General features: G+C 46.9%; 2 protein-coding genes and 1 long non-coding RNA gene across 3 annotated transcripts; 2 read left to right on the top strand and 1 right to left on the bottom strand.

Moving 5' to 3' along the window:
- The first annotated feature begins 8,951 nt into the window (after positions 1-8,951).
- On the top strand, positions 8,952-23,354 carry LOC126533265 (uncharacterized). Its single transcript, XM_050180531.2, has 4 exons — positions 8,952-9,477; positions 14,445-14,627; positions 19,907-20,116; positions 21,898-23,354. The coding sequence occupies exons 2-4, from the start codon at positions 14,468-14,470 to the stop codon at positions 22,098-22,100; spliced, it is 573 nt and encodes a 190-aa protein (XP_050036488.1). The 5' UTR covers positions 8,952-9,477; positions 14,445-14,467; the 3' UTR covers positions 22,101-23,354.
- A 15,944-nt stretch (positions 23,355-39,298) lies between these two features.
- On the top strand, positions 39,299-50,896 carry LOC129385253 (uncharacterized). Its single transcript, XM_072289546.1, has 6 exons — positions 39,299-39,370; positions 41,555-41,600; positions 42,675-42,784; positions 44,271-44,396; positions 45,823-46,128; positions 50,463-50,896. The coding sequence occupies exons 1-6, from the start codon at positions 39,358-39,360 to the stop codon at positions 50,894-50,896; spliced, it is 1,035 nt and encodes a 344-aa protein (XP_072145647.1). The 5' UTR covers positions 39,299-39,357.
- A 3,326-nt stretch (positions 50,897-54,222) lies between these two features.
- On the bottom strand, positions 54,223-56,153 carry LOC126533266 (uncharacterized). The gene is made up of 2 exons (XR_011895573.1): positions 55,836-56,153; positions 54,223-54,595 (listed from the first exon to the last, which is right to left on the bottom strand). It is a non-coding gene; the product is annotated as an uncharacterized lncRNA (long non-coding RNA).
- Positions 56,154-72,089: the final 15,936 nt, after the last annotated feature.

Below are 72,089 nucleotides of genomic sequence, written 5' to 3'. Positions count from 1 at the left end.
CGCTGGACGTGTCTTTAGCGAAGGCGGTTGGTCAACACAAGCAGCACCTGCAGGTACAAGCTTTGCGAGTTCGGCGCCAGTTCATGAACTGATTTGTCAATGCTGGCCAGCTACTAGGATCAGTAATACAGAAGGAAACGCTGGTAATAACGGAGCCACCACCTTCCAAGAACCGGTTCAATGATCGCGCAGCGGCAAAAATCTATTGGCGCTACTGAGCACGCGATAAGCACAATTGCTGGCATCACCTGGCAAGGGTATACTATAGGCCCATTTCCTGATAAACGCATGGTACGTTTGTGTGCTGCATTTTCATTATCCGGTGAACTAATATGTGCATTCCATACAAATTGCATCTTGCGGCTAGCATTGAAACGCTTCCGGCACGGTAATACGGGTGTGCGGTCTTAAACGTGCTCGTGTGATTAAAATGTGTTGGTAAAGCACGCGGACCTCGTTGCTAGCAATGAAGCTGCTTTACCTTCCTCTTCTAGATCTTGTTGTTGTTGTTGTTGTTGTCCTTGTTGTTGTTGTTCTTATTCTCCTTGTCCTTTTTGTTCTTGTTATTCTTGTTGTTGGTGTTCTTGTCGCCGCTGTTACCTCGGAACATCGCTCGTACCCGCTAGGGGGACTGGTCACACTGGAGATAATGAAAATTGCGCTCAACAACAGACAAAGCCGGCTACAAATTAAGCAAACAATAAAAGAAAAAAACAAAGCATTAAGCAACTTAGGCATTAAAAAACTTTCGCTCGTAAAAAAGATGAAAAATAATAAATTAAACCTCGGTCTTTACCCTAACACCGGAATCTTGGGAGACGCTACCATGAATTTCTATATAGCAGTAATAATAGACCCGTGGCTTCAAGCAGCAAAGGACAATGGCTTACGATATGGACCTGCCTTATTTTTCTTTCACTCTCTGATTTTCTAACCTCGAAAGATCAATGTTTCTAAATTAATTTTAGCGCACATTCAGGAATGCAATCAATGATCGGAAAATAACAAAGTTGCCATATTCGAAAGTCGTCCATCTTCCAACATGATAAGATTACTCCTGAAACTCCCTAATGGTACTTGTGAGATAGTGCGCAATCACTCTTTCCTGTCGCTCTCTCTCACACACACACACACACACACACACACACGCACGCACAGGCACACACACACACACACACACACATATATATATATATATATATATAGTCATCTCATAAGAAGCCAACAAACACTGACACCAGGGACAAGATAGGGGAAATTACTTGTGCTTAATAAATGAAATGAAGAAACGATAAATTATTGGAAATTAAAGAGGAGGAAAAACAACTTGCCGCAGGTGGGAACCGAACCTACAACCTTCAGACAATTCAGACAACAGTAATTGTGACGATAGTTATTTCGGTACATCCGTAGGAAAGCAGCCGTAGGTATAGTTCGTGCACCGAAGTGTCTGAGAGGTGTTAGTAGCGGACATAAGAGTGCAACGTTGCCATGAAACCATAATAAAATATGCAGATCACCCGCACCGTGGGAATTGGACACGAAGAACCTTCGATGTAGATGCTCTGTGTTGACGTTCTGTGATGGGGTTATGGGATTTTATAGTAATATCGACAATATGTAACATGTAGCTGCCATGTTTACGCCACGTAGATGCTATATGGTGATGTCACGAATGGGATGTCACTGTTTGTGTTGAAGAAATGCAGAGGAATGAATGATTTATTTATTGAACGAAATGAAGAATCTCTATTTACGTTTGGGCATAACAACACCCCCTACGGCTTCCACCTAGGGTTGCACGCAGGAATTTCAAGTATGGTGCTAGTTGCTGAGCAATAGAAACTTCACGCTCGACGTTCAACGCGTCTACACCTTTTGCAAAAGCAGTACGAATGGAACCTTCTAACCTTCTAAACGAGACGTTGGCGACTGTCTCTAGGGGTCGTAAATTGAGCTACATGAACAACATTCGTAACTTATACTATATAAAGCAGCATAAACCAACGCCCCTCTGCCAGTACGCTAAAGTGCTTCCTCGTGAATCTCCTCCACTGAGGTCATATAGCTGCTGCTCGTGTTGGATCTCTACGTGAAACAGATCTGTATGATGATGAAAAACTTTATTTATCCCTCTTTAAAGGGAAGACACTTCTCTAGTTAACTGCCAATAGAAATCTACTACACACACGGCTCCTGCTATATGTGCATAAAAACATTTCTCTCCGTCTTAATTTTATTTGCCCCCTGTATATGCCCACCTGCTGTGGTCCCCTATGGATTGGCAGCATGTTCAAATAAATAAATAAATAAATAAATAAATAAATAAATAAATAAATAAATGATCAGTGAGCCTGTCGCTCGGTTGGCTAGCGCTCGCTCTGCGACTTCAAGGCTCTGGAGTAGCTGTGTGATCATAACAGCCATATCCGTAGTGGTCATTACCCAGTAATAATATTTTTTGCCATATTGTGCTCCCACAGAGGCATCTTGGGCTATTACCCTGAGCTTTTACCGTCGACATAAGTGACTGCTGTATGCAAAACGAGAACAAGGTGAAAGAAGGAGCCAACGTTTCGACAAGTGGACTTGTCTTCTTCAAGGCGACGTATTTTTTCAAGGCGACGTAAGCATACGACACCTTGAAGAAGACAAGTCCACTTGTCGAAACGCTGGCTACTTCTTTCACCTTGTTCTCGTTTTGCTCATCGTCTTGAATTTCTATCTCCCGCATTCCCCGTGTTTTCCCTACTGTAGCAAAGGCATATATGACACATTTATCCTCCCCATAATCACCAGAGCAGTGACGATGGGGTCAGAATTGCGTGACGTATAGCATCGACCCTCTTCGTCGCTGATATGGAAGGCTTGACGGGTTCGAATCCGGACGGCGGGCGCGTCGTACCGCCCGAAAGTAATGGAAACCCGCCGCCGATGGAGTCGGTGTGAGTACCCGCGCTGTCTGAAGCGGTTTCATGTGGATGATGGACCGGGGTCGGTGGATCCGTCACGTGACGGCCCGATGGCTGCTCGCTGGAATGCCAGCCACTCGAGCCGGAAACCGTCCGACGGGTATTTCAAGCGCGCATTCACCCGTCGGACACAACCGGGGCCGTTGCACCCCTGCCTGGTTGACCGTCGCGTCGGCGCTCGCTTGCCCGGGCGCTGCGCGGCGAGACCTGCGGGGGCGAGTCCCCACACCACTCCTGCGCTGCCAACAGCAATCTCAGAGTGCAAACGTACAGGTACCCGCAACGCGCGCCACGTTCTGTTAGAGAAACGGTAAGAAACTGTGGCCGCGGGCCAACGTTTTCGCTAACGGCCACGTTAATTTTCTTGTTTCGTCACTATAGTGGGCGGTAATAGTTATTTCCCCGTCACGACCTCTGGACAAATTATTCCAGAACCTGAAGAATTTCCGTGGTCCGAGGTCGAACGGGTAGCGCATCGGGCTGCTGTGTTGAGGGAACAGGGCTCCAATAGAAGTTACTTGCGCTCTTCAACGAACATCTTTCGCGCAGACATGGATCACCGCAAGAAGCGGGAATGGGTTCGAAGAAACTACTTGGCGCTGACTTGGAGCGCTGGCTATGTGCTGTACGGTCCATACTGGTCTTCAGTGAACCTCTTTGATTCTAACTTCAATGGGTACCTGTACATAGGTGGGGACCGCTCTTCAACTAACGCCTTTGACGCCAACTAGCGTAACTAGGTATGTGCCACTGGGAATGTGCCGTTCTATACAACGACGAAAAGGATCCCTCAAACGTCTCCCATGCTAAGCGGACCAAACCCAAGTCACAAAGTTTCCTCAGGGACAGTGTGACGCCTTTACATACAACGATCTGTGGGAGCACAATATGGCTAAAAATATTACGCGGTCATGAAGACTTCGGATATGGCTTTTAACATCACGTAGGTATTCCGGAGTCTAGAAGTCGCCGAGCGAGCGCTAGCCAACAAAGCGACAGACGCACTGTTATTTATTTATTTTAACATGCTGCCAATTCCCAGTGGATCATTATTCGAATGCCATTTGAATGCTGCTAAGACCAAAGTCATGAATTTCACACGCAAAACAGCAAGCATTGCTTTTTTCTTATTTTATATATTCTGTAGCATTGTGTAAGATGCATGAGGTCAATGATCTCGGTGGACCTTTTGATGCAACTTTATACTTTTCAACTCGCACGAAACGCGTTGCAATGCGGCGTATGCGCTCTCTTGTTTGCGCTCTCTCTTGGATCTGTTTGCAGACTATCGCGAGAATTCAATTCTCTTACATCATTCCTCAAGTTGTGCACAACGATCTGTCTTCCTCAACTCGAATATGCGTCGGTCTTCCGGAATGACAATTCTAGATCCAACGTTGACAATATAGATCGGGTCTACAAAAGGTTTTTAATCACATACATAGCATGACCGCTTTACTAACACGGATACTGGACCTTCTTTCTGGCACTGTTGGATTGTTGTCATTGGCCTTACTTCGCTGCCAACGTAATCGCGCTGACTTTCCATTTATTTTCAAACTCCTTCATGATATCCTCACCTGCCCCGGACTCCTAAGTTGTATCATGTTTTGTATTACGTGTGTGGTGAAGAGGAAGACGAAGAAGGCGCTCTTGTGTCGGCTGTGCGCGCGATGAGCGTTCGTCTACTGCCAGTGAAACTAGACTGTGCCTAGTGCCTTATAATAAACCATCATATTACATTTGGTGGAGGTGCGGGTTGTGCAGCACCTTCCACCAAATGTAATAATAAGTGCAACATCACCAGAGAACACAGACATGTCCATGGTCGTCCCTGTCATCAGCAACAGTAAACCATCCGCAAAATGCAGAGTATTTATAAAGCTTCTTTTCATGATCGTGATGCTTTTCATAATTGACTGTCATTTCTCATATCAAAGCTTTGCGTTGTTGCTCCACAGTTTCACATATTCTTCCACCGCAGGGCCGTCTGCCTCTGCAGGCGTTTGGTGTGTTGCGACACCACGTACCCGAGCACGTGAAGGTTGGGCCCTCCCGCGTGTAGCCGTGCGTGGCTTAGCCATGTCTGGGGAACGAGGGATCCTGGAGGTTGAGCCGATGCCTGGTGTTCGGGCGTGTTTAAGGATCCCCGGCGGAGACATCACACCTCTTTGGCCTCTGTTTCACGTAGACGTCACCCCCGGACAGACCCACCCGGAGGAAATCGGCAGTCGCCCTTCCCTGTCCTCCTCTCTAATCTTCGTCTTTCTCTCTCGCCTTTTCATCTTTCCTGTCTTCTTTTCACTTCTTATCACTTCCGGATTTCCTGGTGGCAAGGATTAACGGTGTGTAATATATCCAGCCTTGGGTATATATATATATATATATATATATGGTATTCACCTGGCGCCTTGATTTATATGTACACTTTTCCTCCCAGGCTTGTTTTTTTTATTGATTGTTTTTAACGCGACGGCGTTAAGGGCCCCATGCCGCAGAAAATTCGGCACCGGCGCCCTGCGTCCGGTGTCCAGTCGAATTTCGAATCATGCATACCCAACCACGCAGGCACTCCCTATAGCGCAAGGAAATTAGTGAGCTAATTGAATAACTCAAAGCAAAGTACGTAGAAAAATCGGAAAGTACGACTTACAACAACCTACAGACATGATAGCGTCGGATTGTAATTTGAATATACGAGAAAACTTAATTATGTTACACGAAAACTTACAAAAAACCTTTCCAGCGTTTCTACCATTCATAGAACGGCCACGGCCTCCCAGATTTGCGCGCGCAAATCTCAAAGGTCACAAAGCGACCAGCCCGTTTCCTAGCAACATCTCCAGATGGCGCTTCATAGCGTTTTTTTTTTCTTTATTAGTGTTTAACCTAGCTAGGAACTTAGGCAGTATAATAGCAAGAGCTTGGTGGCGCAACCCACAGCCCCGTTCCAAAGGGGACGCTCATAACATCCATCCATCCATCCATCGCGGCCCACGCAGGTTCTGGTTCTGGCTAACACACCACCGCTCCATATTGAACTAGACCGTCTAAACGCCTACTTCTCTTTGCACTCAAAGCCCTCACTTTTTATGGCCCTGACTCCTACCATCCGGCGCTTGTTAACTACCCCATGAATCCTTGGGACTGTCATCCAAGCCTGAAATCTCGTTTTACCCATTACCGCCTTCGACTTCAAGATGTACCCTCTGTCACCACTATGCCGGCCTATCACCTGTATACCGACGGCTCCTACACTTCCCAGTCTGCAGGAGCCGCTTTCGTACTTTATAGTCCAACAGGCCACATCACCAAAAATTTAAACTTTTTGGTGCCACTTCATCTTATGCTACCGAAACAGCTGCTTTACTGGAGGCACTAGCCTATATACGGACTTTGCCCCATTTCATCCCTCTACACATCTACACCGATTGCTTGTCCATGCTCACTACATTGAATACTTTCACGACAACAAATACCTCTGTCAGGCAAATCAAGCAGCTCCTTCAGTTCATCTCTAACCGGCGACGGGTATCTCTTTTCCATGTACCGGCACACCAGGGCATCGAAGGAAACGAGATGGCGGACTTCCTCGCTAACTGCGCCGCCTCCCATGGTGTTTCTCGAATCCTCCTTGTCGCTCCCTCCTCTATCAAATCAAAGATGCGTGCCTATTCCTTCGCCCAGTGGAATGCTCACTGGGCGCGAGAGAATAGCGACACTGCACTTTTTCAATGGATAAAAAACGTCACTCGCATTCCCTCTTTCTTTCCACCGAAAAGACCCATTGTTCACCTCACCACCGCTCATGGCCGCTTCCCTTTCTATTATTTCCGATTTCACCTTTTATCCCACAGTAACTGTGCCTGTGGCAATCCTTGCACAGACTTGCTTCATTATTTCAATGACTGTCCCCTTACATCTCACATTGCTAATCCCCTTAAAGAGAATCTCCCCTCTACCATTACACCTGATCTTTACCTCTCCTTTCTTACCGATCAGAGAAAGCGGGCACTTCTTATTCGTCTTTATCGAATCATTTCATCGTTCACTTTCCCGGACTCCTCCTAATTCTTTCTACAATCATACCTTTTCCTTCATCGGTTTCCTTTCCCTCTCCTCTTTCCCTGTTTCCACTTTATATCCCTCACACCTTGCCCTTCGCCTTTCGCTTTATAGTGTCATTGGTTATGCCAACCAAGGTGGAGCTTGTCTCCGGGGACACTATAGACGGAATGGCTGCTTTCTTGTTTTGGCAGTTTAGCTTCTCCTCCATTCCCTATCTGTGCCCTAGCTACACCTACTGAACCTGCTTGCCATCATTTTCAGCTTTCTTACAGATCTTCCGTCGACCTGCAGTCCAGTGGATTATACTACCCTACTGCTACCTGATGTAAAGTCACCCCTACCGGAACCCTCCGGTTATGCCAATACACCTCCAGGCCGCTGCAGTCTGGTCTACCGGAAACTCTGCACCGCTTTTCGGAATCCTGATGGACCTGCAGGCCTCCTTGGACCCTGCTCTCTTATGACGTCCTAGTTCTTTTTTCCCCTTTTTCCTCCTACTCAATAAAGAATTGGACGAAACGAGACGTCACACGTCACAAGCCGATGCAGACAAGTCCTCCGCCGTCCTATCCCCTACTTGTACTCGTATACATTCTGTGTTGGTTTACCTCGGTTTCTTTTCTTTAAATAATTGGCTTTACCTCAAATTACATTTTGGGTTTCTACCCCTCTTCATTTAATTTTGATTGGCTTAAAGCTGCTATACCTTGGTGGTGTGGCTTTCCCTCATTTTTATTTAGGTTATTTTTGCAATACGAGGGGCTCAAAAATACGCCGTGTTCCCACCAGAAATCTCGCCTTCGTAGATAGCGTTCGCCGCCAGCGTTTCCCGGTAAACATTACGGTTACATAAGCTGCAGTTGCCGGGAAGCTTGAGAATCGCAAGGGGATCTCTGAATGCTATCGCGTTGCACTCTTAAACGTAAAGCTTAAGCGTCCTCCAATTTTTTTTGCTTGTATTCAACTGCCGTCTTTTCATTTGTTTGCTTGTTTTTGTATTGTATGAGTGCGCTAGCGCTCAGACCTCATGGTTGCTCCTGAGCACAATAAATATATTATTATTATTATTATTATTATTATTATTATTATTATTATTATTATTATTATTATTTCCCATACCCTGTTCACTTTCTCGGAAAAGCGACAGTGTTCTCCATGGTCTGACAGGCAGAGACAGGTCTGACAAGCCGTGGAGCGAAGAAAGTGACCGCTTTTCACTTTGTGCCAATGATCCAATCATTGATTATTTGTCTCTAGCAAGTACGGATTGTTGTAGAATATTAAGATGACGATTCATGATGCAGGAATTATTGTTGTCGTTGTTCTTTTTGTTGTTGTGGCGAACAGCAAGGGCAAGTCGGCCTAAAGAAAGGCAAAGAAAGACTATCAGACAGACTACCTCTCCACACGCGAAGTTCCGACGTCGAATAACCCAAAAGGGCGTACTTACTGTAGTGCTCGTGCTCCTTGCACGAGGTATATAATCGTCAACTTCTTTAGTTTGTTAAGTGAAATGTGTTAGAGCACACGCGACAAATGCAAGATACGCCGTGCTGTTGCCATTTTGACCTAGGTCGTATCAACCTCATTAAAGAAAAGCTTTTGTTTGTGTAGCGTCTGATAATTGCGAAACGTCGATAAGCCTCGGAACTGTGCCAATATGGATCGAAAAGGGTGCCCATTGTCACTCGGGCTGGGGCCTATATTAAGAAAAATAAATTCGTACGCCAGTACATCTCCTAAGGCGTTCCATATGTATTAATAAGACAGTGGTGGGCGTTCTGGATGCAAAAGCCCGAATTAACATACATTTTCTTGTTGTTGTTGTTGTTCGTAAAAGCTCTGTTCGTGACAGGAAGACCTGGCCCTTTGCTGACGCTACCCGCACTTTGGCCGACACCCCACAGTGGGTGTGCGCCTTAGTTGTTGAGATCCTCATCATTATCATCAGCAGCAGCAAAAACAACGACGAGAACGACAGAAACAGCGAGGAGACATTCGCGACCGCTTTTGGAGAAATAGTTTTGTTGACATAAGCTGCTTTGTGGCACAAGTCGACTACCAGAGTTCCCATATCCCGTGCTCTCAAATTGGTAGTGCTAAAATATGTTTCATTTTCCCCGGCAATCCTAATGTCTACACTCTGCTTCCTCTTTTTCCTTTTTTTTCAAACCTGCACTGCTTATTATGCACACATCTCACTTTATTATCACAAGCTTCACTTTGATTTACAAGTTTGTAAGAACTACCCTCATAATTTTGAACCTTTCTGGTTATTTATTTTATCGTCTTACCTTACCTCCTGCTGCTTGACTAATGCCCCGTAGTGGGTAAGTTCCATTGAGTGAGAATAAGAACAAGGATCATTCTGTGCTCTCTCCCCGGCAGCTGTGAAGGAGCACGAACGCAAGCCCAAGCTTCGCCGACAACGAACGACGTAAGTCATCGCCACGCAAAGCCTCTTTCGAGAGTGTCCAAGCACTTCACGCGTGACCGGAACCGCAATCGCACGTAAGCGGGATCCCCGTACAACTACTCTGAGCCAAGGCACCGCATATGAATTACTATCAAACTCCGGGGCATCTCGCACCTCCGACTCGTTTACTGTAGCCGTATATATTAGGCGTCCAGTCGCTAATGCTGTGCTCACTTCCTGCTACGTTTTGTATCGATACTTATTGTAGCCTGCCTGGGCCTATAGTTGGAAATCGCTATAGCCTCCTCCTCCTCTTCCTCCACGAATGTGAAGAGGAGGATGATGCACAAAGGATGTTGCCATGCACGTGTGCGCATGCGGCATGTACAAGTGGTGAGGAGAGGGCGACGAGTCGGGATTGGGCAGCTTTCCGAGTGGAAGTGACCGTGAAAGCTGACGCTTTAAAGACCTCTTGGTCTATATAGGGTGTCCCAGTTAACGTTATCCAAGCTCTATAGCGAAAAAAAAAAAAGATTTGTTAAGTACGGTGCAAGATACAATCTTAAAACCTGCGGTGTGCGGTCGTTAGTCCTCGGACAACTAAACACCATAGCTTCTGTAATTGTAACTTGCACCGTGTTCTTTAAACCTTCTTATTTGATCACTAGCTTGGTTAAGAGCAGCTGGAAAACACATTATGCACGAACACGTCCTGACGCCATAACTGTAAGAAGCAGGCGTCGATCTTAAGAGGAGGTGGCAGTCAATCACGGCGTTTCACTTATTATTAGCAAAAACGCCCGGCCAACGCGAACATCTCTTACGAATCATAGCAACCTCTGTTAAGGGAAAGAATTGGCGAAGCCTTTCGTTCGTAAGTGCTTATTTTTCAATTGGCCGGACGCCTTCATTAATGACGTGTCCAGCTCCAGCACTGGCTCAAATTTTCTCTTACGAAGTATCGTAGCGTATAAGAGCTTTCTGTGAATACGGGCTCAGGGACGCTATAACGCAAACTTATTCAATTGCTACTTTAGACCAATCCCCTGAAGTAAATTTCCGTAACCGCCAAATGCTTGTACGGGCGGTGACCCGCAACGTTGTTTCAACAGCCCAATCAAACCCTTTCCTAATATACAGGAGGCGAATTTTGTTTGGTTTCAAAGCAACCGGGGTTCTTTTTGTAAACGAACCATGAGATATTGGCAAATGCACTTATTGTGCGATCTCCTTCCTCTATGTTTTCTTTTTTTTTTTTTGCTCGTACCTTTCTGACATTATTATACTTTGTGTAATACGAGTACAAAACACATAGCAAGAAATATGATATTGTAAAAGTAGGTTATTTCTGTGCTATTTCGTTCTTTTCAGTCACGGCTCTTTTTATGGTTGTATGTCACCTTGTGCTATGTATAATCTGGTGCATGTTTGTTTTTAATTTTTTTGTTAAAGGGAGCCTGAAACGATTTTGACGATTTTGCACAAACGTACCGAGTCGTTAGAGTAGGTCCTTCTGATCATTAATTGACGCATCTAAGTGCTCCGCGTAAAACGTATAATTTATTGTAAGGTTTTAAAATGTACATCGCTGCCGATCGCAGCACACTGCTCGGCAGAATTTTCAGCCGCTCCTACCCATATGATGTGAATCACCTAATGGACGTCAGTAGGGCGAGCTATCCGACTGGCAGCCCAGGGCGCGTCATCGATAATTTTTCCACCTTTATGGTGTACAAATTATGTTCGTAATAGTTGGAATGCTAGTTAATTTGTTTATATAAAAAGAAAGTAACAAAGAGAGAATACACAAGAACAATTTCTCACTACACTTAAGCACTTCCAGCACATAGCAAGCGTCGTCTGCTTGTGTTACAACGTGCTCGATTGTGACGAGAGCTCCGCGGTCAGAGTCGGCCTCAGTCTTTTCGCAAGCGCTGATTCCACTTTGTTGCGTTGTCGGCTGCAAACGTAGCGACTGGCACTATGTCAAGCTGCGACATCGTGTCCGTCTGCAAGGCAGCAGACGAGCGGACTGGCTGCAGCGCATCGGACTGCCGCTATCCGATCGGTGTCAGGATTTGCGCGTTTGCGGCCGTCACTTTACACCGGAAGATTACTAACGCAATAGCGTTTCGCATCTCCTGTGCTAGGGTAAACGCAAGCACAAGTGGACAGGGCCTGACCGTTTAACCGTGTCATTTCACGGGATGAGCAGAAGCGCAAATGTGAATGGTCTGCACGGTGCAGCCACCTGGTGGCACAAAGCTCAACCACACACAGTAACAGTAACGAAATGTATTCTTCTTTGCTGTTGGTGTACATTTTTCGCAGGAGTGTAATCGTGAACACGTTGTTTTTGTAACTGTTTAAAATGTACTAAACTTAGTTAGAGCAATATTAGCTCTTTGTTTGGCTGGTTAAGCTCTGCGCCAACGGGTGGCTGGACCGTGGAGACCGTTCACGGAGCTCACGTACGTCTACGCTAAAGTTACTTCATCAGCTTGAGTTTATGCCTCCACTATTCCGTGGAAACGCCCAGCTCGCCTGTGGTTACCGGAATACCAGACAGGTTGGCGCTGCGACAAAATGCTCGCAACGCACGCAGCTTCGATAGCTCTCGCTTGGGCTCGACTGCCAAGCAGCTGGCGGAGAGTTTAAAGAGGCTTCGCGCTCTCGGTCTTAGAGAACCGGAAGTCATCGACACGACGTGCCATCATGACGCAGAGCCCGTGAAGGCGGAGCTTAGCCCCGATCACTCGGCGAACGAGTTGAGGTGAAAATGCATGACTACGGAGGAGGGTAACTTGTAATCGTCCGTAACTCTCTTAATATGAAACGTTTCACACAAATTGTGGTGCGAATGATGAACTTTAGCTGTACCCTACGCGTCTACAAAATCTGTCCGAAGCATTTCAGGGGCGCTTTAAGAAACGTAAGTGTGTATGATGGACTGACATACGTAATTATTTAATTTATTTAGTGTATTGCTATTACGTAATGAAAAAAGGAATTCGTTACTTTACGTTTCCGATATTACCTATTATACTTGGTTATTTTTTTCTAATCTGAACTGCCTTGTAAAGGGTTCATTGGCCCAGTCAAGCTGTCCATAATAACTGTTAGTCAAAGAACCCCTCCATAATCTATTCTTTCTGGGAAATAATAACGATTTGATCGGCAAACAAAACAAAGCAAATGTACTCCTAAAAAATAACATTGCCTATACTACGACAGATTGATTTAATATAGAATTGGCAGACGAGAGGCGAGCAGTACACACAAAAGGAGAGCATATCGGTGGCGCTGAGCAAGCACAGTGAAAGTAAATAACCGGGTGAGGAGAGTAGCCCCAATGACTCCGATCGGTCCGCTTCCCCTTGCTTAGCTTGCGGTGGCTCATCGACGATTGCGGCGGCGTGCGACGGGGGGTTCCAAAATGCCGCCAAAACGGATACTCGATGAAGAAAATTTGCCACAGCGATGTCGTATAGATGGCCGAAAGGGCTCGGCAACGTTATACTGCTGCGAAAATGTTTTACTATATGCAAATAAATCAATTCTCGCTGGCAGCTCCGAGTACATAAGTGATCAATGGACAGCCGCCTTCTATACCTTTCAAAACAGGGCAGTCTCTGGCTATTGAAAAAAGAGTTCATTGTTGATCGGCATAGCTACGTATCTCTAGTGCGTACACGTCACTGTGACGTGTGACTTTCTGCGGTTTTCTGACGTCGCGTGACAGATAGGCAAACTAGGAGCGGCCCGAAAACATTTTCATTGTCAATGGTGACAAAAGCGTAGAATAGGAATGAAATGTTGTTTTTCTTTAGTTCGGCCTGTATCATGCATAACGAGGGTTTACACGTCATCTTTAGATGGAGAGTTATCGCGGCTTTTGGGACGTCTCCTGACAGATAGGACAGGCGAAGTGGGCAGTGCCCTAAAATGTTTGACCGATCTCGGAGGGCTAACAAAAGAAAAGAAATAGAAACAGAGTTAAAACAGTTTTACGCTGTAGCATCCCAGATCTTTGCCAGCGACTAATTCCACGTTTATGCGTACACTACTTGCTTTACGGCGTTAGTATGAAGGCGTCACGTTCCACATCCAGGAAACTGGGCTTTTGTTGCGAAATGAACTTCGGGGAAGCCTAAATCGCAAATCCTGTTCAACGACAATCCTGTCACCGGGTTAGATTTCCTGGATACCATTTTGCAAAACGCAGCTCCAGACCACTGTGGTTCATCGAAAATATTCTCGAGATGCTTCTGTCTGATTGACCGCGGGCTATATTCATCAATGTCCAATTTTAAGAAAATGGTTCCGACTGTGCTCCCGAATCAGAGACCTGCCTGAGAATTTCGGTGATGAACATACAACAACCGAAGTTGTCTCTGTAAGCATTTTGCAACGAAATCGACACTGAATGTTGGCCCCATCAGCAGGCTGCCAACGTATAGTCACCTAGTTCTGTATTCACAAAAATGTCTCCGCGCTAAATCTGTTCGCAAGGTCAGATGTCAGTTAATAATTATGACATGGATTTACTACCGTTAGGGAAGGCGGCTGGCTTACTGCAAACGGCACTTGCAAAATAATACGCTCTGTGAATTCGGCGCTCATTGATGACTAGATCCCACAAGTTCTTATGCTCCGGCTGCGCTTTTTGAGCATAAACGACAAATCTGACTTCACCGCGCGAGTGAGAAAAACTTGAGCTAATAGACAGTCTCCATATCAAGCCCATCACGCTTTGCGATCTCGCAGCTCAGTGCGAATCTTCGGCAACTCGTTATCTTTGAACTTTTTACTTGAACTTTGGCACACTTTTAGTCGTTTAATGTGTCACTCAATGGCTTAACCAGGCGTTATGGTTGCTCGATATCGGGGACGCGCAGTTGCCCCACGCTCTACAAGCACGCCGACCGGTAATATCAAAGCTTTAGTAATATGGTGTTGAGCCTAATGACTTCCCTACGACCATGCAGATTGAGACACGCCCTTGCCAAAGATGGTGGCATCATTTTCACGCGGCGAACCCCTTCAGCGCCACGTCAAGTTCCAGGGTGTATGGCGCAAGTGGATGTTTGGAGTCGTGAGCGCCGCGCTTCTGATGGGCACGACCATTGCCGTGGCCTTCACCTACCCAGCATACGAGCCTGGTACTCGTGGTGCGTAACGTCTTCAAAAATATGTGCAAAGCCCGAAGACTGTAGCGATTCCTTTCTCTCTGTTCTATTCTTTTTTTTCTTTATCACCCAGTGCTCGCGACCGGCCAAACCCTGTGATAGCGTGGATGGAGCACCGCTCAGATAATTGATGAAGAGCGATAAGGAATATCACTAGAATAAAATGGTTACATTGCACTGGCCAGGGTTCGCCAAAGCCGAACCTCGCTGTCACCTTTAACAACGGTGACGGTTTTGTTCTTTCGCTTAGCTCTCGCTCTCTCTCTCTCTCTCTCTCACACACACACACACACACACACACACACACACACACACACACACACACACACACACACACGCACACGCACACGCACACGCACACGCACACTTCGCCAGTACTATTCGTATGAGCCGGAATCAGCCAATTCTGGTGTTGAGCCTATTGTTAGCCAAGGCGACCGGTCACTTTCAAACATCTCTTATGAGCGATAAGCTTTCTGAACTCCGACGCTTTATACGTACCGATGCCATCCGGGAAATTAGGCAGGCCGCGTACTAACAAAAAGGATTATACGCTACAAATGTTCGTACAAGCAGGTGCCAGGAAATCGTGATGTTTGCAATATCGCTGAAAGCAGCCGTACAACGGAAAAGAGCTCTTATTAACAAAAAAAAGTGAATTCTCCCCAAACTTCAACTGTTAAGGCGCCATCGAGATTCCGCTTCCATGGCCGTTCAATTTTTTTTAGGCTGCTTTCAAACAAAGAGTGAGCATGGTGTAGTTGATATATATCAATATACTACATAGTCACATTCTTTACAAAACGGACGTTTGCATTCGCTTCTCCTAAATTGTGTTTACCCTGGAAGTCGCCCGTTCTTGCCTCCTTGGGATCACCCTTACTGGACTATACAGCTCGCACTAACAAACATCGATCCAAGATTTTCGATAATGATAGCACTGGGTTAAAGGCAATGTACTTACAGTAGAATAGTATTTTGCTTAGGTTGTTTCTTACGAATAATACAGTGGTGGGTGAAGAATTTAGGCATTTCACGCCTCGGTAAAAAAGCAACTATATACTAAGGTCGTGTAAGGTTTGTGCGTGGTACGGCCCACGGGCAGAAGATAAAAAGTGTAATTAAGGACGCGTGAAGAACTAAACTTGCTCGTAAATGTCCTCATCCGCGATGCGGAGGCTCGTAGGATTACCGAGGAAGTATTTACCGGAAGAGCCTGAGGCGAACGGAGCCTAAAGCCCAAACTACACGTACGCTTGTCGGCGCGCGAAAGCAGGCGCCCGCGCGCCTACGCATGCGCAGATTGTGCGGGACTGATCGTACGCGTCGAAGCGCGGCGCGAGCACAGATACCATCTCCAGAGATGTATCGGTGCTCTGGCTGCCCCACAAAAATACGAAACGATGTCTACCCAGGCGAAACTAGTGAACTAAGTGGGCGCACGCTGGCGCGCGTCTTGCAGTTTCAAGCCGCCATTCCTCGCGAGGCGCGGCAAGCGCAAGGCGCGCTGACGCAAGCTCTCGCGCGCCGGCAAGCGTACGTGTAGTTTGGCCTTAACATAAACTCAAGACGCGTTCACGCGTTTCGGCGCTGCGGTCATCGTGTTGTCTCCGTATCACAGGCGCATGCGCGACCTGCACGCGCAGTGTCAGAAGGTCTCCAGAGATATGGGTGACGTTACGTGCGTTTGTGTAATTTGGCAGCAAAAAAAAAAGAAAAAAAATTAAGGGACGATGAATCCAAGAAGACGCATCACCACACTTCGTTCAATCGGCTCTGTTGTCAAGCCAGACAGACCCTGTTTCGTCCGCCGAGGCCATGAGCGTTGCGGGCATGCACACAAACACACACACACCAGCGCTCCTGCTGAGCACCCAGGTGCGTACCACCACGTGGTACACACACTGGTTGGAGTCTAACTGTGAGTAAACGAAGAGTTAAAGCTATCCAATCAATGCGTCGGGCACTAATGCCGAATGTTTTCCGCCCTTCTCGATCCCCTCTTGCATCATCCAGATGCGACGCCTGCAACACCGCTGGCGCTATTCCTAATAGCGCCTGCATTATGAGACGTCTGCTAGCTGCCAGCGCGCTGTTTCTTATGCGTAGCAGCAGTTGTCACACCAAAACACTCCCGCATTCTTAGAACACTCTCCAAGCTTGGAGCTCGAGCGCAATTGGTAAACCTTGCTCTTGCTTTTAGTACTTCCCCTTCTGATCGAGCCTGCCCATTTCTTTATAGCGTAAGCATTTCAATGCCTATCCAACGAGGAAACCTGTCCGTTTGTCCTTCTATCTGTCACGTAAGACGAATCGCTATAAACAAATCAATGTCTAAAACAAAATAATTTCGAAAGTAAAAGCGTTGACGGTGGTGAGTTTAGAACAAACCATCCTAAGCTCAGAATCCAAGCGTCTTACCCACACGGCTAAACACCTACGCTTGCAGAAGAATATATCTGAACCGTATCAATGCGTTGTACCAGCGGTACAAAACAAATTTCAAAGGAGAGCAGTTTCTGTGAAGGCTTTGTTGAAAGATTTGGTGATAGTGGGAATAACAGAAACGGCAATACGACCAGTGGCGGCGTGCTGTCCAATTTACCATTACTTCCATTACTACAATTACAATAAATTACCATTAGTACAATTACTCTAAAGAATACTCCCCTCAGCCGTTGTAGCGGTGGTTTTCAACAGCTTCGCTGGACATCCCCTTTCGCACGGCCGGTATGGCGTGCCAATCATTTCTTTATTATGTGTTTGCGATAGATGGTACATGTCTTCTTTTCAAGCGCAAATTTGATAAAAGGATTGTGCTAGGTGTACAATTGCATTGCGCCAAATAAGTTTTTTTGCATAGTATTAAAATTGAAACAATAATGCAAAATAACCTACATAGGTACCTAGAGAAACTATGGAGGTTATACAAAGTGCCATCTCGTGGCCCCTGCTATGGGAATTGGCTCCAAAGACAGTGCATGGAACTGCGATCATTCTACATAAAGTTGGTGCATTCATAATAGTGGGGCAGCGCGAAAAATATTCACCGATGCGGATATTCGTACCCAGACAGCGCAAGTACAAAGTGCCATCTCGTGGCCTTGCTATAGATTGGCTCCGAAGACAGTTTGAACAACCGAGCTGATGTTTGTTCTACATAAAGTTGGTGCATTCATGATAGCGGGTATTCACCGAAAATATTCACCGACGCGGGTATTCGCGATTTTTTTCTTTCTCACAATCACTATTGTACACTGGTATGGGCAACAGCAACTAAAAGAAATATGAACAAGCTTCTTGTATTGCAGAGGAAAATTATTCGCCTTGTCGTTAACATTGAACCCACGTCGAGTGTTAATACCACAATAGCATCATTCAATTTGATCCGTGTAGATAATATATATATGAATTTCGTTTGTTACAAATAATATACTTTTCTTCCACAGGTATGAGTAATTTCCTGACACAACTTGCTTCCTTTGAATATCGTACATCAATAGTTAACACTCGTTGTACTGACACTGGGTCCTTACCACAGTTCAGAACCGATTACAAGCTGCAATCCCTGGCCCACAATCTGCCATTTTTTCTCAATAAACATAAAGATACTGCTGGTTTTAGTTGAAAACAACTGCGAACATACTTTGTGCACATGTAATCCGTATTTCTTCATATGTCGTTTAAGAAAACTGTGTTATTGCTGTACTTGATTTGATGCTGTACTTGATTTGATTTGATTACTACTTCTGTATTGCTATTGTTATTTCGTTCTGTCTGCTGCTGCCATGTAATGGTTTCTTGGGCCTTCGTCAAGCTGTTCGTACAGCTTTTTAGCCCAGGTGACCATCCAGATACTTGCTGGAGAATAAAATATGATTTGATTTGATTTGATAAACGTCTAAGGAATGGTCATCACCGTATTCAGGCGTAACAACGGTTGATAATGGTTCGACGCGGATGGATAAGTGCTAAATAGCGATACTGCGCTTTTACAATGCTTACAATGATTGGAGTAAATCTGATAATGTTGATAAGTACCGATAATAGTTGATAAGGGTCGGATCATGTCCAATAAGGTTGACAAGGACAGATAAGGATTGATAAGCATCGCATCGATTGTGATAAGGTTAATAACAACCTATAAGGGGTGATAAAGGTCGGATCGAGTCCGATAAGTTTGATAACAACCGATAACGGTTGATAATGGTCGGATCTATTGCGATAAGGCTGATAACGGCCGATCAGGGTTGATAAGGCTTTATATATCTGGTTAGATAAAGCTTCATAACATTGATAATGACGCCGGGCTGCGTGGAGATGAGCAAGTGGCACAATGCTTATGCGTGCGTATACAACTCCCAGAGGAGCTTCCACGTGAATTTTTTGAAGTTGGTACACCAGGAATTTTTTTTTGTAGGAGAGCTCACATATAGGCGTGCCAATAATCTCGTATCAATGCAACTTATCGCATGTCCACGCGCCGACTAGCTGTGTCTTTCAATAGTTCGAACCTAACGATCGTAATGGCTACACAAGAGAGGGCGGGTGCGCGCTTTGCTAACGAACATAGTGAAAGCTGGCACGACGAAACATCCCCTGCCGCGTTACAGGTGTGACCACCGCCTTGGTCAGGTGCTCCGCAGCTGCTGGGGACTGAGGGCCATTAGGCAGTCCAATGAATCATTTAGCAGGGAGTGGCCGAATACTGCACGAGGGCCGCCAATTCCTGTTCTGGTGAGGGGGTGTCTTGTTGAAGCTTAGTGGGTCTTCCTAACTTGGTTGTACCTGGATTAGTACAGCCTCACTTGCTCTCGGCGTTTCTGCCGTTGTGCGCTGTGGAGACGCTCTGGGATGACGGTTGAAATGCTACTCTGCATTTTGTTTGGACTGACTGCTACTTAAGATGCCACTGAATATGAAGCCAAATGTTTTTCTTCGACGACACAATGAGTGTGAACAAAAGTGGAACGTGTTCCAGTTTTGTTCCAAAGTGCTAATCCTATAGCTTTGCACTTGTAAACTTCATGTTTCAGGGTCTTTTTACCCCTTGTGTCGGCGATGCTCGTGGAATGACAGCAATCTGTATTCAGGAGTATTCTCACAAAGTACCACCAAATATGAGCGACGCTGTTCAAGGAAACGGTCATGAACTTTCCTGTCACCGAGGTGGTTCCTAGCCTGCCTTGTTGTTCTTCGAAGCGTACTTCTGTTTCTGTTCTTATACACTCCCATGGAACGGCATCTTCCTCCACCTGCAGGACCACTTTGCCTGGCACCTGCGCTCCACGAATGTTCCCTAGGGACCAATGACAGCTCGAGGACGTCGGGCCTGCGCTCTGCGCCATGGTTCTTTGTGCGCAGCCGCCGCAAGGGCCACTGCGTGCAGTGGAACGCCGACCAAGTCTGCCTGGGTCTGTCGCGTCTCCACTTCGACAGCCTTTCTCTGTGCCAAGCCTACTGCGAGAAAGGTACATGCCACCAGGCTTCATCAACTCTTTCACGAAAAATACGGCCAAAATAAAGAGCACCCGCGTTCATAAAGCCTTTTGGGCGCTAAAGTGCGGTTCGCAAATTGCCACCAGCCAGTGGTGATAGCTAACTGCAAAAGTCTGGATATAGTAAGGCTGCTTCGTAGACATGCGGGTTGCGCTGGCCCCGGTGCGTGGAGAACTGAGAGACGAAGAAGACAAGTGGTAGGTGCGAGAAATGCGGCAACACAGTGGACGCGATCACGCGAGTGCGAAGCCAACGAAACCTTTTTTCCCGGCGTCCCGCGCATTTCGTCGTGACTGGTGGCAGAGGTGGGATACCTTGGAAACACATCTTAGGAATGTGGTTGTTATTGTGGTGGCGACGCTGCCATGTCTCTGCGTGTTACGCCACCAACAGCACTAAGCTGATGTGGCATAAGTCCTGGCGATTCTAAGATGTCCCAGAATGTGTGCGTCATACAGGGGCTCTAAAACGTGAGATTTATTTATAGCTTAAAAAAGCAAACAACCTACCAGCGTCTTGCTGGTTGGTCCTGCTTTCTTTTTGTAGGTCGCACAAGCGTTCGCTGACACTTGTTTACTTCGAAAGCATAAAATGTATAAAAATAGCCGATAGGTAACACAAGTAGAAGGAACAATGTCCCGCCTTTATTTGTTTGCTTTATGCTTTTGTTTTTATTTACTCTAACACTACCCCCACGCCATTTGGTATTATTGAAGGGAGAAGAAAGCATCAAAATCTAGTCAACAATCCTTCGGTCAACCGCATCTGTGGGTAATTTATTCCAATTATTATTAATCCTCGGAAAAAACGAACACTAAAAATGATATCTGCTGGAGGACAGAAACCGAAACTCAAACTAGTGGCCCACCCGTGAAGACAAGTAGTGCGCTGGCTGGAGATATTTTGAAGCACTTGTTGCGGTTTTATTGTTGCAACTTGCGTTTCAAAAAAATATGGCATTTCCACCCAGAGGGCGATGCCTTGACAGCGAAAGCAAGGTTTAGCGATGCGATTGTACTCCTCGGGCGGTTCTTTAACTACACGCTGGCGGGACATGTTGGCACCAAGGGACAAGGCAATCCCTGCTCTGTAGAAGGAACAACGCCCTGGCAGCTACCAGGCGTCTCACAACGCTGGCGGGACGAGGAGCTTCGCCAGAGGGCATTGCATAAGTCGCACCTCGACGGTGCACGAGATGAGACCGACCTGTTACGTCTGCACTAGGATCGGCGTCCAGTGAAACATTAGATAACGTTAGTTTCACTTCTACTGCCCGTCCCGCTCAGAGGAGTGCATACATACAGCAGCTCAGCAGGAAAGCTAAAGTGCGTATATAGTGCGCGCACAACGCTCCCGCCACCAGCAGAACGCTACCATGGCTACACCACCGAGACGTTTCCATATTGGGTGACCACAGACGATGAACGAATCACGATTTCTCTCGTTTATGCGTGCCGCATATACATTTACGTGCTAACATTCGGTATGCCGTGAGATGGCGACAACGGGCTAGAAGAGGTTATTGAGGTGTTCACCATGATGCCTTCACCGTCTGGCGGGCTTCGTCCTTTTGGGCGGTCCTAAATATGGCGGTGACTGTCCAAGGCTCGCACATTTCGTCAAGTAGCGGACCTTAATAAGAGGATGCTTATGCTTACTGTTTATTGGCAAGGACCTTCGTCTTTACGAAGTCGACCGCAGTTATGAAATACGAAGTCGGTAAAATTGGTTCCTCGCGCGCTCCGGAACGCAGACACGCCCAGCGCTCGCTGCACGCAGCCCGTGGACACCGGCATGCTGCACTGCACCAACGAGGAGTACCAGCACGGGCGCAAGAAGCAGTGGTGGTACTACGACAGCCAGGACAGGACGTGTCGCCAGTGGGGACAGGTGTGCCTGGCGAACACCTACGCCAGCCTGCGGGCTTGCGCTGCCGCTTGCCTCAGGCGGCGCTGACTCCGCAACGACGACGCGGATCTGCGGCGACCAGCCGGGACTCGACTCGGCTCGACTTTGTTGCCTATCACCTCAAGTCGCCTTTGTACCGAATCGATTCGGAACCATACCAGTGGATCGGAGGACAGCGGTGTACTTTTAAAATATTTCCTCGCCTAGGACTGTTCTCGTTAGCTTCAGGGGAAGCGGGCTCCAGTAAACCTAATTGGATATATTAACACAGTATGAACTCACCCGATGTATATCGTTCAGTTCGGAGCTTGCTTGGTTTGTTTGCTTCTTACAGCAGTCTTGTACCACTTGTGCGGTAGAAAGTGAATAAGAAAAAAAAGCTCGTGAGCCTCCTCGTTTTCCCCACTGTGAGCCTTTCGCATATCACGAGCATCGAGGCACGCAAAGTTCACCTGATTGCTCATTCGCTTTCATCATCTACGAACCCCCCAATCTTGGAACGATAGCAAATAAAGTTCAAGTTGTATGAGCAAACTAGTTTCATCACGCATGTCGGACATTTCGTTGCCTTTTCCTCGACATCCTTGACAATTGTACGTTTTCTTTTGTGCTGTGTAAATAAATTCTATAAATATCAAAGCTTCAGCAACAACCATGTAACACCGTTCTCAAAAAAAAATTTTTTTTAATGTTCATTTAAATAAAGTGTAAGATAAAGTACGAATTCAAGAAAGAAAAGCCTAGGTGGTGGTGGTGGTTCTTGTTGTTGCCTCAAAACATGGCTTGGTACCCACGGGTGCGATGCGCCACACTGGATGGACAGAAAAGATACAAAAAGTGGTAAAGGCGAATATTCAGAACAAAGCATTTGGCAACTAACAGATAACAGAGTTTGAGAGGACCTGTACATGAATTTACAACAAAAAATAAACTGAAAAACTAAAAAAAAAAATAAGATATCCCACGGCCGGTACCCTAGCAGCGTAACCTTCCGGATGTTTCAATGAATTTCTGCAGAGCAGTAATCTTCGAACCATGGCTTGTGCCTAATTGACAGGCCCCAAAAGTTTGCTGTTGTAAGTGTTAAACCAAGTTTACTAGTTGGAAATATGAGGACTATTCTGCGGATGGAGAAGACGTGGCGGCAACAAAGAAAGAAATGGTCAATTGTTTCTGGTTCATTACAGAAAGAGCAGAGGTTAGTAATGGATAAACCAGATCTATGAAGGTGAGAACATAGGCGGGGAACTCTACAGCGGAAGCTTGATAACGTCACTTCGCACTGGCGTGAAAGGCATTTGCTCGCGCCCCACCGAAATTTCAGATGTCGAAAATCATTTGCGGAAAGTATGGGTGGGTAATTACAATGTGGCAATAAAAGGCGTGTAAATCTAGCTCCTGTTTTAAAATAGAAATCTGGAACAACATTTAGGACCAGACCGTTTAGTGATGACGATGCGAGAGAGTCAGCTGATTCATTTAAACACATTTCGCTGTATCCGGGGGCCCAGACAAAGCGGACTTCAGACAAATTGCCTTGGACAAGAGTCGAAAATATACTCGAGTGGGACCGATTATTAGAAGTTAAATGTGTACAGACCGAAAGCGCATCTCTAACAACCGTTACTTTAGACGTCCGTGGACCCAATTTTCTGATGGCCAGAATAATTGCGAGAAATTCACTAAGGAATATTGCAGTGTAATCAGCCAGCAACATTACACAAGTGCTTGTAATTTGCGTCATCATCGTCATCATTTTTGTTGTTGTTTTCTTAATTATTTTGTGATTCGCCTCCGTCTTCGTTTTCAGGGAGCTGTTATTAGCCATGATTAATTTTTTTTGTCTATACAGCTTCTAAACATTACTTCAATAACCGCGGCAGTTCTTTACGAATTTCTTCCAGGTGTTCCTTCTATAGTCGGCGCTGTGCTCGCCTTTACACAACTGTAACCCTTCAGTTAAATTACTCGATGAGGCGTCCATTACTTCTGCGAAAAATCAATATGGCTAGTTGAAATAACATATTTAATCTATCTATTTATTAATTACTTTACGGCACGCATGTCAATGTACTAAATGTGGCTAGTGGTTTTGCAAGGCATGTTGACTCGGAACGAATTCTGAGGATGTCACCGGCTTCGAGATACGAACCGTGAAACTTGAGGAAAAAAAGATATATTGTTGTTCCGCTTATCGTTTTTAAGAAAACGCTGTTTTAAGCACAAAACCATAAAAGAAACTGGAACGCAAATGGGTTTCGTCGCCCAGTATGAAAATTAATATCTCGAAACTCACGTACTCCCGAGAATTCGTTCCAAGTGCATACTCCTTGCGAGCTCACCGGCTGCAATTCGGAAATTGAAACATTTGCCGTAAATTCACTAACTAAAATGTTAAGCAGTGTAATTGTGTTATTTACTAAATTACGCATTTTCATTCCTAGTACAAGTAATGGCCGCTTCATCGAGTAATTTACCCGCCGTGGTTGCTCAGCGGCTATGTTGTTGGGCTGCTGAGCACGAGGTCGCGGGATCGAATCCCGGCCACGGCGGCGGCATGTCGATGGAGGCGAAAACACCCGTGAATTTAGATTTGGGTACACGTTAAAGAACCCCAGGTGATCATGATCCGGAGTCCTCCACTACGGCGTGCCTCATAATCAGAAAGTGGTTTTGGCACGTAAAATCCCGTAACTTAATCGAGTAATTTAACGCATGGTGGAGAATTGTAATCTGTGCCACAGGCAATTTTTTTTTCAAATTTGGTGCAGAAAAAAACACACCTGGGATGTATATGGAGAGCCTTATGCGAGCTATTTTACTGCAACGTCCTATAAATATTGGACTGTGCTTTCGGGGCTTGTGGCCATAGAAGCTTTTCTTTCTTTTTTTGAAGTTCTTGTGTTCAGGGTCTTTTGCGTGTTCTTTTATTTCTTTACTTTCATTGTTTCATTGTTGTTTTAGCAACAAATTTGGGGTTTCGGGATAGCCAGCTCTAACGCAGTCTATCTTCCCATGTTTCCATCTCTAAAAAAATATTCACAGGTAAAAACAGGTAAGGAGACCGCTCGCAATGACGCCACAGGTCAGGAGGCAGAGAGCGTTGCGTGGCGGTATACGCTGCTCTATTTTATGCCCGTTCAGAGGCAACAACCCTACATCTTTCTTCCAAAATGCAAGATCAGGCAACCTGATCCCGAAGCTCGCTCATTGGCCAGCTAACTAACGATCGGCTGAAACGTGCACACCAGATTCCCGCATTCAAAACGGGCAAACGAATGAGATCGCTGGTGCACCGACAAAATTATGAAGGAAACAGCGTTCCACACAAGATTAAGCCACAAATCGACGCTACGCTTGCGCGAGTTTCTAACATTTATCTCGACTCGTCCGGAGCGTGGTGTCTTCACGACGGTTACTGACTGAAGTTAACCTACCGAACACGGCTGTGGTACAGGTCGTAGTGAATTGCTGTTCGTTAATTTGGCCACCTTTAACATGGGTGATCGAACCTTTAACCTCGACGACACCAGCAGAACTCCATGGCCATTGAACGACCACGGCGGGCTTGATCACGACAATGCCAAGTCTCCGCATGTTCATGTCTCCTTGCACCAGAGGACAGGACAAGAGCCGGTCAATTTCGTTCACAGGTTTTCATCATGATGACCGAGGAGACGAAGGACGCCGCCTCATGGCATACTATCATCAATTTGTGCACGATTACATCATTGCTACAGGGGTGCTGACAGGATAGATACATTTTGTCGCAATACCAATAATATGGACAGTCGAAGCGAATTTCTGCCGTCGCCGTGATCTTCCACGTACAAGGTGGCCCAGCTAACTTTAGCCAGAGTTTAAAAATATGCGAACGCCCCATAGCTGGACAGAACCAAGGTAATGTTCTTTGCCGTCGCTTGGAGATGCTCAGATATTTTTTTTCATTCTACCTAATTGCATAATTAGTCTAATTATTTAACCAACTTCTCAAATATTATAATTAGATCGAAAGTGTAAAAGAAAATTGTAGAGCTACATAAACTCCCGACACAGCTTTCTGTTCTTTAATACGTGCTGCATAAAAGTTTTTCCGAGCGTGAAAGAAGCCCGCGAATACAAGCAAAGTGCCTCGAGAGGCAAGTCACGCGGCAATTTTGGGTACGTGTCGTATGTCAAAGGCAACATCAAAAACAACCACCGAGTCACACGGGTGCCCGAAGGGCACATTCGCAAGCAATCATTTTGAGAATACATCACTCATTCATCATGCAGTCTTCATCAGTAGACACTCGTCCGAGACGTAATAGAAGAGGCTTGCATATACAGGGTGGTGTGGTGGTGGTGGTGGTGGTGCAGGCCGTCTTAACCTGGCAGAAAAGGCTGGATTTTTGTCCGCCTCCAGTGCCTATTTCTGGGTATACAGTTTGTCACCACACGTCTGAAAGTCCACTGTCCCTAAGAAACGCAGTGAAGAAGGAATACTACCCCTCTTCGGATGATCTGGTGACCTTCTGAAAACATCAGACATTGCGCGCAATTGTGTGGTTAACCATTTCTTTTCATGGCGTCCAGGAGAATGTTTTGCTTCGCAGTGTAACACTGGCAAGAACACATGAAGTGCTCCGCGTCGCCCATCTCTGCACAGTCTCTACAGAGCGGGGAATACGTGTTCCCAGTGCTAAATGGCCACGAGCTGCCGTGTATGCCGAACCAGTTTTGATCCGAAAAAGCAGTGTGACCTGCATAATGTTTAGATGGCCACACAAAGGCATGCTGACGTCGCACAGGCGGGCACTCTGTTACATATGGCTACGTCTGTGTCCCTCCGAACCTCCAGGAGACTGCCTACACCTGTGACCCATCCTCCCCCACGGCTTGCTGGCACACAACATTAAGAGCGCTCTTACTGAGGGCGCTGGTAATTCGGTGACAATGAACTGGACAAATTTTCACGTGAGCAGCTTCCACGCTCGCTGACAACGCCTTAGGTTTCCGCACCATTCCGTGTTCGCATTTTATCTCCCCGGCAAGACATTTCGTGCTTTGGGTTCGTTCAGCAACCCCAAAACATTCATTTTCATGTTACGTACGGCTGCAATTGCGGTTTCATGGGAGCGGCGTTTTCCCTCGCTATAATGTTATGTCACATTCATTGGGGTCAACGAGACCTTGAAGAGAAGCGAAACGCTAGATCTGTGCTTGTAAGAAGCGACAGCAAGATTTAAACTCTGACAACAAAACATTAAGTTCACTAGGGTTGAGGATTGGGCCAGTTGGTATTGCATTCTAGAACTGGTACAGCGCAACATATGTCTCGGCTTGTTTCTTCCTTTGTATGTTGCGCTGTACCAGTTATAGATGGTATGGTATGGTATTCCTTATGCGATGGCGCACACCCACTGTGGGGGATTGGCCGAGATGTGGATGAAATTAAGCAATCTTTATGAAATACTAAAATTGGTAAAGCTAACTGGAGGAAATGAACAAAAATAAAATGTTTAAGAATTCAAGACAATCTCTTTGTCGCAATAATAAATTCCTCCACGATTGAGCAAATATCCCTGTGGCACTTTCCAAGAGAGGAGGCTCCTAGGGAAAGGATATTTATAATTGAAAAGCTTAAACCAAGCTGTGTAAATCTTGATTCTAGAATATTTTTTCTTAAAGAAGTAAAACGGCGGCAGAATATGAAAAAATGATCTATTATTTCATCTTCTCCACAGACTGGGCACAGAGGGGAGGGCACCAGACCAGCCCTGTGACGATAGAAGTTTAATTTTGGTATTCGACAACGTAATCGGGTAAAGATGACTTCAGTTTTTCCAGTTCTAGAAAACCTTAAGCTTCCCTTTCTCCCACCAAATTGAATTTGAGTTGTTTTAGTTTCACGGTAGAATTTCCATTTTCACGAAATCATGCAGGCTTTCGATTCTAACTTATTCTAACTTACCCGTTATAAAATCTTGGCCTCCTATATTGTATTTAACTTTGACCTACCCGATCCTTGGCCAATCCCCTAGAGTGGGTGCCTGACACTATATATGAAGGATCTAGATCTACATCTACAACAAGGCGAATAAGAAGAAAAAGAAGAGGTTGCACGCTTTGGTCTCGCCTGACGCCTCAGTGCTACGAGCGTGTTCAACGCCGAGAAGGGTGCGTTGTTTTCAAGAAAAGCGACGGCTCGCTGTATTTGCGACCCTTCGACATGCCCTCGTGGAGTGAGTATATTCCTTCGCAATACGTATTCAACGATCCAGCATTACATTTGAACAGAACGAGCAGGTTGAAGTAACCGCAGTACAAGTTGAACGTGAGAAAAAAGAATAAAGGAGTTCCAAAAATTCAAAGGATGGGATGCTTGCTTTTTGCCATTTTAACGCAAATTACACCAACTATTAATATTCAAGAAGGCTTGTTCTGCAAGTGCCAGAGGGAGTAGAAGAAAGGCTTAACATATTGTACAGCGTCAATCTACAGCACAACGCATCGTGAGCTCTGCAGCTGGGCTTGTGTGTATCAAACCAAAACATGGCTTCCACTCAAGCTAATTTCTTGCAGGCACTCATAAAAATAACCACGGATGGAGTACGAGAGAGAGAGAGAGAGAGAGAGGGAGGGAGGGAGAGACAGCAAATGATAAATGAAAGACAGGAAGGTTAACTAGGACTGAGCCCGGTTAGCTACCCTACACTGAGGAGAGTGAAAAGAGAGGGAAAGATTAAAAGAAGAAAAAAGTCCACTGGGGATATCGTTCGGTCAGCCAGTCCGGATCACAGACGGTGACTCAATCAGGTAGCTTTCAAATATCGCAGCCAGGCGGAGTACTAAAATATCATGCAGCTCTCCAGCAAGAAATGAAAAGATACTTACGCGAGGTGCTAACTATATTCTTTTTTTTTCTCTTTTTTTTTTTTGCAGATTCAATATTTTACGGCCCGGAACGCCTGGGACACCAGACCATGTTGTGAGCCTCTCGTAACTTCGTGCTCGTGTATTCTCGTAAAGAACGATTGTAAAGGCTGCATTGCCTTACCTAGGCGGAAATTATAAGATTAACAAGCCCTAGCTTCTCCGTGAACTTGTTATCGCTTACAAGCTGCGGATTTACCGGAGCCGTCAACGCCGGTAGCAGAGCTGATAGCGACGTGTTGTGACCAGTGCGTCCAGCTAAAAGATGTCTGAAAAATCATTTCTTGCGTCGCGCGTCGAAGGAAACTCATTAAAGGCTCGCACGCAATCGCGCCGCTATACAGACGCTTTGCAGAAACAGTCGGGCAGAATATGGCGAGTCACTGCAATATTAGTATTGTGTTCTCTATGGTTATAAACTCTGAGTCACCATTGGAGGGGTATTCCGCAAGAGCCCCCCTAGTGGACTGTCCATTTCGGCTGCTGCTGATGCGCTGACTGGATGGAGCTGTGCGAGCGAGGAGGAGGCGAGCGGCCCCAGCCAATCAGCGGCGGTTGAAATGGTAAGTCCACTAGGAGGACTCTTACAGAATACCCCCTGTGTCGCTACCAGCTTTATTCGTGCCGTATACGTTTGACCGGTAACGCGATAATCCGCAATCCGATTGTTCGATAATATAGAAGGACAGACTCAGTTGCGGCGATGTTAAAGTCTTGCGGTCTTGAATTATTGGAAGATAGGTGCAAGAAGCAGAGAGTAAAAACGTTATTTCAAATAATTCACGGCGAACTAAAAATTAATAAAGATTTGTATTTAAAACCTCCAGGCAGACTGAGCTCCCGCTTAAATCATAGTGAAGCTATTCAACCGTACTTGTCCCGAACCAATGCCTTTCGTTGTTCGTTCTTCCCAGAGTCAATAGAGCTGTGGAACAAGCTGCCTGCAGAAATTGTTCGCAGTTCTGATACTGCATTGTTTACAAATGCAATCAAGGTTCTTTACTAAAACTGTACAATATCTATGTGGTAAAGTGTTTTTCTTTCCTTTTTTCTCTTTTTCCTTTTTTTCTGTTTGTGTGCGTGCGGCAGCTGGTTGAACATTTGAATACATGTCTTATAGTCTGTATATCGTATCTTGTATTGTATCCGTAGGACACTGTAGTGCATGTGCATATTTCTTTTGTATCTGGCTGTCTTGTACGAACGTATATGTAACATCCCTCCCTGTTATGACCCTCAACTGAGGGTTGACAGTATTTCTAAATAAATAAATAAATAAATAAATAAACGCTAATACGCTTACGGAAAAGCTGGAACTCTACGAATAGACCGTTCGGTTACACCGCTATGCCCCCACCAGGAATAGCGACATTGCCTAGGTGGCTCTGTGGCGCTCAGCCCCACTGACTTTTGTTGACCCTCACAAACTTTACTGCGACTGAGGTAAGATTAGGTTAGATCTAACATTGCATGACATGACATCAGGCGAAGCCTCATATTAGCAATATTTGGGGCGTGTAAACGTCGTTCGGGGGCGCAAAAAAAGTAATAAGCACGCGAAGTCACCCTGTTCACAGCATACCTATTACATGGGTTCGTCGCAGGGTTCGCGAGCAGAAGAACAGGGTGACCGCCGTGCTCTGCATCGTAATCGTCCTCGTGATGATCGCCTTGTTTCTGGTCTCCGCGGCATTCTTCATCGCTGCCTTGCAAACACGTGAGTTTACCTAGCGAGCGTACCCGATAACTAGAAGGTGCGCGTGCCTAATCACTGGTAACCGCATTGGTGCCGGCCGTTTTCATTAAAATCCGTAACAATTCACGATCGCCGTAAAAGACAATTGAGCTCTACTGCGCAGCGCGACACCACCAACGCTCCACGACGACGACCACGACGGAGACCACGACGGAAGTCGTCGACTCGACGCCGCCGCTGCGCAGGAACAAGTCCAGGAGGACATTACAGCCGAGTAAGCTCGTCATTTTGCGATGCTCGATAATTTATTGCAGTCTTAAGGGCACACTAAGTGGGAATATCAAGGCAATTAAGCTCAACATGTGAACAGTGCTTCTGAAATAGCAAGAAGGCCACTGACGCTCTAAGGCACGATTCACGCAGTCATCATCCCGCCCCGTCACGCGTGGCCGTCACGGCACATGTTTGCGCCAAGGAAAAGCATTTCCTCGCCTGTACGTCGTGAGAGAGAGAGAGAGAGAGAGAGAGAGAGAGAGAGAGAGAACATTTATTCCTAATGAGGTGGGGTGACATCCCCGTAGGGTGTATTCCTTACCTGGGGCGCCATTGGGTCGTGCCACTCCGCGTGCCCGCTGGATCAGCCGTCGCTGCTCTTGCGGGTCTAAACTGGTCAACGCAGGCACCCAGGAGGCAGATAAAGAAATAGGGGAGTAACCCGGAGTGTGTGGTTATTCGGAGGGGCAGTGATATACCATGGGCTTTGCTCCAAAGTAGAGGCAGTTTCAGGGATATTGTGTGGGGTGCAAGAGGTGAAGATAAAAGAGACAGGGGATTGAATTTGTAGCTTTCGCCACGCGACAGCATCTTCTCGGCTAAGGGAATGATGTGTTGAGGTGAAATGTCCCCTGCTATCTCTGTAATGCTGTAGAGTTTCAGTGAAGTTCAATGGTTACGTCCATGCGTCGTCTGGATTGGGCAGCTTTTTCGATGGCGCCCGGTTATAGCGAGCTCTCGGGCGATACGCACCTCGTGTAACGCAGCGGGGTGTAATGGTGCAAGGATGCCGTGTGCGTAAGGTGTCACCATTCCTAGTGCCAAAGTCCTCCAGACGGTCTGTTAATCGGTGACCATTGTGATGGCTCCATCCGCTGCCGGTAAGGTTGAAGGGTGTACGAAGGCTAGGGCGATAGCAGCCTTTTCCGCCGTGCTACTGTGCACAGTGTTGAGCGGGGTGCCGAGGGCCCCGGAGTGTGCGTTCTACGACTAGATACATGGTACGCCTCTGTGGGTACCAGGCCGCGTCGTTGTGTAGGACCAGTGCGTCCGATGTGTCGTCGCCAAAGAGTCGAGCCAGGGCTTCTGCTCTTGCCTGTCTTTGGCCTTTTGACGGACAGGGTGCCTATTCCAGGGTATTGGGGCCACGCGAATTTGGTTTCGAATGTTGAAAAACGGTCCGAACACACAAAAATGAGCCGATCCACAATAACGAGACGGGTGGTGACGCCCCCCCGAAGTTGCCGCCCTCGCTAGCCCTGACACCACAAATTCTGACGACGCCTCCTCGGGTCTACAACTGACTGTTTTAGCATCCTTACGGCTATTTTCGTCTCCCTCCACTCCTGTACCCAAAATTGCAGGTGCACATGCCTATAAGATTCATACTCTGCATGCGTAGGTCAATTAGGTGAGCGTCCATTCATATATTATAGAGAGCTCACTCCGTAACGACCCTAACGCTATAGGGATTCCTGCTCGCTATAGATAAGCGGCACTGGCACGCGAATTGAGCGGTTAGCACGCGCAAAGCAAAGTGGAGGTGTTAGCTACAACTTTATACCACCACTGGCGCTGTGTTGAACAACTCCACCGTACAGACTTCACGTAAAAAGACGAGTTTCCGCGATTCATTCTCTCCTTCTTCCTAAGGTGCCGCACGTGAAGTTGATCGTGCTGGTAGTGGACCTCGCTGGTAGTGGACCGCGAGCGACAACGCGTGCTATTGCAGAAACTTGCGGACACTGGCATAGACTAGTTGGAAACTTGCTATTTTGGCTAGCTTGAGGCCAATTCTCCTGTTGCTACATCATGAGGTATTTCCAACGTTCTCGGTAAAGAGGGCAACACGATAACAGCAACAAGATGGTCTCACACGTGCTTCTTTAAATTCGCCTGAGCATTGTTCTTTCCCTTCATTTTCTTCTTTTCTTTTTATTTTGGCCACTGTTCTTGACTTACCATTGACTTACCAGATTAGTTCTCTCCACTTACGACCCGATCCCCTTGTATGTTCTCCTCTCGTTTCCGCTTTTTGTACAAGTACAACGCGACGGCTTATTCACCCCACTAGGCTCGCGCCTTTTGTCTAGACTATTAACGTCATCACCATGAGCGCAGGACGAACCTGCCCCATTCCATACATCCTTTTTTTTTTCTCAAAGCACTGCGAATATCAAATAAGATTCATGCGTGCTTCTCTTCTTTGCACTGCAGGGGCTATGTTCGAGGCGGAAGCGCCCGAGGGCCCGATCCGCGACAGCCGGTGCGGCGCACCGCGCCTGGTGCACTGCTCCAGCAACCTGACCGCCCTGGTGAAAGACCACGGCTGGTTCTACATGCCTGGAGCCGGTCACCCCGGAGGATGCATCGAGTGGCTGCCCGCTCACTTCTGTGCCGCTCGCGATGGCTTCTCCTCGGGTGGAGGATACCGGTACAACACCACCGAGGAGTGCAGCTCGCTCTGCGAACGAGGTGAAACCTCAATCGGGCATTTCCTCGGTGTCATGTCACGCTGTGTCAATGCTTTTGCGTGACGCGCGCCCTCGTGGTATGACGGCAAGTCGTGCTGCGTATGCAGCCGCCGGTTCTTGGGTGACCACCGCAGCTGAGTAACATTTTCAGTCAGTCTCCAGAAAGGAGCACGTCTGGGAACGATGGTTGATGATTGTTTCCCGTCTGTCTCGGAAAAGTTCACCTGTCCGCATTGAGCAAAAGAAGTACACGTATTCACTGGTATAGATATATCCGCTTCCTCGTCACCCTTAAACAAGCAATTCTATTATTACCAAAGCTTCTTCTGAGTCAGTGGGTACATCACAAATTACATCGTTATACAGATTGGGACTGAAAGGGAGACTCAGAGGAATGAAAATTACAAATCATCATTAGAAACTGTCATCTCCGGGCTGTTGTACGCGTAAGCAGACGCTCACGCGCTCTCGCGAGAATACAGATGACATAATTGCGGGGCCCACAGATCTCTCGTTCCAAAGGTCTGTAACTCAAGTCACAGTGCACTTTCGCAACCCCCCACAGACCTGTTTTTGTAGACGTCTGCAAGAAGTCAGAGGTAAGGATGGCGAGCTCTAAGACTTCTCGTTGGTAAAGTGTACCCTATTATTCCGACGCCCTCTAGATTGTTATGAGCCCACGTCACCAAAACTACGAATGATTATAGGGGCGGCAGCAATAAGTATTTTCGCCCCCTCGCCCAATTTTTTTTTTTTTTTTGGAGAGCACGCGTCCCGGAGACCCGACGAAAAGATGTCATCGCTGACGTGTACGTATGCAGGGATGCCTCGGAAGGACTGCACGCAACCGCTTCCCCTCTCGGCCATCTACAACTGCACGCACCCTGGGAACCAGAGCCCGCAGCACTGGTGGTTCTACGATCCCGTCAGCCACGCGTGCCGAGAATGGAAGGACGTGTGCGTCTACAAGTCGTACGCCACCATGGCCGACTGCGTGCAGGACTGCTTGACCTAACCGCCGCACTCCTGACGGACCACCCGTGCGCGAGGCGAACGCTGCGGCAAAAAATATTATTGTGCGCTTACGTAAACGCTATGCGCCGACTTAACGTGTACCGGACGTTACGTTTCTCGTCTTTGTCTGTGCTTTACGAATGAAATAAATTGCGCCGATTTCGTCCAGTGTGTGTACGCGTAAAAACGAGGAGGATTCCTTTCTGAAAGCAAGCAAAAAAACGGCCGTGGCTTAGCTTGGTTAAGCCTGGTGATTGCGAAGCAATAGTGTGTTATTCTCGGATCAGGTGGTAGTATGGCTGGTTGTAGTCTTGGGTAATGCTAGTGTTACGGCTTACAGTGAATCATCTAAGAGGAAGTCATCCGTCGAATCCGTGTATGCCGACAAACATTTCCCTCACCAGCGTGCCCATTACAAAATCTTCCAGTATCGATTGGCCGACGGTGCGGTAACACTCCATTTTCTCCGCGTCGTAAGATATGCCCACTCTGACCGTAGCGCCCCTGGTGAGAGGAGCGGGAGTTAGGCCGCCGTTGGTGGCTACCGCCTCGCCTCGCGACGGCGTGAGATGGGACCCAGTTTTTACACAGCTGGTGTGACGTCACTCTAGGTCACGTGATGTGACGTCACGCAACGAGGTCACGCTAAAGGTCAATGGTGCCTACCACCACCTCGCCACGGAACGGGCTGAAGTGCGACCTAAAGTAGTATTGCTTCACAATAATAAGGGGAGCGGCCGGCTGCAGCATAGCTCGAACAGACAAACAGACAAAAAACTTTATTGATGGCCCTGAGGAACCGCGTTAGGGTACCTCCCTTTTCAGGGATTCCCCGTAGCCGTCGCAGGCCGCACCCACGTCGGGGTCGGAAAATCATGGTCCTCCGCCCTGTAGCAAGCCCTCTGGACAGCCCGTAGTTGCTCTGAGAGGTCGCCGCTCTTAAGAGCCACCTCCCAGTCCGTTAGAGTGGTAAGCGATGAGCTGCGTAACGCAGGGAATTGCCAGAGCATATGAGATATAAGAGCAGTACGCCTCCCCACAGTCTGGACAGTAAGGTTCTACATTAAGCGCGAAGTGACCGAATCGGCCCCTGGAAGGGAACGACCCCGTTTGGAGCATGCGAAAGGCCGACAATTGTGGTCTCGAAAGAAGCCGAATACTTCTCACAAAAAAACGCATTTATTTGTATCATTTGGCTAAAGAATGTTTCACACATTTTTTTGTAAAACAGACGAAATTCATAAAAGCGTTAAAGGACTCGCTATTGGCCTCTCTTGCACACGGCACCACTGAAGTGAGGCACATTAAAGAAAATATTGGCTACCACAACTCCAGCTACGTAAGGCGTAGTACTGTTTAGTAGTGGAGGGGCCCTAATAAACAGGGGCAATTCTCAGAAGTGAAACGTACACCACCGGTTGCGAAGACGAAATGATTATATTACACTGCCATGTGAAAGATGATGGTTATGTACAATTTTAGAATTCTGCATTACTATAGTTTACTTTTACATATGTACATCATTTGGCAATATCTTAACTTATTTCACACCTAGTCCTAGCATCCTTATGGAGGCTGTTCCAGGACATGGAAAAATAGATGGCATCAAAATCTGAAATATAAACTGTTATACATTTTTTAATACTGCAGCTAACATGAATACGTAGTTGAGCTGTACAGTGGGATAGTGTGACATTCCTGAGAGAGCCGTTAAGGAGGAATAAAGAACAATACAGAAACAGCAGATGAACTATAAAAAATACATCGAAACCAATTCAAAACAAAATGCGCTGTCTGTAGGCGATATTTAAGATCACGATACATACTGACAGACATATTTTTCAAGTGTAGGAGGTAAGTTGTCACGTGAGCAAATTACAATGTCCTTGGGAAATGAATTTCAATCTGATTATCTGTAGAAAGAATGAGTACCCCAACGTATCCGTGTGAAACCTATATTCAATTAAATGTTTACGATGTTTAGTTTAGTGTTTCGCCGTTGAGAGAAAAATAGAAATGTGCGCCTGTTTAGTTTATATATCCTACCCGATAAGGAGGTGAAATAGAATTGCATAATTACTCACTGTCCATCAGTTCTTTGAATATGGTTTTAACCATGTCTTAAGCGGTTACGTCACTGGTGGATTCACCGGTGAGCGCGGACCAAGCCCCGTGTGCGTCATTGATGACGTAAATGCAGCCTTGTGGAAGAACCCAAAGTGCACTATCCGAGAGCGTATGCGTGAAGCGATAAGTGTTTGCACATTGTTTCATGGGAGTTGTGCGCTCCAAATGCACTCCTAGATCAATTTGAGACGCTACGTTAGACTGCGCAGCTTTCGGGATCGGCCCACAAAACGGTCAAATATCTGACAGGAAAAGTCGGTTTACATTCGACAAGAATGCTTCGCGTTAAAGCTTGTGTTAGCAAGAAACATATGATGATGATCATCATCATTGCTGCTCCCTGACAATATGAACATCCCGTTTGAAACGGAATGGTGGCACTGTCGCCTGACGAGCTTTAGCCGAACTTTGGACGGTGCAACATGCCACCAAGCCCGTTCTCTAAAGCTGATGGGTGCATTTAAATCATTGAGTACCTTTAAACATTTAGCTGCCTTTTTCACTGCAAAGAGTTCACTTCAATGCATGTTCAGTCGTTGCACTCTCCATGTTCCAGCAGACATTTACTAGTCTCTACAGCAGTTATATTTGCTTCCCCTACTGTTCTTGAAAGCCAACACCTCGACCAAGCGTGCTGCATTAACATTTACCACTGCATGCATACTATTACATTCTAAATTAACACGTTGAAAGGTTAGTTGGTTGGTTCGTCCGTTGTTCCTCAGTGAAATGGCGAAAACCACTTTGGATTGGTCATGATTGGTCATGATTCGGGCGGTATGAGTGTTCAAGAAAAAACAAACAGCTGATATTAAAATCATATTCTGTGTCCCAGTCCGGCTCAGGATGCCTTGAGTGCCCTGCTGTCGTTGACATTCTATTGAAAGAGATATCCCGGTGGTCAACAGTGCGCATGTTTAAGTAAAGAGCAAGGGATTCCACACACTACTCATGAACCTACTCCACCTCAAAAATTTCTCGCATAACTAGGCGTTTTTAGACGCCCTTTCCCTTTCGGAAGGGCGTTTTCGACGCCCTTTCTCCTTTGAATTATATTATACGGCATTCCCTTTCTGATTTTCCTTTTTTCTAGCTTCATCTTTTTTCTTCTGTTCCGCATTATCCTATATCTGAAGCATCCCCTCTACTGGCAGCGAAATAATGCCGTGGCGCTGTACTTTGCCACCATCTATAGACTGGACCCGGCCAATGACAGCTGTTGCCTCCGAGATACCGGCGTACACATTTGCGTTTTCTCCAGTCTATTTCTTTTAGATATTTATACATACGACACAACTGATTTCAGACAAGATTACACGAAGGACTGGAAATCTAGAAATCACGAGTCGACATCTCAAGACCACTTATGATACTCGTAAGAATTAAGACAAGGGGCGTCATGAACCAGCGTAGAAAAAGTATGCAAACCTCATCGCCTCATCGCCAGTAAAGCTGTCCGTGTTGTAATTAGGCACCAACATCGATTACAACGCTAGCACTCGCTAACTAATAGGAACAATGAGTTTTAGGTCACTAATATTATCACTTCCATTGAGAGTTCAAAGACTCGAGTGGTTAACTTCATAAAAACATTTTGTCGCATTACACGACCAAGGACTGCGTGACCATGTTCTAATTACCACTTTATTAACAAAACCATATCAAATATGGCGCCCCAATGACCGTACAAGTGAATTTCAAATTTTACCTGCGACAACGCAAAACTGTCTAATCGACTCTGATGACGTTGCTGATCAGTAATAATTAAAGTGTTACGCCCGAAACCTCTACTGTAGACAATGTGGCACGTCGTAGCGGCGGCCATAATTGCGACCACTCGAGTTTTTGATTGATTCTGGGGTTTTACGTGCCAAAACTACGATTTGATTATGAGGCGCGCCGTAGTGGGAAGGGACTCCGGATTCATTTTTTTACCACCAGGGAATTTTTAACGGGTGCCAAATGCACGGGACACGGGCGTTCTTGTATTTCGCCCCCATTGGAACGCGGCGGGCACGATTGGATCTCGCAACCTCGTGCTTAGCAGCACAAACAGCATGCTTCCCATTAGAACAGAGCTGCCACGGCCGTGATACTATCTGTCGACTTAATGGTCAGCAACACTTACTATAACCCCTAAACTGTAATGACGGGTACGAATTTAAGTCCATAACTAACACAAAGATTTTATGCTTAGAGTGAACCAAACTTGTTGAACATACTGAAATCGTCTGCCCTATTTTTTCCCCTTTCCTTGACATCAGATCCCCCACAGGTCACAGGCATAACTCATTAATTTATTTAATGTAGACTCGTAAGCAGCACTTCAAATCTTCCAGTAGCGCACCATTCCAAGAAGAATATAGATGCGAGACATCGGAGGAGTACAACGAAGATTTGGCAATATCGAAGAAGGTTGGCCAATCCTCGTGAGTGGGTGCGCGCCACACTCGTCAAGATCATCATCATCATCATCATCATCATCATCATCATCATCATCATCATCATCATCATCATCATCATATCCTATTTATGGCACTAGTGAATATTTCTCAATCACTCAGTGATTACGAATGCAGACGTTGGTAGAAATATGAATTCTGAAGGCATAAGGCATTAGCTTTGTTTTCTTTTTCCTTACTATATAATTAAAAATCTTGACAATTCTTTCGCTTATGCTACGTGCCACAATTGCAAAGGGAACGGCGGGGAAAAAAATGCGAGATCGGTGCAAAAGAAGAGGAAGAAGAACTTGCTTGGATCCGTCGAAACCAGTCAAGGACGCAACGTCTCAATTCGCACAACAATGCCTTCCTGGCGTGAGTATTCGTTCATAATTACCATTTAAATAAGCGTCTATAACAGCGTGCAGAAGGGATATTGTCTTTTCCAAATTGATTGTTCCAATAAACACAACATAACGTCAACCAAACATAGGGGTCTTACTATTTCACACTTATGCTACATTTTTCTGATTAGCGTGGTCGGCTAGCTAGTTGTTCATACTCCGGTGGGAACAGCGCTGAAGGTGCGGACAAAGTTGAAGTGGCAATGAAAAAGACACGTTTCTCTCCTTTTCTCAGTACCCTCACCTTCTTTTTTTTTTTTTGTACGTCGCGCTGTTCCCGCCTGAGAACTTTCTTCTGGTTATTTAAGAGTGTTCCTGCAGTGCTAAAAAGTTCATTTAAGACGCCACCTAAACATTGGTGCGAGCATAATAGAGCCAGCTCCAGTGGTGATGATGTAGTTTGCAGTTGGATGTCAGTAATTTCAAAGCTGCATTGCTAGGATAAGCGCATATGGCAGTAGAAGTTCCGCTAGAGTTATTGAAACCGGATTGTCGCTGACACACTCATTACAATTATTGCACCTTCAAGGGTGCTGGGGCGCAATAACGTAAAGCTATTCCAACCTGTTTCTATCCATTTCTGCTATTTTCCCTCCCTAATTCATAAGATTTCGGGCCGCACCCACTTTGCCTGTTTATCACGCGAAGTCACGAAAACTACGAAAACTTCCCGTGAGATATGTCATTATCACACTTATTATGCGTGACTAGGCCCAACAAAAAAAAAGAAAGTTCTTTCCGAGACTACGTCTTTCTCGCTATTAGTATTCCGCTGTTGGTCAAAATAATTTCGGGCTGCGCCCACTTCGCCTGTCTGTCACGCGATGCCCCGAAACCGCGAAAACTGACTTCGTCAAAGTGATATACGCAGTGATGATGCATTAATATTTTGAACAAAACTGAAATTCTTGTTTTAATAGCCGGAGACTGCCGCGCTCCGAAAGGAGTAGAAAATTGCTATCTGCCGTTTGCTCTGGCACTGCTCATCAGAGCTGCCGGCGAGAATTAATTTTGTTGCCTATAATAAACATTCTTCTGAAAGAGTTTTAGGCAATAGGGCCCTCTCGGCACTTATACGAAATCGCTCTGGCAACTCTTCTTCGCTGAGAAACTGTTTTAGTGGCATTTATACCTCCCTCTTGCACGCCTCCGATATTTTCGACCAGCCACCGCGCGAACAATCATAGAAGCAGGCACCCCCGTCCTCACCCGGTTATCTACTCTCACTGCCCAAGCTCGGCTCAATCGAAACCCTCTCTACTTCTGCGTACTCCTCTCAACTTGTTAGCCAATTAGATAAACACCTGTCAAAATAGGAAATACTAAGCACTTTGATAGTAAACAAAAGTGACCTCCTTTAAACAACTAAGGCACTGTAAGGGGCTGTTTAAGGATCACCGCGGATCACCACCCGATGCTTGCGGCATCGGTTACGTAAACTTGACGTCAAGAGATTGTAATCAAATCAAAATGGAATAGCTCCCCGTTATATACGGCCCCTGGTTTGTCTCAGGGCCACCACCCTCACCCTTGAAGGCAAAGTTCAAGTCGTTGATGAGGTCAAGTTACGCTTTCTTTTTGTCAATTTTTGTGGCAAGTAAACGCGACAACACGTAAACTGCAGGAAAAGTAAACATACGGCGGGAAAATTGCATGAAATAAACTTGCACAACTATTATTTTCAAACTACTGTGTCACATATTTTGGTGTCCCACCAGATCATCAGTATTATTACACAGTTTTCAACTATGGCTTCTCTCAAAACTGGTGTAATTTGAGCTCACTGTCATGTACAGGAAAGATAATTACACCCTTCAGGTAAAGGTGCTAACCACTGGGCAAATTATCACCGTAAGGGAGCAAAAATGTTTATTGTGTACGCGCTGGCTCTACTAATGCAGGTGTAAAAGCATGCTGCGAAGTTTGTAATACTCTGTAACACACCCAGAGCCCTCTTGATCTACCAGTCCAATGTGTCGTTAGTAGGACACCAATTAGGTCACACTGTAAACCGATTTACGCACATAGGGGTCCTTAACAGTGCTTACACCCTTATACAGTTGTAGACACAAGGAGTCGTTATCGGTGCAAATCGGGTTACAATGAACACTCCAAGAAAGCAATGCAATTGACACTTGCGTTTTCCCGTGTGCAGGGACGATTCTCTACGGCCAGGAGCGCCTCGGCTACCAGAACGCCTAGTAAGGCAAGATGGTTCTTAGCTGCTATTCAAACATATGCTAACAGTATACGGCTGCGCGCGCATCCCTCACAAGAGGGCACACGATCGAAGTGAACACTTTGTCACGAAGTGAACATAGCCGCGAAACATTTCTCGTTCTTCAGAACCATGTAAGCGTTTCGCGTTCACAACAAAATATTTTATTGATTTACTTCTTCAGCATAAATAAACCGCGACACTTTCCAGTACTCGTGTCGCTAAAACCGAAATCGTGATGAGGAAATAACATTTTGCATGCGCATTTATTTCTCTCTTTATTTTTACTTACTTCTATTGCAAAACAAAAAAAAATATTTCATACTTAGGATTAGAAGCGCACAGTGGACTGGCCCTCTTCAACATCTCTTCCATCGTAGACGTCGTCGATTGGCTGACGCCAGCCCCATAGCCTTTGGTGCATTGCGCGGAATTTGTGAGACATTTATTTCAGTGCCTGCCCAGTGGCTCTGTAGTGCATGGGAGCCATTGGTCTACTGAGGAAACAGCCTACTTCCAATCATTTTGTGCCTATTGTCGCTGGCGTTGGCCCCGCGGATGTGAAAGATTCGCGTCTGTGTGTGCGCGTGTGCGCGCGTGCGTGCGCGTGCGTGTGTGTGTGTGCGTGTGTGTGTGTGCGTGTGTGTGTGTGTGTGTGCGTGTGTGTGTGTGTGTGTGTGTGCGTGTGCGTGTGTGTGCGTGCGCGTGCGTGCGTGCGCGTGCGCGTGCGCGTGTGCGGGCGCGCGTGCGTGCGCGCGTGTGCGTGTGCGGGCGCGCGTGCGCGCGTGCGCGTGCGTGCGCGTGCGTGCGTGCGCGTGCGTGCGCGTGCGTGCGTGCGTGCGTGCGCGTGCGTGCGTGCGTGTGTGCGCGTGTGTGTGTGCGCGCGTGTGTGTGCGCGCGTGTGCGCGTGTGCGCGTGTGCGTGTGTGCGCGTGTGCGCGTGTGCGTGTGTGCGCGTGTGCGTGTGTGCGTGTGTGCGTGTGTGCGTCCTTCAACGTTGTCATAACGTCGACTTTCTTTAACCCCTCATTCTCTCTCTGTTCTCCCTGGTGGCACAGCAAAGAAGAGCGCTGGATGAAGGTCGTGAACATCGGGTGCGCCCTCTTTACTACCTTCATCTTCATCATCCTGGTCGCCGTCGTGCTGTTCGTGTCTAAAGTTTCACCAAGTATGTTACTTTTTTCCCATGGTACGCACCTCACGGAAACGATGAAGACGAGGATCTGTAGTTAAATAAAAGGGCACATTACTAGGGTTGTGATGACCACGTTCTACTGGGCTGCTGGTGTAAATAATGAGCAGCAACAATCACGGACACCCGCTGTGGCGGCGTACGTGCTTGGTGTTGTGCTGCCCTGCCGCCGCGGAGGCCGCATTTTGATGGGGGCGAAATGCAAGAAACGCCTGTGTACCATGCTTACCATGTTTCCTGTTGCTTGTATAATACCTTATTATATGCTACTGTTGCTTTGAGATGTCAATTATCATAACTATTCTTGTACGGGAGGTCCCGATACAGTCTTTGACTATGCGACCCCCTCCTGCATACTAAATACTTGTAATTTGACCCAAATTCTAACAATAAATTTTTATTCTTATTGAGTGCATGTTAAATAACCCTAGGTGGTCAAAATTATTCCGTAGTCCTCCTCTACGGCATGCCTCATAATCATATTGTGTCTCTGGCACGTAAAACCTCAGAATTTATTGTTTTTAACAGTCACCGAAAGCGAAGCTTCCGAGTCATTTACAGCGCTTAGGCGAGTTCGTTGAACAAATCATCGCTGTAAATCGCCAAAGTGAGCGTCACCCGGTTCTATCTTTTACATCAAGGGCCTATCGACCGCGATCTAAAGCTCGTTTTTACATGTAGAGGTTGTCTGTCTTCGTCTGGACTAGAGTGGCGCCTTGTTGTGAAACGCAACACAAACTAGGCCAAAGGGGCACTTTTGTCTAGCACCCATCACCTGAAACGACATGACACCAGCTAGACTCATGTGAATTTAGCAGCAACACACACACATCAGACATTTGAATCTGTAAAAAAAAGAAGAGACCATATTTCCTGCATAGGAGACAACATAGCGCTCAAGAAAACTCAAATATCGGGCCGCTTGATTTGAATGCAAGCGTCAAATTACAACACTATATATATTTAAGAGAAGTTTTCTCAAGACATGCTTATCTTGAACCAATGTTGTTCTATTTAAACGCTTTAATAACAGCAGCAATCGCACTCTGTCATCACAGATGGTCTATGGGTTTCGGGCCGGCGTCCAAAACAGCTGCTACTCGTAGACACTGTGCGTCGACTACAAGCGACAACCGCATAGAACGCAATTTATGACGTATTTGTGGCGTCGCACTGGGCCAGCACGTCCATTTCACGAAGCCCCACAGCAACGCTGTTACATTGCCTAAAGAAAACGTTCCCTTGGTGATCGACTCTCATAACGCATTTCTGTCCAGATACCACCTGCTGTCAACGCACAGCGTCCTGCACAAAAATACGCTAGAAATGCGCCTCATGTGTTTCCAGCTTCAGTCTACCACAGTGCGCCAATGAGCTACCGTTTGAGTTCGAGCTAATTTCGCCACAATTACGTGCACTGGTTAGAGATTGAAAATAAAGTAGGGAAATGGCGCATTCCCAGGAACCCGTCACAGCGTCATGCCCAGCGGTAAACTGATGCCCAAGATGGAGACAACAGAACTTGTCAGCGAAGCCGACTCTTCCGGGATCCAAGAAGACTACACCGAAACGCCTGCCACCACAAGACGTGAGCCCTCGTGTCTTGCGATCTCTGTCAATGCCGTCAGCGGCTTCGGAAAAAATTGCAAAAATTATTACGGTCGTCTAACTTCCGAGCTATCGATCCTCGAGCGCCGACGGACAATCGCAGCTTTTCTAAAAAGAATTCCTTCTTCTGTGCTGTTCTTTTTAATGACACGTAATGTTACAATTGATATATGAGGCTCCTGGACACAACTGAACGGTGATTTCAGTGTGAGCAAAATGTTACCGTCCTTCAGTTACCGACACCTGTCTGCCACGACTGTGCATGCTTGGAGTTCATCATGCGGTTTCCGTTTGTCACCATGACTACGCAACAACACGACAGCAGCCAGCCCGCCCGTCTCGACCCTTACTCTAATTGGTGCTGGCTATCCGAACTGGCAGCAATAAATTAATGGTAAATTCAGCCTTCCCATAGTCCCATCTCACGATGTGGACTATGTAGTAGGAATGTTTCATTGTCATTATTCAGATCATCTGTTATTTCTTACACTGCTCGGCCTTAGCAATCATTATCATTCCTAATGATGCCACAGACTGGTCTGTATTTGTTAATTTCTCCCTGGTCTGTAATTTCGTTAGTTCGGTCATTCGTTCTAACTGCACCGGTTTCTTTCGCCGTGTATACAAAGGCAACAGAGATCCCCTGTATAGGGCGCTTCGTTTACATGGGCTAATAAGTTACAGTTCCGAATTTGTTGCAAAGGTGTTTTCGCTGTTCCTCGGCGAACCACCGAGCGGCGACTGCGTTGTATGCGACGGCTTCTTTGCATCCGCGACTTCGTTACACCTGCACTACGTTGTAACGAGGTTTTCATTCTTTCACCGCTCATCGCGACGACAGGGGATGTGTTTTGCGACGGTTTCCTTGTATATCAGCAATCTCGTTACAGCAGCAGCAAGGTCGGACAAAAACGGGCTCATCGGTTGAGGTACAGTAGCAGAACTATTAAAGGGCTCCGAAAAGCTACGAAAGCCACGAAAAGATGATGCACAAAGAAAACGACAAAACAAGCCACTTTCTCGCAAATAAAGGTTTATTGCATAGGCTTCACATATATACACGCAAAAAAAAGAAAGCGATTGCTCATCCGCAGAAAAACACCCGTAACAAAAATCATAACCGCAGGATAATGTTGAAGAAACCGGAAAAGTAAACCAAACGTGCACGTGTGTTAGCAATCGTTTCTCCGTAGGTGTTTCATCTTTTCGTTGCCCTTTAAACGGTTCGTCACACCTGCAACTCATTTTAACGCGAGGTAATAATGCCAAAGAGCTATCCGCGCCACACAGCGACAAGGTCTGCGCTGTCCTATGGTTTCGTTATGCCCGCAACTTCGTTAACACTTGCAATTCGCTATAACGAATTTTTTTCTTCCCCCGCTCCCTCTGCGCACCGCGGCGAACAGGGTCCGCGCTGTACGCCACGGCGCGTCATCGCCGTCGCTGCCGGCCGCCCCACCTCGTGGACTGCTCGGCGGCGGCTGCCCGCAACCTGACCGGCCTGGTGCGCCACCACGCCTGGTTCTTCGTGCCGGACGCGAACGTCGCCGGCGGCGGCAGCTGCCTCGAGTGGATCCAGGGACACATGTGCCACGACTACTCGCGAAACCGCTTCCGCAGCCACAGCGCATGCCGCGAAGCGTGCGAACGCGGTGCGTGCCTCCATCTCGTGTTAATGGAGAGCTTTAGATTAGGGGACGCAAGCGGCTTGCGTACACAAGAACTAGGGGCCACACGGTACTGCGCATGCGCGGACGCCTACGTCTGGGTCTACCCATGCGCAGTACCGTCACCCCTGGTTGTTGCGTACGCAAGCCGCTTGCGTCCCCTAATCTAAAACTCTCCAATAATGCGCGGCTTTCTTTAGCAAAAACTTTAGCGTATGTGTCGTTACGGTAAAAGACATATCATAGTTGGATGCGTTTATCTCAGCCCTTGTTCTGATTCAGACATATTTCAATTATTATGTACTTACATACTACGTCATGTTAAGAGCACCAGACTAATACTTCTAGGGGACTTCAATCTTCCTGATATCGACTGGAGTACACTGCAACATCATTCACCTTGCGCGGAAGTTGTTTTCAATATGATGCTTTCCTTCAACCTCACGCAGATCGTAACAGAACCTACCCGTGTACAAGGAACTAGCTCTAACATATTGGATTTAGTGTTTTTGAGCAATCATTTCCCTTATCATGACGCGAATGTAGAAGTACTTGAAGGTCTGTCTGACCACAAACTAATAATGTGTTCCGTCCCGTTTCATTACACTACACCCTCATCCCGAACAATAACATTTCCTGACTACAGCCGAGCTGACGACACTAGCATACTTGACACATTATCTGAAGAGCTATCATTGTTCCGTCAACTCTCAGATGACACTACTACCGATATGGAAATTCTATGGCATAGGTTTAAAAATATTCTATCATATTGTATTACTAATTTCGTTCCTACTAAGACTAAAATAACGCGAAAGAATAATCCTTGGATTACTCGAACTGTAATTCATGCCAAACGGAAGGTCCGGCGGCTGAAAAAAACTCAACGACGCCACCCATCAGAACGAACAGCCGAAAAATTAGCATATAGCCACCAACAATTTAAAATCTAAAATCAAAATAGCTAAAGCATTCTATTTTTCAAATACGCTAACAAATTTTCTAAAAGATTCTCCCCAGAAGTTCTGGCGTTACTTAAATCCTAAAGTACATAATGACAGTCACCCGTCCTCGGAGGAAAATCGAAATACTGCAACCACACTGAATAACTACTTTTGTTCCATTTTTACTACAGACGATGGAAATGCACCCCGCAATAGCCCCTGCACCGGCAAGCAACTAGGGCCCCTTACTGTGACTGAAACTGGAGTCCTAAACCTACTACTAAATTTAGACACTAAAAAAGGATCGGGGCCTGATAACATTTCTAACACATTCCTGCGCAGATATGCCGAGTGGATTGCGAAGTATTTAGTAATACTCTTTAACAAATCCCTGTCATCCTGCACCCTTCCTAAAGAATGGAAAACAGCGAAAATAACACCAATACATAAATCAGGAAGCAAATCAGATCCTTCAAACTTCAGACCAATCTCACTAACCAGCACAATATGCAAGCTACTTGAACACATCATCTTAAAGCACATAACAACCTATCTAGAAGATAACCAAATTCTAACGCCTTTCCAGCATGGCTTTCGAAAGGGACTTTCTACCGTTACTCAACTAATTGAACTCGTGCATGACGTAACCACCTCTATTGATCCCCAAAAACAAATTGACCTTATTTTCCTAGACTTTTCGAAAGCCTTCGACCGTGTGTCACACCCAAAACTTATTAGGAAGCTTGAACTAACTTTAGGAACCGGCCAAATTTTAGACTGGATTACTGATTACCTCACTAACCGTACTCAGTTTGTCGAAATTAACAACGAGAAATCCGTAACAGCTGATGTCACATCAGGTGTACCACAAGGAAGCGTCTTAGCCCCAGTGTTATTCCTAATTTTTATAAACGACCTTCCTGCTAACATCTTTAACAACATTAGACTTTTTGCCGATGACTGCGTGCTATATCAGGAAATTAACTCTGTCGCCGACCATATAGCTTTAAATAACGCCATAGCATCAGTAACCAAATGGTGTGAAGATGGGCAGATGACTATTAACGTTAATAAATCTGTTGTATTATCTGTAACTAGGAAAAAACATAGATCACTCTTTCAGTACACACTAAACAGCATCCCTCTCGTTTCTGTCTGTGAATACAAATACTTAGGCATATTACTAACATCTTACCTGAGATGGGATGCTCACGTTAACAAAGTCACGGCAACCGCACTAAAACAGTTATTTTTCATTAATAGACGCCTCGGACTACCACCATCTGATATAAAGTTACTAGCATATAAAACATTTCTCAGACCGGTACTAGAGTATGCAAACGTAGTTTGGTTTCCTTTCACTAACAAGCTGATCAAAAAACTTGAAGGCGTTCAGAGAAAGGCGCTCAGATACATATTTAACAAACATAGGCTAGCAGACTCACCGACAGAGCTACTCAAACAAGCCGGGATGCTAACCCTCCAAAACAGAGCAAAACTAGCGCGCCTTAAAACCATTTGCCAACTCATAAATAATCAATTAAATCTGGATACCTCACGATACATAACGAAATCTCAAACGAGGAAAACACGTCATAACCCCCCCCCCCCCCCCCCCCCACACACTAAACGAGTATTCATTCCGCACTGACACTTTCAGGTACTCATTCTTTCCACGGACTATACGCGATTGGAACGCTTTGAACGTAGGCTCTGTTAATAGTTCATCACTAACTGCTTTTATCACGCTTGTTGAAAACGATCTACTTACATCTCAGTAATTATTTTGTTTACTGTCAGTATCACTTGGTTACTACCTTTGTTTTGCATTTTAACACATTTATCTGTCCAACCCAAATCTTGCAGCGTGAACCTGATTGTACATTTTTTATTGCTACTGATGTATAAGTTTATTCTGTGTATTAATGTGCATTTCCAAACCGTTATTATTGTCATGTTTGTATGTCAGTGTACTTTTTTGAATGCCCTTTCTGTTACGATCCCTGACGGGTTTGACAGTATTGAATAAATAAATATATATGGCAATAGAATGAGAATTCGTGATTAGAAGTCAGTCTCTACAATCTGTGCCAGAGTATGGGTTTATCTAGACCAGTTAGTCACAAGGAATCTTAGAGACGAATAAAAAGATGTTGCATAAAAAAAACGGATAGGATAAAAATATCCTGAGAAGAACAAAAATGTGCTGCAGCGCATACGACAGGTTCTATCATGACTGGCAGCTTACCGCTATCCATGAAATATGTAAAACCATTGCATTTTGCCGGTACCAACGTACGTTTGTGGCAAAAGTTGAAAAGTTAACAAAAGAGTTTGATGAGTTAATATAATCTTTGAATATATTTCAATATAATTTTTAATATATTATAATACAACATGATAGTCTTTTAATGCGTAAGAACTTCTATGCCTACCCGACGAGTAATTTGTCCGTCCGTCACGTAAGACGAATGCAATGGCTCATACCCCCCCTTGACAATGCCTTAAGTACAATGGCTAAACAAACCCCCGTAAGCAAGCAAAAATGCAATGGCATAAGCCCAACCTCCCCACCACCCTCCCCTGCTTAAGGCAGAGGCAAGCACTCAGCAAAGTGAAGCGAACAGTACATACATTCATTGAAACCACCCATACAACACACAGAACAGCATACCTTTCAATAAAGAACAAGCTAAAAACAAGCATCCTAACCATCAATAAAGTATTGCATACATCCCTCCGCAAATCAATGGTGGTTTTGCAACAGATTCGCTAAATTAACCCTAATTCACCATAATTAACGCTAAAGGTAGTGAGTTCGAGTGTTAATTAACTATACCATAAGAAGCCAACAGGCACTGACACCAAGGACAGCATTACTTTTGCTTAATAAATGAAATAAGGAAACGATAAATTAATGGAAATGAAAGTGGATGAAAAAACTTCCCGCACGTGGGGAACGATACCACAATGCGAAGATTGCTGTCCTTGGTGTCAGTGCCTGTTGGCTTCTTATGATATGACTAATAAAAATCGGGCCCCTTGGTTAGCCCGCTTTCTTCTCGCTTAATTAATTACTATATGTTATTTGACTGTGGCTAATTAACTTAACCTTAATTAACACCAATGGTCGCCGGTTCGAGTACCCTGGTGATTTCTATCTTAATTAAACGCGGCTTATCATGTTCGCTATCGAACATGATAAGCGAACAACCGATGAAGGTTGATAGGGGTTTATACTGGTCGGAACAAGTTCCGTAACATTGATAATGACACCGGGCTGCGCGGAGATGAGAAGTGGCACAAGGGTTACGGATACTTAGACAACTACCAGACGAGTTTTCGCGTGAATTTTACATCGCCGTCGACTCGCGGCCGCCGCGACTTATTGTCCTACCCGCGACCATACTGTGTAACATTTACGTCGTAATGCAGGGATTCCCCGCCTCAAGTGCACGCGGCCGCTGGACCTGCAGTCTGTGTACGACTGCGTGCACTCGGGCCGGGCTGACGCACCAAGGGCTTCGAGACCCACGATCGCCACAAGACGCGCGGAGACTCGGAGCCGGGGCTTGCCTCCGACACCCGAGGAGGCATCCAGTGACGCGGATGAGGCTCCGAGATACGAAGAGTCTCCGAGATACAAAGAGGCTCCGAGATCCGCACAGCCTCCCAGACGCAAGACGGCCGTCACGAAACCAGGGTTGACTCCGAAACACTCGGAGCAACCGGACACCGACGCGACGCGCACGGTGTGGCAGTGGTGGTTTTACGATCCACTGCTGCACGCGTGCCGCAACTGGAAAGACGTGTGCGTGTTCAAGGCGTACGCCACCATGGCGCAGTGCGTAAAAGCGTGCGTCTTTTGAGTGGCACACCTCAGTAGAGCGGTGGCGGGTGACATCTTTTATAGTATCTGCCGGGTGATAGACTGATGTTAGAACAATCTACCGACGCAGAGAATTAAAATGAACTATCCATACTTGCAGCGTCATAGAGACGACACACTGTCCGTTTTACCTATTACCTAAACCCGCCCCAACTATCTGTTAATAATCTTCACTAGAGTTGTCTCTACAAATACACTTGCTGTCTCAATAGATACTGTTTGCGGTTACGCGACAATCGCCTGCAGCGAGGTTGAAAAAGGTGACGAAAGCTGCGCTAAAGTCCTGGCGTGTTATATTTAACATAACAATTTTATGTTAAATTTTAACAATTTTATATTTATAATACCCCCTGCGCAACCAGCTTATTTCTTTCTAGCAACAAGAGTTAAATGCACTTAACTCGGTTTGCTGTTTTCTTTTTTTTTTTTTTCGTTGCGCCGTCGTCCCCAGGTCACCTCGTCATCTTCGGCTGCGCCCTTCTCGTATGATGAAGACAAAATTGCGGCAGAAGCAATTGAAGACGATTGTCGACGTGAACGACACCTCTCTTGTGTAACACGTTGCACATGTCCCCCCATCACCTGCGAATCGTGATCCGTTACGGGCGCATCACCGGGCAAACGAAGTGGCAGTCTCGCTGCAGCCAACCACAATGCCAAATGATGTACCACGACACACTATATCTTGTAATCACTGCACCCTAGTTGAAACTCCGTGGCAGTCCCTAATATCCCTAGCATATGCACTGGCTGCGACTTCGTTGCAATGGCTGTCAATTTATTGCCCACTGACCGCGTTGTGCTCGTCCGCTTGAGCACGACCCTTCCGCAATGACAGCGGAGCTGTCTGTTGCGCAATGGGCACTATGACTTTAGTTTATTTCAAGGCTACAAATCCCCTTGTGTCACCATGACACGTCCGTTCTAGAGGATTGGCCAAGAATGGAGGCAACAAAAGAAGAGGTCGCCTGTTCGGGTCCGCACCCAGTGGTTCACGTAGTCTGCTCGGCAAGACAGCGGCCAGTATACATACGTATACGTGGCCCAAACTTGCAGACGACAGGTGTCACCGGGTATGTGCCTCTGCTTACTGTGCGAGACGATCCAGCCATTTAAAGCAGCCGCAGTAGCTGAAGAAAGCTAGCGCTCTAAAACGAACCTAGGTTATCCACCACTGCCCCATGCGTATCGAAGTCATGTCCTTAAAGCAATATGGAGCTGGGAGACAGACGCGCGTGAGAGAAAGGGAGAGGACGAGATGCTGGCACAAAGACTTTGAGATTGGTAGTGTCTGTGCATGTGTTTCGGAGGCCACGGCAGACGCAAAACTGTAGTCAACGAAAACGACGGTGGGCATCGCAAAGCAGGCGCTATTAAGGAGGAGGAACTCTCCATTCCTAATATTCTGCTCTTCTGGGCCTCCTATAATGGATGCGTAACACGAACGCTAGCAAGCATACACAGCATGTACGTAGACTTCACGCCCTAGCGACCGTATTCATTCTTTCACGTGACGCCTGCCACACGAAGATGTGTGTATGTCAGCACGGCAGGGAGGAAAGGCTTCACGAGAAACTCGTCTGGACCTTTCCGTCACGTCGCGTGTGCACAATACTCTCTGGAGCTCCTTCGGCGTCGCCACATTAGCCTCTGTACGGCTGTAACTATCTGTGACCCCCCGCAAAAGCATTGCAGAAACTGCAGAGCTTACCTTTTTTGGTAACGTGCGAGACCAGAAGGACGCTATAGAATGGCAGACAGGAGGGGGAGAGGGGGCAGAGAATGGGTAGAACCGACGTAGTCTCGAAATGAGTGAATAACAGCTCAGACCGCCGGATCAAAAACTACAAAAGCCCTCGTTGCCTGGGCCGCAAGGGTCGCTCCTCGTGAGGGGCCATCCTAGGACTCGGGCCTGCCAGATCATAACTGAGCAGAATATCAATAAAGTTGTTACCACCCAGCCTTGCAACTCTCCGCTCGCAGTTCCCGTATACAAGAAGGAGGGGGGGAGGGGAGAAGATATAGGAAAAAGGTGACGGGAGAAGGCAAGGAAACGCTGCTACTATAGACACGGCAGCGGTTGCAGGCGAACTCGATAAAATTTAAGTTCAAGCTAAGGTACGGTACGTTTTCGCTATTTCTGAAAAACAACCACCATGCAAATGTGTCAAGCAGACGTGTCAAACTTACGCAGTGCGTGCAGAAGCAGAGTCACATTAAAGCACACCGTAAGGTCTAGGCGACACCGCGGAAGCTGTCACACCTCAAATCAACACTTCTGTGCCCGCCGCAGTAGCTTTGCAGCTATGGCATTGCTCGAGGTAGCGGGTTTGATCGCGACCACGGCAGCCGCATTTCAACGGGGGCGAAATAAAAAACGTTTGTGCATTTAGATTTAAGGGCACGTTGAATAACACCACGGTGTCAAAATTGATCCGGAGTCCGATGGCGTGCCCCATAACTCGATTGTGGTTTTGGCACGTATAGCCCGATAATACAATAAATGTTTAATACTTCGGCCACAATGCGATGTGCCGTGTGAGAAAATGGCAACCCCCAACCCACTCAGAGGTTATTAAGCGTGGCGTGCGACAACGCCTCAAGCAAACAGCTCTCCCTCTGTGTTCTGTGTACTACGCTACAGACAAGCAGCAGTGGTCTACGCAAGGTAACGTTTGACATCGACTCACCACTCTCGTGTTGGACTAAACGTTGCAGAAAGAAACATTCGTCGTCAACATAGCCACTAATCATCGTCAATCAAAGCAAACAGCACAGAAAGCTTCGCTTACATCTATTCCCATGGTGCATGGGCTCTGCATATTTTTTTGTTGCTCGATAGCACGTGTCATTTCAATGTACCAAAATAACCTGCACTCACCTTACCCATTCTAAGCCATTCTAGAAACGTTTGACATTAGGAAATGTCATATGGCCCCTGTTGAAGCACTTTTAAACATGGTGCACATTTCGACCCTATATAAATAAAAAACATCGCAATTTATAGTTAGTATGGTTTCACAGTGATCCGTTCGTTTCGTTTCGTTCCGTTCGTTCCGTTTCGTTTCGTTCCGTTTCGTTCCGTTTCGTTCCGTTTCGTTCGTAAAAAGAAACAGTTGTATAATAGGCTGGCACGAAGGCACGAATAACATACTGTGTTTCAGAAACGTTCTTCGATCTAAACTCCTAATCACCGATCACTCCGTCAAAATATGTATTACGGCCGGGCGACGCGATACGTACGATACGTCAGAAATCGGTTCCACGTGGTTCTTTTCACCTAAGTGCAACGTCAACTTTTCTGTATTGATTTTTTTCCGCTTTATTTTGTTAGATTCAATTCGGCGTTGTGAGGTAGGTTGCAGGTCGTGACGTGGTCACGACGCAAGCGTAGAGTTAACGAGTTCATCGATCTGCAATGGATTGTTCTTCAGGCACGCGGACTGGCATTGTCTCAGCGTGGAGAAGCCCGCGTCAGCGCAGCTGCCCCGCAGCGCCACACAGCGTCCGTGCTCGAAGGCGAAGTTGGCCGACGACTTCCGCCGCCGATCGGCCGCAGAGCACGGGCCAAACCACACCGGGGCGTCGCACCGGCGCCGCCGACGGCTACGCGCCGTCGTCGCCGTCGAAGTCGCAGCGTTGCTCGAGGACGTTTTGAGCGGCGCCACCGATCGAGTATCTGCACGTAACACGAAACGCGATTGCCTCTGTCTCCCGGACACTTTCGAGCGTGCTTCAATTCGCGATTGAACTACGCGCCGATTGCGGCCTGCGCGTGTTTTTCAGAAGAAAAAAAAAAGGTTTGACTTCTATCATACCGGACTCATTCGCACGCATCGTCAGACTCAACAGAGATTTGCGAGGTAAATTGTTATTAGCACTCTCGCTATCAGCGAACTTCAGCAGATGTTCGATACCATAAGAAGCAACCAATAACAACGGAAAATCAAACGCTATGCCTTCTTTCAAGTTAAAGATTTTGCATCGTGCTTGCGTAATTCTAGCTAGCAGTCGCTAGCACAGATCGATAGAACGAAAGCTAATACCATCCTCGCACACAGCCACCACGAGGACTTCCGGGCGACAAGCGAAGTTTTCTGCCTGACCACAAAACCGGAGACAACAAACGAAAGCGACGGATCACCCTCCGCGACGACCAGACCTGCCGGTCGTTGCTGTCGCTTGTCGCCGTCGTTCCGAAATTTCGTGCATGCGTTTGCGTCAAACCCAAGCTACCGCTCAATAGAAACAATTTCTGTCCAATGGTAGGAGTTGAACCAAGGCCCCCATAGGCCATAGCTATACGCTAATGTATGCCAGAAACGCATGGATAGCACAAGAGAATAACAACCTCACTATTTCTTCCGGCGTGCAAGAGAGCCGTTTGAGAAGCATGGCGAGGGCATCACATCATCGTCATCAGCCTATCTTTATATCCACTGCAGGACGAAGGCCTCCCCCAGCGGTCCTACAATTACCCCTGTTTAGCATCCCCTTATGCCTACAAGCTTCCTAATTTCTTCACACTATACCTACCTCTGCCTACACACCAGTACCTCTACACACCACCTTATGCCGTCTTCGAGTGCACTGCCCTTCCGTTTGCACCTATTTTCTAACCCTAATAGACCATCGGTTATCAGCCTTACGCATTACAAAGGCCGCCCTCCTCCATTCTTACCACTTCTATTATCGGCTGGTCCTAGGCTAGCCCATATTCTTAACTAAAACAACGGTAACCCCTGTTTGCTCTCTAATCCACACCGCTGTCTTCCTGTGTTTTAACGTTACCCCTACCATTTTTCGTTTAGTCGCTCGTTCCGTCGCGTAGCAACAATTTATGATACTGCGAGAGCGTGGCGTGTAGTGGCAGTTCGGCATTTACGGACTAGCCCTGTTTAACACCATGGTTCACTCACGATTGCAGGCAGCCTCACAGTCACGGAGCGTCCGGAAGCGGTTTGCTCCACGAAGGCAGCGGGACACGTTAGCCGATAGCTTCACGCAGGTGCCGACTCTGCCTGGGCGCACCGAGAAGTGCACCGTGAAGGTCATGTCGCGCGAGGAGCACGGACGAAGCTTGGCGGCCCGCTCGCAGCGTTCGTCGGCTGGTCTGTTTTCTGCACAGCACACAAAAAAAAATTGAGGCGTTGATCGGTGGCTCAACTGCTGACGTGTTTGATGGCAAGCTTGATTACTTCGGTCATAGAGGCGCGAACTATAGAGGAGAAGGTATGCGCGAGACTATTGCGAGACTATTTTTATAGATGGCGTGCGTGCGTGTGTGTCACTACAGAAGCGTTGCTGTGACTGATTCGTTTCGAGGAATCTAAGAGAGCGTTCACGTCCGGCCACCAAAAGGCGTGAGTGGGCAGACAATAGCGACCACCGTACCTTTGCGAATCCTTTTGCCAAACAAACACGTGTTATATATATATATAATATATATATATATATATATATATATATATATATATATATATATATATATATATATATATATATATATATATATATATATATACATATGGCCGGTGCCGCGGCCGAAACGTCAGTGAAGTCCTCTTATTCTTCCTACATGCTGGTCCCTCTGATTCTATGCCTCACTGAGTTATATATGCATGTATCATCCTGCCTGGTGCTATAATAATAAGCATATGTGCAGGGAAAATGATAACATCCTCATATCTTTCATCTCTTAACATGATCAGTCTGAAAACTACCTACTCCGACTTGTACATACGTTACAGCATCTACACACCTCATATGCATTCAACGATTAGAAGTAACCAGTAAGTGTAGAGGACCCTTCAGTAGATCCAATGGGAAGCTCTTGCTTTACTTTGACAATCATGTTCTGTGGTTTATGCTCAATTTTAATAGAATTAACCTTCTTAGGATACTTCACGCACTTTCCAGTATTCATCTATGCCCATGCATGTCCACGAATATAGTCAAATACCGGAGTTTATCCACACCCAGTGACCCAAGATGTCTACAAGTCCACGACGGACGTGATACCGTCGTGACCATTCCATCGTCTTTCCTGCTTCGTCACCCGATTCTCCTCACGCTGTCTCCGTCAGGCCATCGTTGTAATGCCGTAGTCGTCACGGCGTCGTAGTATAACATCGTCATTATTTAGGAAAGGTAATCCCATTGTTGTTATGCCATCGACGTCATACCACCTTCGTCGTTCCGTCAACTAGTTCCCTCATCAGTCCATCGCGATCACGCTGTCGCCATTCAGTCGTAATCATGCCCCCGTCGTCATTACATAATCCTTGTGCATTCGTTGTGATATATCGTCGTCTTGGTGCCGTCGTGGTCGTTCCAGCGGAGTCATTCCAGTTTCGACGTCCGATTCACTCACACCGTTGTCATCACGCTACCGTCGTAATACAGTCATCGCGCCACCGACACCATAAGCCTCGTCATTATCCCATTGTCATCACGCGGTCATCTTCACGCTGTCCACGTTATATATACACCATCACCATTACAGATTTGTCATCCCGTCGTCGCCATGCCGTCGTCGTCATACTGCTTTCGTCGTTCAATTACCGTCATTCCTTCTTCGTAACTGCGCTTTCGTCATAATGTCGCCGTCCTCACGTTATCGTCACGGCCGACCCAGGCGAGTAAATGCCATAGCAAAGTGTGCCGATCCTGAATACAGCATATGCCCCGTATGGCGAAAGCAAAGAAAATCTCAGAGTGATCGTTACAGAAGAACTTCAGTTTGGCCTAGTTGGTGTTTACTGCGTATCATATTGACCGCAAATAAAGAAGGGGACAGCGGAAGAGAACACACAAACAACACGGGCGGTGTTATTTATGTGTTCTCTTCCGCTGTCCTCGTCTTTATTTGCGGTCAATATGATATGATCATTACAGAATCTACATAAACGCGTCTTCGGCCATACGGTGTGTTGCTACATCGCTTCAACCTTAATCACACTATCGTCGACAGTCATCCTGAGAAGGGTTCTGCGGGGTTTTTTTTACTTCTATAATGGAGTGACGATTTCTTATTTCCCTTGATATTTTTCATGATTTCCACTAATAAGGATGGCGTGTATATGACTCACCGTACGGCGTGTATTCCATGGATGTAATTTCTTTCGAAGAGCGTGCACCTGCGTAGATAAGGGGAAAAGAAATCCGATTCTTGGGGGGGAGGAGGAGGAGGAATAAACTTTATTAGTTGAAATGAGCAGACGGTAAAATCGTCCGAGGTGGGCGGCGTCCCTAGTCCAGGATGCCATGGGCTTGAGCTGATAGCTTGGCCCTGCTCACCAGGCGATGCTGGTCTTCAGGGCTCGAGCTTATCAGTTGGGCCTCCCACTGCTCGACGGTTGGTCCGGTGATGGGCGGTGTCGATGGATTTTGTTGACATTCCCATACCATGTGGTAGAGGGTATTGGGCGTAGAGCAGAAGGCGCATTTGTGAGTATAGGTCGTAGGGTACATTGCGTGTAGCAGGGTGCCGTGCGGGAATGTGCCGGTCTGTAGTTTTCGGAAGATCACCGCCTCTTCTCTTGTCAGCTGGGGATGCGGGGGTGGATAGATCCTTCTACCCAGTCTGTAGTGGCTCAGGATATCGGCGTATCTTTTCGGGACGCTATCTTGTTGGTCTACCGGTGCTCCTGAACCTGGTGGGATAGCCCGGAGAATGTGATCTCGGGCAGCGGCATTAGCCGCTACATTACCCGCCAGGAACTCGTGTCCCGGGGCCCAGACAATGTACACCTCTGGAAAATTGTCTCGCTTTTCGAGGATGCTCAGGGCTTGTTTGGAAATGCGGCCCTTTTGGTAATTTCTACATGCTGTTTGTGAGTCGGTTATGATCGTGATTAGATCTTCCTCTCGCTGGCCCGTAGTGGCCGCCAGGGCTATCGCCGTTTCTTCCGCGCAGTCGATGTCTGGAGTGCATACCGAGGCCGCTGCTACCTCTTGTCCTTGGCCGTTGATCACGCTGATAGCGTGGGCCGCTCTGTTCTTGTACTTTGCCGCGTCGGTGTATCGGACTTCTCCTTGTTTTGGTCCTTCGTAGGCCTTACGCAGAGCTTTCACTCTCGCTCGCCTCCTTTCTCTGTGGTATTCAGGGTGCATGTTTCTCGGGATGCTGGCCACCATGATCTTCTCCCTCAGGGGTAGAGGAACCCGCTGTTTTCTGGACTCATATTCGACTGGGTACCCCAGTCTTATTAGCGTGTCCCTACCCGTGCTGGTGAGCTTGAGTCGCTCTATCTGGCTCGTCTTGTGGGCCTCTACTAGTTCCTCCCAAGTATTGTGGATGCCCAGGCTGAGTAGCTTCTCCGTCGACGTCGTCGGTGGAAGCCCCAGTGCCAGCTTGTAGGTCTTTCGTATTAGGGTGTTCAATTTGTCTCTCTCGCTGTTCTTGAGACCCAGGTACGGGGTGCCGTAAGTGACTCTGCTGATTACCAGGGCTTGTATTAATCTGATTGTGTCCTGCTCTTTCAGGCCGTGCTTTTTGTTTGTCACTCTTCGCACCAAGTGCGCGACTTGGGTAACTGTCGCTTGCAGTTTTTTAATGGCGGCGAGACCGGCACCGTCCTTCTGGAGAGTGAGGCCCAGAATACAGAGTGTGTCCACCTTGGGTATGTTGACTCCATTTAGTGTCAACGTTGGGTCAGGTGTCTCCTGCGGAGGCCGCCCTCTTGTCCTCTTTTTGAGGATCAGGAGCTCCGACTTTTCCGGCGCGCATGAAAGACCGCAGCGGTGCAGATAATGCTCGGTCCTGTCGATGGCTTCCTGCAGGGCGTCTTGTTGTTCGCCCGCCGATCCCGTGCACGTCCACATGGTCAGGTCGTCTGCATACATTGCGTGACGGATACCCCTGATGTTCTCCAAGAGGTTCGGCAATCCCCTCATCGCTATATTGAACAGCAACGGGGAGATCACCGACCCCTGGGGGGTTCCTTTCTGCGGTATTTGGAACTTCTCGGTCCTGAGATTCCCCAGGCCTATGGTCACCGTTCTACCCGTCAGGAAGTCCCGGACGTAGTTGTATGTCCGCCGTCCGCAGTTGGTATGTTGTAGGCTGTTTAGCACTGCTTCGTGTGAGACGTTGTCGAAGGCTCCCTTCACGTCGAGTGCCAGGATGGCACTCTTGTGGAATGTGCTGAGGCCGTCGATGACTTCTTCTTTCAGCTGAAGCAGAATGTCCTGGGTGGAGAGGTTAGGCCGGAAACCGAACATAGTGTTCGGCAGGTGCCCACCTTCTTCCAGATAGGGCGAGAGACGATTGTGGACCATGTGCTCGAAGAGTTTTCCCGCGCATGACGTGAGAGAGATCGGACGCAGGTTCTGTAGGTTGATGGGCTTGCCGGGTTTCGGGATCATCGTTACGTCCGCGTGCTTCCAGGAAGCCGGTATACTGCCGTTCTCCCAGCTTTCATTGATAAACTTTAGTAAGCTCTCCGTTGCCCCGTCGTCCAGGTTACGGAGGGTCTTGTTGTTAATTTTATCCCTGCCGGGCGTCGTGTTTCTTGTGAGATTTCTTAAGGCTGCCACGATCTCCGACTTGGTGAAAGGTTGGTCTAAATCAGGATTGGGTTCCCCGTCGTACTCCGGGTGAATGACCGGCTGCGTCTTCCGTTGTTGCTCGTCTCCGATGTATTTCTCGGTGATGGCTTCGAGCGCTTCTTCTTCAGTTCCCTGGAAGTTGTGTATAAGTCTTTGTATGTGTTGCCCCGTGACAGTTTTTGATTCCGTCTTCGCCAGAAGGGTCTTTAGAATGGCCCAGGTCTTTCGGTTGCTGAGGGTTCCCTGTAACTGGTCGCACATTTGATTCCAGTTCTGACGTCCGAGTTTTTCAGCATACTCCTCCGCCTGCCGCGAGACTGCGGCGATGCGGATCTTGAGTTTGCGGTTTCTCTTCTGCTTCTTCCATCTCTTCAAAAGTCCTCGCCTGGCCTCCCAGAGGTGAAGTAGGTGTGGGTCGACTTCGGGATTGTCCGCAGTGAGTTGGATGGTCTTTGTGTACTTGGTAACCAAGTCCATCACGTTCTTGGTCCACTCCTCGATGTCCTCTAGGCTTCTGGGGTGTTCGTCTTTCCGGAAAGCAGGCCAGTCCGTAATTTTGGCCTGACCTAATCTCACAGGGGTTTTGTGGTGCATGATTTCAGTCTGGATGATATGATGGTCGCTGCCCAGAGTCTCGTCCAGTCTCGACCACTCGACTTGCCTTAAGCCAGTGGAGAAGGTCAGGTCTGGGCTGGTGTCTCTGGAGACACTGTTGCCGATTCTAGTTGGTATTAGAGGATCGGTCCACAACGTCAGCTGGTGGTGTTGTGCCGCGTTGTGCACGTCCATACCCTTCTTGTTGGTTGATCTGTAGCCCCAAGCCACATGTGGAGCGTTAAAGTCACCCACCACGAGAAGTTTTTGACCGTTGGTGACTTTCTTCACTTCTCTCAGGAACTTGTCCAAGTCCTTTAGTGTGTCGCGCGGAGGACTGTATACATTCAGGATGTAGAGGCTCTGCAGGGTTTTCTTGGGAGGAACCAGCTCAATCAGAGTGTGTTCGATTCTGTGGTTGATTTGGTGCTGCTGCGTCGTGTAGTGCTTCTTGATGAGGACGGCGGTCCGGGTCCTTCCTTGGGCAATGTGCGTTTTGTAGCCGCACATCGTAATATTATTTGTTTCTGTTTCCTGTAACGCGATGACGTCAGGTTGGTGTAGGGTGCATAGGTGAAGTAAATTTTGCCGTTTCCGATTTATTCCTCTGCAATTCCACTGCCAAATTTTGAGGGTTTCGGTCGCTTCTTTCTTCTTTGCTATCTTATTCGCCATCTTGGCTTCCCAGAGTCTCGTTCATCTGGGCTTCTCTGATGGGGTATTTTGGCTTTTTCCTTGCCTGCTCTTTTTCCCTTTCTAGAATGGAGATGCGTTGGTTGAGTTCGTTGCCCATCTGGGTGATCTCCTGGCGGAGCGTTTGTACGGCTGCTTGGACGGTGGCTGCCACAGATTTGCTTATGGTGTCGACGGCCTGAGCCAGTTCGGCTCGGAACTCATTTCTCAGTTCGGCCTTGTCTTCGGTTCGGGCCTTGTTCATCTTGTACTCTATTCCCGAATCGAGGTCCTCCATCGGGGGAGTATGTTCCCTCGGCGGCGTTGGTGTTGTGGTCAGTTTCTGCTGTTTTTGCAATTCGTCAATGAGATGTTGGAGCTTCCTCTCCAGGGCTTGTTCCCGGGCCTGAGCTCTTCTGTCGCGTTCCTCCTGACGACCTTCTTGCTCTTCTAGACGTTTCATGAGCACTTCATTCCGCTTCATCAGGTCGGCATTTTGCCTTCTAAGAGAGGAGATGGTTTCCTCGTATCTCGAATTTCGCTCTTGTGTCGGCAGTGAGGGAAATGAGTCGGTTGTCGACTTGGAACTGGCTATCACTTCCGCCCAGGTGATCTTCTGCTGTTGTTGCTGTGGCTTACTTGTTCCATATTGCGAGGAGCTTGAACTTGTCTCCCTTGTTATAGGTGGTTGTCGGCCTCTTGATTGACTTCTCTCCCTCACGTACAGGGGTGGGGGTCTTGGCTTGAGCCTTTTCTCGCACTCCTTGCTTGCCGTCTCGTGAGGTAGTCCACATAGTTTGCACTGCAACTGGCAATCATGATCTGCTTGTGGGTTCTGCACCCCGCACCGGTTGCAGATATGTTTGTCTGGGTTGGGGCATACGTCCTGCCGGTGGCCGATTTCTCCGCAGGCCTTGCAATACTGTACCGATCTGCGGTATGGGCGACAACGTGTGTACGAGCCGGCCACCTTCACATAGAAAGGGATGTGCGGACCTTCGAAGGTGATAACTGCTGAGGTGGATTTGCCGAGCATCCTGGCATGCAGGATGCCACAGTTGTTGGCTGCCAGTAGTTCCGCAAGTCGTTTCTCCGTCGTACACGCAGCGATACCGTGCACGACTCCACGTACTGTTCCTGGGAGCGGTTTGATGTACGGCGTCATCTCGTATGTGGCCGCCCCAAGTTCGATGCTGCTGATGGAACCGAGCTTCAGTGCGTAGTCCTCGTCTGCGGTGCTGGCAATTATCAGGTTCTGCTTCCACTGCGTTTGGATGGTTACGTTCGCGCAAAATTCTTTGAAAGGAGAACCACTTGCCCTTGCAAGTCCTTCGGTGATCTTCTCGTCCGGCCAGCTGGACAGTTTCATGCCGGTTCTTGGTCGGTATACCACCTTGTAATCATTCTCTGGCAGCGGCGGCGTCACGCGTCGCGGCGGTGGCTTGCCGTTGGTTCGGCTTCCCTGATCTTGCTGTCGTTGGTGGTTGCTGTTGGCTTGCATGCTTGCTTCCACTCTCGGGTTGTTCCTCGCGTTCAGTCCTCCTTGCTGGTTCTGGGGGTTTTCTTGCTTTCCTCCCTCTTGTATGCGGTCCTCGTTCAGCGCCTTCTTGTTTTTTCTTGCCTTGATTGCTTGGAACCATGGGCCAGCTTGACTCAGCGTCTTGCCGCTGTTCTCGTCGAATTCCATGTTGCTCTGGACCGCTGTGGAGTCTTGGCTATTGTTCTCTATGTCCATTTCGTGAGCACTGCCGTTCGTTTCGCCTGCCATTCTCGGTGCTCGCGAGGCCACGCGGGCCCGCTCCTGGGGCGCGTGCGGCGTTCGGAGAACGGCGTTCGAATATGTCGAGGTGCTCGTTGCTCGGTGTGTCAAGGTAAACAAATCCACTCACCGCGGTAATTCTGGCGACTTTCGATGCCGATTGCCTTGTCGAGTTCAATCACACAAAATCGTGAAGTTTGGTTACGGTTAACTGCAATAACTCGCGATAAAAGCAGCAGCCCATGCGAAGCGCGTCCGCTCCACTCGGCCTGGGGGGAAGTTATAAAACTTGTTTCATACAAGTTGCAGGGGGGTGCGAATATTCGAAACTTTATAATCACGAGTGGAATGGAATCGTATAAGATTCAGTCTTGGAATCAAATAATCGCTGTTCGTAAATACAAATAATTTTCGAATAGTTTTCGGGTGTTTCGAAACGTCATATTTACAGAACACGAAATCTGAGCAAAAATGGAATAAACGCATCCACGGGCATGCTGCAAGCTTAAAAACATGACAGATTACGTAGTGGAGCAGGCTACGTCAGTCAGGGAGCCATACTTCACTGGCTATGCGGCGATTATTCGCACTCTCTGAAGAGTCATGTGCATGTGAAGAAACTGCTAATTTGTTTCTAAATTCCCACTATGTTTATAATAAACATCTTATTAACGTGCAATGCAATGACAGAAGCTAATGTTATACGAATACTAAGATGTGAACATCGTTTCGTATTATTCATGAAAATGGCAGTTCATCATTCGAAATCTATTCCAGAAGTATGCGATGTTCGACTAGATGCCATTCGATTTCCGTCGGGCAGTATTCAATTTGCCTTTGAATAGGCCTCATACGTTACGTTTCGCACACACTTGAAAGTTTTTCCTATGTACGCAGTATGGCGACACATTGAAACACGCGCACGTACACAGTTTGCACGTTGAAACTGACACCATTTGCAGCTAGAACACGGTGTGAGCACTGTGCCTGTTCTGACCTAACGCCATTTCTGACCATGTGGCAGAATGCCAGAGCATAAGCTTACACTTAAAGAAGAAGAGTTAGTTCGGGGCCAGCTCTAATACCGCCTATTCAAATACATGTAAAAGGCAGAAATGCTTGCCTGAGACAAAACGTTTATTTATTTATTTATTTATTTATTTATTTATTTATTTATTTATTTATTTATTTATTTATTTATTTATTTATAGCTTTATTTATTCAGATACCTCACAAGTACCTACTTGAACAATGACTGAGGGGGTTGTACAAATTAAGGAAATGAATAGCACAGAGCAGATATATGGCAAGCTTCCGATTTGTACCAATTTAATCAAATGCGTTGCATTTGAGGGACAAAGATAAGCTTTAGTGACTGATGAAAACATTTTAATTTACCGCCCTGAAACGTTTTACATAAATTTAGAAAATAGGTAAGTAAAGAAAAATAGAAGCACGAAGTTTACACATTCGTAACTCTGCGCGATAAAGAAATATCGCAGCTGTAAGAATTGCTACTGTTAGATAATTTAAAGCGGACAATTGTGATATATAAATTTACAGCTCACGTGAATTTGTTAGGGCGTTTAAGAGGGCCTTGCAAAAGGCCAATTCGTAAATTGGTGGTATAATTTCGGGCAGTCTATATCAGCTTTGTCCGTTTTAGATGTACTTGCAGATGAGAGAATTATGATATTGTCACGTGGAGTGACGTATGAAGAACCCAGTAGCAATACTGTGAAAGACGAAACTAACTTTTATTGGGCGAACCTGTGCCCACGAAAACAGGCTACACTTAAAGAACGGCGACAACGGCGAACACAGTCGGCGATCGTCAAAATCTGATCAACGGGTCAAGCGCGTCAACTTTTTATACATCAGTCGTCGAACGTTCCAGACTAATCGCTAGGACCCGCGCGCCTTCCACAAAGTTCTACATTATTCGCGTCGCGCACACATGAAATCAGATTGCACAAGGTTCGGTCACAGACAGTGGATGGAACCATCGATAACATTCCATAAACTTCCGACTCATGCAAGCGCGTCCTGCGCTGTGCGACAACATTTGTTAGGCGGTGAAACGTGTCGCCTGACGAAGACGAGTACACGTGTCAATATCACTTTTGATTGCCGAGTTACATAGTTGAAAACCTAATAGTTCCGACTTTTTTTTTTTAATTTTGCAATATTCAAGATATTTTTTTTTTCAAAACTAACTGCCTAAATAAAGAACTTGCCTACAAAATTAACTAGATTTTAATTTGTTTCTTTTAAATGCAGCAAATATCACCAAATTAGGTGCAGTCCTTATTTTTAAAAAAATATACGCACCGTAACGGCTATATCCAATAATCCAATATGAAACATTTAGGATCCTATGTAAAAGCCCGTTTTTCCACGTCATATGATATTATTGGATAAGGGAGTTATGGGAAATGCGGTTTGTTTGTTTGTTTGTTTGTTTGTTTGTTTGTTTGTTTGTTTGTTTGTTTGTTTGTTTGTTTGTTTGTTTGTTTGTTTGTTTGTTTCAGTGGGGGTGGTTGATTATAAAAACGATATCTGCGTTCCCACGTATTTAGACATGAGCTCCCAAGCTGAGGCTTCCCCTTAAGCACTTCCTTTAGTGCACCGTAACGACAGGCGACTTCTGCGGGAAAAAAACAGATTACCAGGAAAAAGGAAACATCAAATAATACAATGAAGTTAGCACGTTAAGCTATCTAACGATGCACGTACGCACGCTACAATATTTTATTAAGTTTTGCATTAGAGATTCGAAGCACCGAAACAGCAAAGTTCGTTACAGGGGGACGCCGTTGTGGATGGTTCCAGAAGAAGTACGACCACTTGGTGCTTTTCTTTTTCTCCTAATGCGCGCCTAATTACGAGGCCATTTCCGCGTTTCGCCCAAATCTAAATGCCGTCGTCGGGGTCAGGCATCGCACCCGCGACTTAATTCTCAGTAAAACAGCGCCATAGCCACTGAGACAAACAATAAAATACGCCGCAGCGTGCTGTATTAGCAGACTTTAATCCCCGCATTCAGAAGCGCATCTCGACTTGAATCCGATGCTTGACTTTGTCTAAACGACCTCTGTCGTGAGCGTGCCCAGGGAAACGCAATGGGCGTCTTGGGCACGTCTGCGCCAAGTTTTCGTATACATCGACTCAAGCGAGGGCTTCAAGCTAAGATACAGTTCCGAATACGGGGGAGTAAATGATGGGCGCTTCAGGTCAATGATGGCGTTTTTAGATCTAAAGACTTAGCAAATGCGGACTCGTGTCTAGTGGCAAGCCAATGAACTTTAAGCACACTGCCTTTCCGGCCTTTGTTTCACTGCGACAATGAGTACTTGGCGTGTTCGTGACCTTATTAACTTTGCCCTTGATTGTTAATTATTTAGAAGCCGGCTAAACGCACCAAGCCACGCACCATATATGCACCACGCATATGCACCATAGCAGGGTGAGCGCCGCCCTTTTCTTCTAGGGGTCCTGCTAAAAACTTTTTTTTTCTTAATTATAACACTAACATAAAAAGACAATCGCCTTCTTTGCGTAGCACATCCATTTAAAATTATTGAATAATTACATTTTTTAATAAAACTAAACTTAATTGTCATCATATATTTCATTTTTTTTTCAAATGTGATTTCTTTTTGATAACGTTTGTCATCCCGTCAAGTAGACGCGCTTCAACCCCACTCGCCACGTTTAGTAAGACCCGGGAGGATTCACTATAAAGAAAGCTTCGCTTTAAAGATGCGCGTCGGGTCGACGGACCCGAACCAGAGACCCTCCCCAACTCAATATAGATGCACGGCGCGGGGTTCTTAGCAACATTCACATCCTCGTACAAGCTACAGTGATTCTTGTTGGCAGTTGACGCGTACGCGCCAATGTTGCATAGCAACGATATTGTTGCACAAGCGAGAACTTCTCGGTTCACCATACGCACCACCTTCGGGAAGACGGGATCGAGACAGGTTGCCCACGTTTATTCGCAGTGTAGCACAACAAGTCGGAAGTTATGCAACAATCACTTCACTATCGTGCCATCGTATAGCCATTTTAATCACAATTTATCGTCCTAAATATGGACGTGGTGCGGCATTTTCTAAAACATTTGCAGGTTCCTAAACGATCCCGATATCCGGTTACTTCCAATACTTGTCGCCTAACATTGCTTTCCAAAGAGCGAAGGATCTGTATATATATTTTCTCCTTAGATGAATCCACTACGGAAAACTAGTGAACAAGCTATGAGCTGTCGTCGCAGCAAGAGGCGCAAGACCAATGTTCTAACTTCGTCCCCCCATACCAGCTTTGTCGCACATTACCAGCATGAACTACGTTATAAATGACAAAAACCAAACCAACAGTTGTTCCTAAACGACTTAGTTAAAAGCAAGTTAAGCGAGTTCTGCACATTCCGTACCCAATGTCTCTTGAAGTAATTATAAATAAATTAATTCGTTCCTCATCCATTCTTGATTCGCAGACTTCGTCTGCGTCTTCTGGCGTTCTCGAAAGCAGCACGCCCGAGAACAACCATGAACCTACACTTGTGAGCCCACACATTTAACAGTGACATGACCTTCCGAAAGACGTATGCAAATTATACCGTGTCTTTGTGGAGTTGTTGCTTCAATGCACTATCTCTTGAGGTGTAGTTGAATATTAAGCATGCTCTTTTCGAGGGTCGCGCCAACTTAAAAATGACACCATTGCGTTCGTGCTCTTATTTCCTACCGCGCTGCCAATCTTCAACTCCATTGTTAACGCCTTGCAGTTATCACTGATAATGGCACCTTCGCTACGTACACAACCGCGCAAAAGCAACAGTCGGCACGAATTAAGTAAGCGTACAACTCACTTGGTTCGGGAGCCACCGTGTCGACACCAACGGACGAGTCGGTTTCCGTTCCGGAACAGACGGCGCTCCCAGCGCCTATGCAGTTATTGGGAGGCGACGAAGTAAAGCGCAGGTATAAGGCAGTGTCAAAGAGCAGAGAAAAATAAAGAGCGATGGGCTAACTCTCGATATTTTCAAGATACGGTTGACAGGTCATTTCGATAACGTTCTTGCTTATCAGCCATCAACAAGGCAAAAATGAAGGACTAAGGTATTAAACAGCGACGGGGGGGGGGGGGGGGGGGGGCAAAGTCGCAATATCTTCAAGACGCTTGACAGCTCATTGCGAAAACCCTCTTCGCTTCAACATGTCTTCAACGCCAGCGAGAGATAAACGAGAGATAAAACAACGATAGGGGGCAAAGCCTTCAACAGAATTGACAGCTCCCTTCAGTCTTTCAGATTTGCTTCTCTACATTCCCGTCTTATATAAAAACACAGTGCATACAAGTAATACCTCTTATATGTTTAAAAATCAACGTGACTCTATGTGCGCTCAAGACCCGGATCAGATGCAATGGCGGGAGCCGTGACGGTTCGATATCCGGTTGCAAAATCAGAATAAACGCACCTTGCTTATAATGAAATTCCGAAATTCGATAGCTCAATGAGAGAGCACGAAATATGGTTCTATTTGCTGGGTGTTAGACTTGACAGTACGTTGAGAGATGATTTTTCCACAATGAGACATTTGAACTGCATGACAAACATTGAGCTTCAACTGCACATGTGCAAACGAGCCTGACCTTCGGCCCCCTTCTCTTTGGGATTGACGTGGGATGTTTCTCATGGTACGTTCGACTGGTTCCTGCCCCTATACGACATGGTTTGCACCAATGCGGAGGCCTCTCGACGTTTAAAAGCAGAGTGGGCAACGCCCCAGGCAAAGGAACAGTTTCTTCCGGAGCAACAGGAGGTTGTCACAGGTGTCTGTCGTGTTCCGGTCGCGCTCCGAGCTCTAAGGCGTGGGCACCTCCGAGCGCTCAGAGCTGGATCGCGGCAGTCTGATTGAACCAGGTGAATGCGTTTCGAGCGCATGATTTCAAAGTAAACCCAGCATGTAAATCACCCAGTGAGAGCGCTTGGTAGAGCGGTCGAAAGGGGCCAGTCGAATGTACCATTGACCAGACAACGCCTCGTGGCAAGTATTGCCGAGAAGCACCACTGAAGCTCGGCAAACTTTTGCAAACTGAAGGGCAAGATGCATAAAAATTCAAGAGCGAGAAGGATCAGGGAATACGAGGGGTATCGATGTCCTGTTAGTCACATGCATGCCAAGAAACAGACAGTTATATGGCCGGTTGGCTGCTCCCTAACCTCACGTACTATGTATGTGACTCCTGGGGGTTAAAGAAACGTTCCACACCTGCCGCGTCGATCGGCCGTGAACGGCGCTAGCTAACACTCCCAGGGCTCGCCTCTCATACACGCACAAATACTCCAGAAATTTGACGGCAGGATGGCCACTGCGCGGTAGCTTATTTGTTAAAGCACTTCACGCTTGACGCGGAAGATGTGGGTTCGGCTCCCATCCCTGCGGCAAGTCATCTTTTCGTCTATTTTGCAGTTCCATTTGGCCCACTATTTCCTATATTTCAAATAAACGTAACAATTAAGTTCCCTCGTGCTTTCTCCGGCTTCATTAACTGCGAATACAATGAAACGCAAGGGTTGCGTATGTATACGTGCGTACAGCGTGCCGGGCCGACTTCGTCGAACGCCATGAACCGGACCGAGAGGCAGAGGAAGAAGAGGGCGGCACTGCTGACAGCCAGGATGGTGCGATATAGTCGAGGAAGGGCGCCCCCTAGGCGAGGGGTCGACGAAGACATGAAGTCGGCTTCGGGGCTGCGAACAAAGCCACCCGGATAGCACACCTCAGGCGTGAAAGGATTTTATGGCCAAACGTGTTTTTATCTATCTCCTGTCTGCGCATTTGTGCAACTGTGTTTGTGTTCTGTTTTTCTTTCCGGTAACGCTGCCTTGCATCCAAGCATGAACCAACCCCGTCCCGAGTCGAGGTCTTTAGTAGCGGACCTGACCCGCCGTGTTGGCTTAGCGACCGGTGGCGATGCGCTGCTAAGCACGAGGTCACGGGATCAAATCCCGGCAATTGCTGGGGGCGAAATTCCAAAACGCCCGTGTGCTTAACAAAGGTGGTCAAAATTAGCCCGGAGTCCCACACTATGGCGCGCCTCATAATCAGATCGTTGTTTGGCACGCAAAAGCCCCAAAACTCTTCATTAAAAGTTAGCAGAATACCTGTGGGAACTTTCAATAGGCATCCATGCAGTTCAAGTTTAGCATCTATGCTACGAAAGAATACATAAGTGGCGTAAGGATTTCCAAATGCAATCTGTAGGAAATAATTGCTGGGAATGCACCATGATTGATACTAAGACGAGTGAACACAGAAACGCGAGGCCGTATAGCGCTGAATTACAACTGAAAAGCCGTGGGTGATGTTCAGAATTGAAATGGGGTTCAGTAAAGTGGAAAGTTGGGCTAGTTGGTGAGTAATCATCATACCTTGCTGGTGAAGCAGCGCACTGACACGGACACAGTGAAGACACACAAGCAGCGAGTGTCGTCTTTCCTTGTGTCTTCACTGTGTCCGTGTCAGTGCGCTGCTTCACCAGCAAGGTATGATGAAATGGGGTGTTTTACGTGCACCAACAACAAAAGAAATGACTATCTCACCACGAGGCCCGCAGTAGAGTGGCACACGAGCGTTAGTGCGGGAATCCGGATACTGATTTTAACGGCCTGGGGTTATTTACCGTGCGCTCAATGCCACTAGCGCTTTTGCATCCCACCCCTGTCGAACTGTGGTATGCCGCAGTCGCGATCGAACCCGTGACCTCGTGCTAAGCATCGCTACGCTGTAACCGCTGAACCAACGCGGTGAGTCGGACGGAGATGAGGACCCTGAGTTGAGAGCCAGCGTTCTGACAAGGGAACTTGTCCTCGTCAGGGGCCCCTGTCTCCTTGTGGGGCCAATGTATATGACCGGCGTTCCAAACCCACATTGGGTTTGGCATTCCAAACCCAATGATAATGTTCGCGCTCAGCTGAACACCGTAGCAACAGAGACGGCATTACTGCCCTAACTTTAGATTTTTTTTCACTCCATCCACTAATACTTGCTCCCACGATCAGCTCTACCACGCTAAGCCTAGCCAAGTTAGTCCTTTACAAGCGTATTTATAAAACTCGGGAGGGGTACAGCGGCATCTATATATGCAAACAAGATGGTAAGTAGCTTTTAGACCAAGCGAACGCAACATTAGTCTCAGCGCTATAGTCGACAAAAAAAGAGAGAAAAAGCAAAGAATACCGCGAGGTCACGTCAGGTTGTCATTACGCATTTTTTTTTTTTTTTAGGCGGCGTTTCTCACGCAGATCCGTCGTAGTACCACGACGCCGCGGCCAAGAAACGGATTGGGAGTCGCATCACGGAGGGGGGCGAGCACGCATGCTGAGCGCGCAAGAAAACAAGGCAGGCGTGCTCGCGCGCAAATATAAATTCGATTACACTAAGGTCCGTCTCACTTACGCCACGACAGGGACGACGCCAACGGCGCTGGACGATAAGGAGCTTCCTGCGGTGCCGCAAAAGAAGCAATGATGATGCAAATGTCGAAACAAAAAGAGAAAGAAAAAAGGCCGCCGCGCTATCTC

The sequence above is a fragment of the Dermacentor andersoni genome, chromosome 7 (assembly GCF_023375885.2).
Source record: "Dermacentor andersoni chromosome 7, qqDerAnde1_hic_scaffold, whole genome shotgun sequence".
Classification (NCBI taxonomy): Eukaryota; Metazoa; Arthropoda; class Arachnida; order Ixodida; family Ixodidae; genus Dermacentor; species Dermacentor andersoni.
This window is presented reverse-complemented; position numbering and strand designations above follow the sequence as displayed.

What these genes read in the sequence shown, in the direction of transcription:
- LOC126533265 (XM_050180531.2), top strand. Translation starts at nt 14,468, where the DNA reads ATGGTGGCATCATTTTCACGCGGCGAACCCCTTCAGCGCCACGTCAAG. An exon ending in ATACGAGCCTGGTACTCGTG is followed by an intron (nt 14,628 to 19,906) that starts GTGCGTAACGTC and finishes CTCCACCTGCAG; the next exon opens with GACCACTTTGCCTGGCACCT. An exon ending in CCAAGCCTACTGCGAGAAAG is followed by an intron (nt 20,117 to 21,897) that starts GTACATGCCACC and finishes TCCGGAACGCAG; the next exon opens with ACACGCCCAGCGCTCGCTGC.
- LOC129385253 (XM_072289546.1), top strand. An exon ending in CTCGGCTACCAGAACGCCTA is followed by an intron (nt 41,601 to 42,674) that starts GTAAGGCAAGAT and finishes CTGGTGGCACAG; the next exon opens with CAAAGAAGAGCGCTGGATGA. An exon ending in AGGGGACGCAAGCGGCTTGC is followed by an intron (nt 46,129 to 50,462) that starts GTACACAAGAAC and finishes GTCGTAATGCAG; the next exon opens with GGATTCCCCGCCTCAAGTGC.